Raw genomic sequence first — 68,347 nt, forward strand, 5'->3', positions numbered from 1 at the left:
CCTGATGAGGAGCCAATAAAAACTCAAGGTTCAGACCTATGAGTAAAGGAGAGTCCAAACGTCGAGAGCAAATAATGTCTTAAACGTGAGTCTATCGCCTGGAGGTGACCATTGTTTATCGGTCAGAGGAGGTGCGAGCCGTGGTAATGGTTGCACGGGAGTCCTTTACTGATGGTTGTTCAAGATTCGAGGACGAATCTATGTTGGTGGAGGAGAATTGTAAAATTCGCAAACCGGAATTCCGGTTTGGGTGGTGCATCGGTCGACACAAGGTTGGTTTTTGCGAGGCAAATTAAGTTAAACGCGTGTTTGGTTGCGTTTTGGGTTAGGAAAACCTTAAGTCGAGTTAAAGGGAGTTTTGTCGTGATTAGTCAAGTTTTAGGCTTTTTTAGAGAGAAAAGAAAGTGAGAAGTTGTTCTTGAGGATTTTGGGAGATTTGGGGCTGCTCTTGGGGAGATCTGTAGCTGAGATCGTTGTAGATCTGTCAGTTTCTTTTCTCTCCAGAATCTTATTTGGCAAAGGTGAGTGCATGACTATGGCTTATCTAAGCTTAATATTTTCTCTGATTTTTGTGTTTTATGTGTCATATGGTTGTTCTTTGGTTTGTTAGAGTGTTTATGCCTCACTTGGGGCCTTGCGAGGCTCTTTTGTGGTAATGGATCGTGTTTTTGGTGGTTTAGGAATGGAGATCCGGCAAGGAGCTTCGGGGAAGATGATACTCAACAAGACGGTCGATCGATGCACTCTGTGCATCGGTCGATTCACTATGTGCATCGGTCGATGCCATGTGGAGGTGTCGATCGATGCAATTAGGGATTTTGTGAAATATTGAGCATGCATCGGTTGATGCAGTGTTGGTGTCAATGCTGGCTTGCGCCGGTCGATGCAACCCTAGATGGTGTCGGTCGATGCATTGGTTGGTGTCAGTTGATGCAGTTGTCCTAGTTTGTTTGTTGATCGTTGTTTGTTGGTTAGAGTTATCTCAATTGCTTGTGTGTATAGCCCAGTAGATGGGAGGATTGCTAGGTTATTGGTTTCATGTGTGTTGTGGTGCAGGTAAAGACAAAGTGTGATCGTGAAATCAAAGGCGATGAAGAGGAAGATGTTATAGTGGCTCGTTGATGTGATGTCTGCCTTCTGTTAGGTTGCTAGAGTTGAGTCAGTAGAATATTACTAGGTTTTTGGTTTCATGTTTTTATGACTGGTTGAATTATCATCTGTTATTGGTTTATTTAGGCCTAGGCAAAAAAACCGGAACCAAAAATTTGAACCGGAACCGACCCGAAAATATGGACCCGAATCCGAACCTGGAACCGGTTAAATACCCTATTGGGTCCTAATCTCCTAAACCAGAAAACCCAGAACCGAACCGAGAACCGAATGGGTAGTCGACATACCCGAAATAAAATAATATATATAAAATATTAGTTATAATTTGTTTCTTTATAACATAGTTGTTCAAAACTATAGCTTAAAATTCAAAAATATTAATTTTTTATAGATCAAAATAAAAAATATAACCAAAATTATATTGAAATGTTTAGCTATATATTCAAAAATTTAACCAAAATTTTTAAAGTTTTTTTAAATATTAAGCATTAAATTTTTGGATAATCAGGTAAAAGTTGGGTATTTTGGGTAATCGTTAAAATTTTGGGTAATCGGGTACAAAATACCCGAACCCGAATGATGCCTGATTTTTTTGGGTATTTATAGGTTCTGAAATTTTAGACCCGAACCCGGTAAGACCCGAACCAATATTTTCTATTTACCCTATTGGGTTCTAAACACCTCTACCCGAAAGACCCGAACTCGATCTGTTTGTACCCAAACCCGACCCGGATACCTGAATGCCCAGAGCTAGGTTTATTAATTATTGGTTTATTGGTTATTGATTAATGTTATCTTTTGGTTATTTCTACGGCTGGTTTGAATGTGGTTAGGTGGTTAGTTAATATGAGATCACTAAATTTTTATTATATTAAAAAATGGGTATGGTCGTTTCAATATTAGATTAAAACAAAATAAAAAAAACGTTATCTCTATATTAATAACATATTAGAAAGCGAGAATAAGAACTATAATTTTTGATAAAATTTTACAAATAAAGTTTTGAGGGAAAATAAGATTGATATGAGAATGCCACAACCTAAATGGATACGGTTTGTGGCCAATTCCTTGATATGCAGGATCCAACACTTTTGTTGAACGAGACGACATAGAGACGCCAATGAACCTGGTGGGTAAAAAAAAAAAAGACTACAGAACAAAGTAAAAAGAATTTGAGATTGTCATCAACACTCAGCTGGTTTGGTACAACATATAGTAAATCAGGACCGGCTCAAAAATTTATTGGGCCTGGTGCTACAATAATTTTTTTTAAAAAAATTGTAGGCTAAAATATGTATTTTAAAATTTGGACCCTTTTTTGATAATTATTAGATAATTTAGAACCTTCAAATGCAAAGAAAAAATTGTAAAAAATGTGTACACAAACAATTACAATCTAGTTGAAGATGAGATACATACCCCAAGAGCCGGGCCTGAGTAATAGGTACCTATTACACTCTGCACACCCTAAGAGTGTGCAAATATAGTTTTGAGTCGGGTCTCAGTAATAGGTACACAAACAATTACAATTTAGTTGAAGATGAGATACATACTGATAGATTTAGAGGAAACTTTAAAAGTAAAATAATTTCTCTCATTTTATTCATTAGCCTCTAGGCTTGTATTTATACAAGAGATATAACTTGTATATATTCAATAATAATAAATCTACTTATTTACCAATAGGAGAATATTACACAAATATTAACTTTCCATTCAACTCGATCTCGTAATCTCCGAGATCTCCTAATACCCTCCCGCAAGCTCATACGTGATAACACGTATGAGATTGGACGATCATCATCACATCATCTTCACGGTCTTCATACTCACTATAGAGTCATCAAAGGCGTTATACATCGCCATAAGGTCACGAATTCGGTGGAGAATGTGTATCTCCATTGATCTCAAAATCACAAGTTTAAATCATTCTTCGAACTTCTTGTTCATAAAGAAACTTGTGTAGTGGTCATGGTCATATTCAGGTTTGTCCTCCTCGGATCAACATCGTATCCGTCAGATTCATCACTTTGAAAGTTATCTTCGTGGCTCCATCTTGTTTGTAGTAAAAGATGAATCCACATGAAGACTCGTTGGACTAGCACAACCACGTGGATTGTGGTTGTGTTCATGTCATCTTTTGTAGTAATGACAACATCAACAACGACTTCTTCTTCTCTTTTTTTTTCACTCTTTTTTTTTTTTTGTTTTTAGATATAGATTAAAAATTCAAACAAAACAAAGCAAACTAATAACTATAGAAAATTAAGAATATTCCAACAAAGATAGATTGAAGGAAACAAGGTCAAAGAAAAGAAGATGAAATCGATAGGAAAACATAGAGTTTTTTTTGTTTTTTTTTTGTTTTTTAGAATGCGGAAATAACACAATCATAACTCATAGGAATTAGGATCAAGGCTATGATATCATGATAGATTTGGAGGAAATTTTAGAAGTAAAATAGTTTCTCTCATTTTATTCATTAGCCTCTAGGCTTGTATTTATACAATAGATATAACTTGTATATATTCAATAATAGTAAATCTACTTATTTACCAATAGGAGAATATTATACAAATAACAATGATTTGAAACCCGGACCGGACCGGCCGGTTGAACCGGTTTAACCGCGAACCGGAAGGTATGCCGGTCCGGGTTATATTTAAAAATTGGTTACTTAAAAACCCGGATAGAACCGGAAAAATCCGACTAAAACCCGTCAATCCGTGGTTGAACCGGCGGTCTGGGTTAAACCCAACATCTAATTATCAAATTTGAAGGAGTAAGTATAAAGTAATTAATGTAGAGACCAGCTATATATAGAAGGAATCGAGTATTTCTTCCTCTAACTTTTCCGATGTGGGACAATATATTATTTCTAAGAGTGTGGTTTCCTTCATTTTGTTCGGTCACGTCTATTTTTTTTAATTTTGCTCGCGTGAAAAACTCTTTACCAGTTCTACTATATTTTTATATGTATATTTCTATATTGTGAAATTCAGTAAACTGTTGACCCACGGTTGGATCGGGTCAACCTATTGACCCGGTGACCTGGAAGGTTATCCGGTTTGCTTTCCGGGTCGGGTTTCAAAACATTGACAAATATTAACTTTCTATTCAATTCGATCTCGTAATCTCCGAGATCTCCTGATACATACCTCTTCATTAAGACATCAGATTTTCCCTTTTCTCTTTATCTTAAGAGGTATCTTACGTAATTTTACGTCTCTCTCTCTCATTATTTATTTTGTAAATTAATCCTCTTCTCTCTTTTGTTTATTGTTTATGTATCTGTTGTTGCTCTCGGATCGACACGCTTTTGCATGTGTTTTGGTGATTTTGCTTTGGATATTTGTTTGTTTGTTTTGTAGATAAGGTTTACTAAATCTGCCCAATTCTGCTCGTTTTAGGTGTTTTGTTTGTCTGATCGATTCTAGGTTTTGGAATTCTCGGGTCCATGAACTTCTTAACCTTTTGCTTAAACTGGTTTTGTTGATGTTCTTTTGCAGAATGGCGAGCCAACCAGCTGGAGGTGCCAAGCCACATACGGTCCAGCTGGATATGCTGCTATTGTCGGTACCAGTTTGCCTTTTATTGTCAGGCCAGGATGTGCTCATTAAGGAACCTGAACGAATTCTGTAGCGTAAGATAGTCAACAGCCAAGGTCGTGCTGCTACCAAGGTTCTGGTCAAGTGGATGAATGAAGAATAAGAATCTGAAAAGAATAAGGTTCTGGTCAAAATCAAAAAAAAAAAGTGGTGGGAGTTTCTTATTCTACAAATCCGAAGCCACTTGGGAGTTTCTTCTATTTGATTTGCTCAAGCGATTTCCTGCTTTCAACCAAGAGGACATGGGGGAGGATTTGATACAGTATAGAGAGTGCCACGTGGACGGTGAGAGATGGAGAAGGCTCAACGGTCACGATGGTGAAGGCAGAGACAATTCAAGTGTTTAAAACAGAAAATATATCGTTTTCTCAATTCATTAAGCAGCAATTTGTAAAGTTTGTTACAGTTTCTCTCTCTAAACTTGGGTTGATTTTGCGATTCATTCTCTGTGAAGATTCATCGTCTTCTCAAGGTGGATTTGAGTTTCTCTTGTTTCATGAACATTAGATTCTCTTGGTTGCAATCGGATTGTGTGAATTGAATAGAGTGTGTGAAGTTGTTGATATTGATGGAAGTGTTAGTTTATTCTTGTTTTAATTAATTAATATTCTATATCTTCAGTTCTGTTCCTTTTTAGTTAGATTCAATTTTTTAATCATATTGTTTTTTTTTTTGTCATCTGAAATATATATTAAAAGGAAACAAATGTGGAATACATGAAACGCCGCCAGAACTTTAACCTCTGAAAACTAAGCCGACGATACTTTACCCCCGGGAAAACAAACCGACGAGGCTTAAAGCCCTCGGAAACTAAACCCCAAACATGGGGAACCAAACAAGGAAATAAAGAGATCTAAGCAGGATAGTAGATTTTATACAGAGAAATCAATCTTCTTTTTGCCCGAACAAACCAAAATCGCAATAACTAGAAGGCAAAGGACACCAGAGTTAACCAAAACCTTGATAGACTACGAACATCTTGCCTCACGTTGTTGATTTAGAGTCTTCAGAAGAGAAACCTTGGGGAATTTTCAGCGGCGTGATGGAAGAACCTCAATTCAGAGACCATCGGAAACGCCATGGTCGGAAATGTCAACTAAGTGACTTGAACTAGTAAAAAAAATCCAAACCTGGGCGGATCTTGCCCTAGATCAGATTTGTTGAAGTTGTGTGAGAAAACCTAAAACAATAGGTTGCCGAAACCGAATCACCACCACACCGACTGTGAGTGGCTTAGAGCCACCGCGGTTTAGGCTATAGATAGCTCAGGCAGAGAAGAAAAATGAATCCTGCAACAAATTCAAAACAATCCAAATCCTAGATCTATAAAGAGAAAAGCTGGAAAAATAAGAGATCTCTCCACAAAAAAAAGAAGAACTAGAAAACTAAGCATAAAACTAAAGCCGAACTGACGCCGTGGCCGCGGTAGCCTATATGCGCCGGTCGGAGACAAAGACCTAAAACGACGGCAAGTTCTTTAGAAAACAGGGGGAGAGCAAATATAAGAGAGAGAAAAAAGGACTGTGATCATATTGTTTTTTCTTCTTCTATATTACACAAAATTATATATAGCTTGTAGGTGTTTTACATTTTATGGTCCCCCATTTTTCCTTTTGCAAAAAAGATTATTTCTACAAATAAAAGAATCATTATTATCAACTTAGCACTTCCATAATTTTTTTTAAAAGGTTATTTTAATGATGTCACATTAACGATGAATTTTTTTTTAAAGGTTATTTTAATGATGTCACATTAACGATGTCACAAAAGATGTTATAATAGTCTCCCTTATCAAAAAAAAAAATGTTATAATAGTGTTGTCCAATTAATCATTGTAATAGAAAAACTAGATTAAGACATGTGCTAGAGTACGAGTTGAAATATATTTTATTTACATTGTAATTTTTATATAGAATTTAATTTATGTGATTTTTTAAAAAAGTGTTTTTGGATAAAACATTATGCAATAAAATCATATGCTAAATATGATGGCTTGAAAAAAATACCTATTTTGTAAGTTTTATATTTTCAATGATTTTAGATAAGTACCCGTGCTATAACACTGTTTAAATTTTATTTTATACAAAATTTTGTATATTTTTTATTTTAAAATAAAATTGTAATAAATTGTTATACTTTTTGTTTTAATATATTTGGTTTCATATTATAGTGACATATTATTGATGTTGCTATAACAAATCAATTTAGAGTGTTTACAGTTTCTAACTTTTATATCAAGTTTCAATATTTTAAAAATATTTCAAAATATATTATATTATATAAATTATGAAATTCAACAAACAATATGAAATTGAATTTAAATATTCAAATTTTTACCCGTTACTCAGTAAATTTTTTAATTCAATAGATATTATTTTTAAAGATAAGATTACTAAAGCTTGAATATTTTATAGATTGAACAATTTATATTTGTTTTTAAAAATTCAACTTATGATATATCCGGAAATAAAATTCAATTTATATTTTTCACAAAATAGACTCATATATAAAAATGAGAGGTGAAGTATAATGATAATTAACAAATCAATTTGTTAAGTTAGATATCAAAAGATTTTAATATGGATGAATAATTTAATAAATGAAATTAATATGGTAAGTTAGATGATATCAAATGATTCTTTAAAATATTCTGTTTAAGATTTTTGGAAATAAATTAAAGTTGCATCTACTATTTAACTTGTAACCAATTAATCTATCAAATAATTTATAATCTATTTGTAACTAACTTATTAAAATTATATAGTCTACAAAACAATGTTGTTTACTTCTGTTTTATTATAAACTAGGGATTGGACCCGCACATACGTGCGAGGTTAATTTTAAAAGAACTAAGTTTGCAATTAGGTTTGGACTATGCAGAGTGACATTTGTAATTATGAATGTTAAAAATGTTATTAACATTCATAATCCAACTTTGTACCAATTTATTTTCAGTTTGCTTTAGAAAAGAAGATGATTAGATTTAAGTACATTAAAAAATAGTAAGATAAAGATAGTATATATGGTTATGTCGGTTTTGGAAACCCATCCCATCCCATATACGGTATGTTCTGGTTTTTTTTATCTTATAACCGTAGTTTTAATAATATTTTATTAATTTGAGATTATATATTTTAGTCCAACAAATAAGGAAGTAGGTAAAAGATTCACATCCACATAACATTTTATTTGTAGATATAATTATATGGTATAGCATTTATAACATAAACTTATATTGGTTTACCTTCATCAAATTTCTAAACGTTTGAAATAATAACCACTTCACCATAAATTTTGGATTCACATGCAATTTAATTTAACTATTTTAAGAAATATTTAAATAATAACCACTTCATCATAAATTTATATTTTAAGAAATATTTAATTAATTTCAACTAAATAGCATCTCTCATCAATTTAAGTTATCATTTTAAATGAGATTTAATTTCATGTTTTAATTTGTAATCGTGTTTCGCAAAAAAATTGTATAATTCTCTAACTATTTTTTTTTTTGGCAACAATCTCTAACTTTAGTTATTAGAATATTTGTTAAAGATTGAGATCTCTTATACTTAATCATTAATATAGTTTCCTAAAATATTTGACTTTATTATTTATACTGAATATAATTTTATAAAATATAATGTATCATTTATAGTTAATATAGTTTCCTAAATACTGGAATAATTTGAATCTAATTTAACACACGAATAATTGTTTTTAGAAAACTATAAATGTTTAATATTAATTTAGAAAACTATTTGGAAAATAATATATTCAAAATTATTTATTTATGGGTTATAACCATATCCAAAATTAGATCCAAAATTTAAGTATCCTTTGTTATAACCAATTATTAAAAGAGTTAATCATTTATTAATTGTTGCCATTGTTTTAGGGAAGTTTAATTTTTTTTTAATTATGTATTTAAGTTGGTCTGTTTGGCAACATGAATATATGTCATGTTTTTTTATTTTTTTTATCTCTAACTGTGCTCCCCATTTAATTGTATAGATGAGAGATATAAAGATGAAAAGTAGTGCATAATCCTATTGAGATTTTTTAAAAGAATCCATAGGGAATATAAAATACAGCTTCATATATTAATGACAAATATTTTACATCAAATCTCTATAATATAGTAATTCCATAATTAGCATAAAAAAAAAAAATGAAACTCATCCATAGACCAATGCTAAAAGTCTTCCAAGGCTCAAAACGATAAAAGGCGTTTCGGTCTTACAGACCAAATTACTCCGTCTAGGAGAAATCTGAGTAACCGAATAAACCGGTTTGATCGTATCCACAGTTTGTCCAATAACCGGTTTGCATAGACTCATCCATGTTCTGATCTAAGCTTGTACTCGCTAGAAAATCCATGTTTTGGTTACCAATGACCGCAAAATCAAAGTCTTGTTGGAAGTACTGAGATGCAACCTCTTGGATTTGAGGATAGTCCTACACAAAAAAATATATTCAAACCTATACTAGATAAACCAAAACCGGTTTTGGTTTAGCTATTAGTCAATATAGAATTGTATACACGTGCTTTTGAAGAATCAAGAATGAAGTCTGGTGAAATCCAAATGTTGGAGGAGTCCGTTTCAGTAGATACAGGATTGGCAAATGAGTGAAATGGCATTGTTTCATCGCGACTAGGAGATGCTACTCGGCTGGAAAACCCCGAGCTTTCTCCAGAACCAATAGTTTGCTCGCTTGGAATTTTTCGGATTTTCGAATTAGTTTTGATCTCAGTCTTCATTGCAACACGACATAGCACAAAAGCTCCCTATAATTAAACACATTCAATTCTTAATATTCACTTACAAAATGAAACAAAAACAAAAAAATATCAAGTCTCTTTACCTTGAAATGTTGTGGTGGTCCTTGTGATGAATCATCATCGCAGAGTCGATATTCATGCATGATCCAATTGCTTCTGTTGCCTAACGGGGCACGGCCTTTATAGAAAACTAGAGTTTTCCTATAGCCAATTATAGAAGATGAACGAGAAGTAATTTTCCGATCTTTTCCGGTTGCTTTCCAATAACCAGCCTTTGTTCCTCGGTTTGTACGGAAACCATTAGGATATTTTTTGTCCCTTGAACAGAAGAAGAACCATTCCATGTCTCGGTTTGGAAGAAATGACTTGTCTAAGAAGTAACAATGACGACAAAAATATTAATATTTTGAAAAGTTGCAAGAAAATTTAAACAATATTTTTGAAGTTCATATATGTTACCTGGTAACTCCCAAGGATCGAAACTATAAAGATCGATAACGGGAATGACTTCAAGCTCGATCTCGAGACCTTCGACTTTTCTTTTCAAGTAGTATTCGATGAGTTCTTCATCAGTAGGATGAAACCGGAATCCTGGAGGTAAACATGAACTTCCCATTTGCAATAATAAACTCACAATACGATGACTTGTTATACACCAAATAAAAGTTAAAAATCTTGAAATCAATATTTATTTATTTTTGAACAAGGAATCGATATTTCTTTTTTAGTCACGAAGCTACAACAGTTAATATTTGGAAAATCCAAAAATAGAAACTTTTCTCGACGCTTGATTTGTTGTTTTGCAAGTCAAGTCGATTGTATTTTTTGTGTGACAAGAACATTGTCTGAAAGAAAACAAACTGTTTCGTATAATTAAAATGAAAATAAAAAATAACCAAAAATCTTTAAAATAATTAAAATAAAAATAAAAAAGTAACCAAAAATCTTTAAGAGTAAGAGATGTAATAAGAAAGTAAATATATATTGGTGTGAAAGCTTCAAAAGTGATTAAGGAATTATTTTTTCTTAACAACGAGTGTTTAGCGAATGATAAAGAGAGTAATTGTAGAAATTAGAAGAGGTTGGTAGAGTGTTGAATGGTTATGGAGTGCTGGATATTTATAGCACAAAGTTGGTAGAACATTGAGTTTCTATATAAATGTAAATTGGAATTATAAAAGTTTGTTAGTATGTGGCTTTTATTTTTAACAAAACTATGGGAGACCGATAAAGTGATTAAGACATAACTTGTCTGAAGTGTTCTATAAAATAAAATTCCAAAGTAATTGGACCCACCTAGACTCAATAGGTTATTTACATGTTCACACTTAGGCACAAGCAATTGGACAACTCATTTCCTTATATCTTTCAAAGTTTTTATCTTCTTGTTGACTAACCATTAATTTTATTTTCAATGATAGGTTTATCATTTCAATCTTCACATATACTAGTATGTCAATGCGATTACAACACAACCAATGTTTCTATAGATTATACTTAATTACGTGTATGTCAGTGTAATATTTTGTATCAAATGAGTTTACTATTGTTTCTTAGCGTACCAATGCTATAGCTAGATATTTTAATGTGTGCAACTTTTACACCTCAAGTTGTAACTTTCCCAGTCATATATTACTGTGATATTGAGTTTTAAAATACTGTTCCACGTCACAATGCGTAGGACAAAAGAACTTTTTAGTGTAACTTGAACGTTTTTTATGTCATACGAAAAGAAGAAGAAGAAAGTGATAACGAAAACTAAATACTTGAGTCGGAACAAGATAGTGGACCCGCGGCTACTCTAATCGGACCAAACCATATTTTATTTTCCTAATTTTAGTTTACATAATTGTTCAATGTCTTTAAGAACGACCAAAGAGCCACTCTGAATATTTTTGTTGGAAAAAATAATTCAGAAGTTCTCAGATACACTTAAGATACAAAAGTTTCTTCTTTTATCCATTTTGGAATTACAATAGTAAGTTCATATTCCGATCCGGATATTAATTATAAGTTTATTATTTATACTTTTATAGCCTAAAATATGACGCTTGCATAAAGTTGTGCCGTTTATGGTTTCCCATTTAGTTGGACCAATTTAGTTTTTTTTTTTCATAGCATCTGGAAAAGGGATACCTAGATACGATGACTAAAATTTACACTGCCATCATGACAATTACGTCTTGGTATTATAGGCATTTATAAGTCAGTTCGCTATTTGAAAATCTTCATCACTAACAAGAATCTGACACAAAGAGTTTTATCAGTTTAGTTAACTTGGTAAGTCACATAATTTAAATATTTCCTCCATGTCTCACAAACAACAGATGTATATATATCTATGGGCAAGAGCATTTGGTGCTCCAAAACACCCTTTTAATTAGTTTCTCAAACTCGTGGAAAATGATGAGGCAAAGGCAGAAACTGGTGGATGTCCCTTGATATCATCAAGTGTGGTTCTTGGATTCAGTCCCAAAACATGCATTCACCATGTAGATCGTTTGTTTGAATCGATGTTGCTAATTTTCTGTTTTTAAGTAATTTATTTTAAGGGGAAAAAAACAAAGATTAAAACAAAACAAAAAAAAAAATAGAAAATAAAGACCATCCTCGAATCAAGGTTTCATTTATTAGTTATATATACTCTATTACATGTTTAAGTTATATCTAAATAGAACCTCATCCAGTTCTTAATTTTCCATAAAAAGAAATGTGAAAACATACCAAATGTAGCAGGTGATGGTATGTTATCTTCCAACATCCGTATTGGTGGGACAATAGCCAACTAATGTTATTTAGTTTAACACGTTTTTAGTTTACTTATAATTAATTTGTATTCTTAGCGAAGTCTTTCACGAAACATTGAATTTTAATAAATAATTATTTATTTATAAAGTTAATATAGTATTCTTAATGGGTTATATATATATATATAATGATCATTTCTTTGGATATTATAAATATAAATTGAAGTTTTGATTATGATATGTAGCATATATAGTTCTTCGTCTTAATATTATCATATGTATCACTACCTATTTTTTTTTTTAAAATCACTACCTAAATTTAACCTTGCATGCATGTTATAAAATTATGATATTGACTCATTATTTTGTATTGATTTGTTGAATCGGTTTTGGTTTTGTTAGGTTCAGAATTGAGAAATCCAAGTTAAAAAGAATTACTTCAGTTGACGGTAACAGAGGGTTGGTTCTATAAAAATGTACATTGTTAACCCATGGTAACGCTAAAGGGAATACTATCAGAAAAGAGAAGTTCTTAACACACAAAAAAAAAATCTCTAAAAGCATAAATAAATGCATAATATGGCAAATATACTTGTCTATACGAATAACGGATATATCAATGACCAGTTGACCACCCTTACATGGATACCTACATTTCAAATTAACAATAAGTATTAATTTTGTAACTAAACAATTAATGTTCTTACCCGGTGGATGCGCTTTTGGTCAAGTATGTAAGTACTAAGTAGTTTATAGCCAATGATATTTTTACGTTGATCTAGTAATCATAATTCTAAAGGTGTGAGTTTCTTTTGCAGATTATCGATACAAGATTTCGGAATGAATCGTATATCGTATCATGTAATGTGAGTTGAATTTTCTATATAGGAGTAGATGGATCTATTTGTATAAACTACACATCATCATTGTTTAATAATTTTTTAAAAAATCAAAATATCAATGTGATAGATATCTTATGGATAGATTTAAACTCGAATATGATAACATGCGAGTGTAAATTACATATGACGAAAAAATATATGTTTCCAATTTTCATAGACCTTTTTGAACTATTTAAAGTTCTCTTGATAAAAATGCTTTAAAAAAAATGCATAATTATATTATACCTAGTTAGGGTTTAAAGATAATGGAAAGTGGTTAATCATTGATAGATCATTAACAAACGAATAAATGCAATTATATTATGATTGTAGAAAATAAAACATATTGTTAAGTTGGGGAACCTAATCTATCGGATCCGATATGTCATCCGATGTTCAGACGGTACATTGATCGGCTTGCTTCCTCAATTATTAAAATATTTGTCGTTGTTTTACATTATATTTGAGGAAAACAAAAAGAAAGAGAGCGCGTTTATCTTCTCAAATTTATATGATTATAATTCAGTGACGTACTATAAATCGTGGTTTATGAAGGTTAGGACTTAGGAGATATGATATCCAAATCCTTATATATCAAACGTATGATCAAACTCAAAGACACTAATCCAACAAGTAGTTCTAGATTTCTAGTCATAGTTATTGTTCTAGTGTTAGGTTGATGAAAATTTTGAGCGTTAAAACTGTTTTAGAATTTAAAGTTAACTAAACTCGTAAATTGGAAACATAATAAAAGAAGAGGGGTGAAATTGATGTCAAAGTGAAGCCATGAACGTTGGAAAAGGAGAGGACTCATCTTATCACTTAATCACACTTTGTCTCCTCACCTTTTTTCTTCCTTTTGCTTTCGGCTCCCTTCTTATCTTTCTTTACTTTATTTGCTTCTTTATTTTTCTTTCATCTTATTTGTTTTGAATCTTCAAGTTTTATAACCAGTTAGCAACGTTTTACGTAAGGAGAAATTATTTTGATGCCAAAACTCGGATTTTTTTTGCATACCACTCATATAGGGAAGTCTACATAAAATAATGAGTGGATACCAAGTTTTTTTATGTGTGTGAAATTAAAAGTTCTTTTAAAATTATATTTCAATCTTTATGTGAAACTGTAATGCAAAAAAAATATATATATAATTTGAAAATATTTGATTAGTGGTTTGACCAAACATTACGATTTTCTTTATTTGACTACTACATTGGCAGAATTTGTTTTGTAGTTGTTCACAATGTCAAATTTTTGTGTAAATAATTGGGTATCATTATCACGAGGTATGAACATCTTAGCGAAGACAAAGACACTAAAAATAGAACAACATTTGTATGCATGAACAAAAAGTTTTGAGTAAAAAAGAATTTAATAAAAATTTAAATTATGTTTGGAATATCTTTTAATGTATCATTTGAGAAACAAAAACTCATCTTTTGTTAATGCATACACATAACACATGTGATAAATGTATTGTTTGGTATAATGTAGATTGGAAGATGATTTGATTTTAAAAAATAGACGTGACCAAAAAATGTTTTAACTAAGAAGTTATGTCATGAATGCCCTCATATATATTAGACCTACTTTTACGTTACCATATATTGCAATTTTTGTTTTATCAAATTATTTTAATAGCACATTACAAACACAATAATATAAACTAGTTATCAAAATCAATTGGGTTGCTAGAAGTTCTTCTTTTCATATTGCTCATATTATTGCTCCTTAAGCAACTCATTACAATCACAAAAAACATAATACCATGAATTTTGTTGATGTTGCCAAAACGAATGCACTTAAGCATATTTTCATGATTTCAATTTTTGCTTTTACGAGATCGATAAGTCATGCATAACCATCTCAACATTTGTTTTTACTATACTTTGTTTGAGTGTTAAGCTTATATTTTGTTTTAAACATCTTTCCATTTGATTTGCTTGCCCACTTTTTCAAATTTCAACTTTAAATTATGTAGACATTAGGTAGGATTAAAATTTTAAGTCACAATACTTCTTTCATTTTGAATCGACGAATTACTCCAAAATTTGAAATTTGCACAAGTTATTCACCAATTTAAAATATCTACAAATATATCCATCTCTATAAATATTGACGAATGCAAGAATTGAGGTGGTCCAATATTTATAATAAAAGCGGTTTTTTTCTATCAAGGTTGACAAAAATACAAAATATCTACATATGTATATGTATTCGACAAACTGATATGGTAGTTGCATGTAAACCTTTTTTGTTTAAAATTTGTAGGTCATAAATATTTCAACAAAATTTTATATTATAATGCAATTCTTATACATATAGGTCAATCGTGCGTACAATTGATTTTTTAAGTTTTATTTACAAAAATAAAATAGATAATGGTTGTAGGCGGATTACTTAAATTTTGATAATTAAAAGACTTTATGTTTTATTAGCTTATAAGTAAATCATGTGGAAAACATATATGACTTACCTTACCTTGAAACTGAGCTCCTCCAACCTGAACATTAGCATCAACGTATCCTTGACCTATCAATTAAGAAATATTGTATCATTATTTAAAATTCATTTAATTTACTTTTTTATTGAACTGAATATGATATTTTCTTATTTTTAAGTAAGTCAGAAATGAAATTATTTATAAACTATAGTATCAAAATATTTAGGTCATATAAATTAATATTTTTTTGGCATCTGAGAAATTAATATTGTATTTATCAATCTCATAAATTAAACATTCTTGTTCACTTTCAATTTCACCGTAACCACAAAACATGCAATTAGGGGTGTCAAACGGGCCAGATGCCCGCGGGCATAGCCCAATAAGAAGCCTAGCGGAGCGGGCTTGGGCCTAGTCATTGAAGTCCAAATTTTTGCGGGCATATTGGACCGGACCCGTTTGGTCGGCGGATTCAAGCGGTCATGCCCGTCGCGGATTGCGGGTCTGCGGATTACCCGATGGTCCATCGATCTGTGGAGACGAAGACGAAGAACAGAAGAAGAAGATGAAGGATGTTTCATCGGTAGAGATTTACAACTGATTTTTATGGTCAGATGATTTCATCTTCTTCTTGACATCTCTACCGATGGAACATCGGGTAATCATGTTCTTCTTTTTCTGTGCTTGACAGTCCCACTTACCATGTCTTCTCAATTTTCTGAAACTAACAAGGTAATTAGAGATTTACAACTTATTTTTATGGTCAGATGATTTCAAATTGTACCGGCAAGAGTTATAGAAATTGTGAATTTAAGTCTCAGTGCTGCTTCTCAATATGTGTTTGTGATTTTGTTTGTTATGGGATTGATGTATTGTTGTTCTTCTTGGGAATCGAAATCGTGGTTTTGTTTCACTGGATTTGAGTGGAATGTTGAAATTTCTAATTCACGGTCTGTTCTAGGTATCCGGGTTTTCTTATACTACTTTTGTTGTTTTAGGCCATTGTGTTTTGCGAATCGTAATTTTGATTCGACTGTGTTGTTTTGGGAATAGAGAAATTGATAACTTGAGATTGAATCTAACTGCAGTTATTATTATGTTGTGTGTTAGTTTGTTACCAACTTATCTTCCTCTGCAAGTTTAAGATACTATTTATGATTTTGTTCTTGTTTCTGTTTCTTTAATGCAATGAAGAAATTAGAGGTTGTTGTATAAATCATGTTCTTACTAGTTGATTATATCTGACATGGTATGTATATTAACGATACGATTATGTGATTAGTCGTTTAGAGTAGGCACTTAGATTGAATGTTAGGTTGTTTGAATTTGGTAATGAGATGTTTGGCCAATTTGTTTTACTGCAAGGTTTTGTTTATTGTCATTGTCATTTCCATCTGCTTAATATGCTTCAGTTTGGATTCTTTGGGCATTGGGATTGCAGAACTTTTTTGGTTTCAATCCTTTGGGCATTGGATTGCAGAATTTTGTTTATATGATCTCTAACTTCTTATTTTCTTATTTTGTGTGTTCTTACAGTTCTTCTGCGGATCTAAGAGCCTAATTAATTCTAGTTCAGCTAAAAGGAATTTTTTATTGGACACACATATTTCATGAGTATAAAAGGATTTTTTAGAGGAACTCTGTTTGTACCATATCTGTAGTGCTTTCATTCATAGTTCATGATTTCACTTCCGTCTCATAGGATTAAAATTCTGCTTTGAGCTTTGATTAGCTGGCTTATAGTGACTTGTTTATGACTCATTTAATCCAACTTGAAGTAGTTTTTGTGAAAAGCTCATTTAATCCTTGATAAAAAGGTTGGAGCGACAGCGACTTGTCCTACTTGCAGAGCACTTGTTTTACCTCCTGAGAATGCCACATCTGTAGTTGCAGGCCAACGCGGAGGAGAAGAAGAGATGCCCGCGGGCATGCCCGTTAGTCCGCAAAAGTAAGCGGAGCATGCCCGTTTGACACCCCTACATGCAATGTGCCATACGCAAATATTTATGGGCCAATTTCTGCTGGTCCATATGAAGCCCATATCCAAATATTTACTTTTGAGCGTCGTTTCAAAATTAAGATAAGATGTTCTGATAAACCTCTCTCATGTTTCAGAGACACAAAGCCATCTTCACGCAAAAACCTCTCACTCTGCGTTTCTAATGGCGACTGTTCTCACTACAGCCATTGATGTCTGCTTCAATCCCCAAAATTCAGACACAAAGAAACACAGTCTATTCTTAAAGCCTTCTCTTTTAAGACAATCTCGTACTAGAAAACTCAACATTTCTTGCAGTTCCAAACAACCTAAAACCCTAGAAGAAGAACCAATCACCACAACAAAAACCCCATCTCTATCTGAGCAACTCAAGCCTCTCTCTGCGACAACACTCAGACAAGAGCAAACCCATATCTTGGCTAAACCGAAGTCTGTATGGGTCAATCCAACAAGACCCAAAAGGTCAGTTCTTTCACTTCAGAGACAAAAGCGTTCTGCTTACTCTTACAATCATCAAATCAAGGACCTCAGGGCTTTTGCTCAGAAGCTCAACAGTTCTAATTTCACTGAAAAGTCTGAGTTTTTATCTCTTCTCGACGAGATTCCTTATCCACCCGATAGAGATAACGCATTGCTTGTGCTAAACAGCTTGAGAGAATGGCAAAAGACTCATGTTTTCTTTAATTGGGTTAAATCCAAGAATCTGTTTCGTATGGAAACAATATTTTACAATGTTACAATGAAGTCTCTGAGATTTGGGAGGCAGTTTCAGCTTATTGAGGAGCTGGCACTTGAAATGGTGAATGATGGTCTTGAGCTTGATAACATCACTTATTCCACTATCATCACTTGTGCGAAAAGGTGCAATCTTTACAACAAAGCTATTGAGTGGTTTGAGAGAATGTACAAAACTGGTCTGATGCCTGATGAGGTCACTTACTCTGCAGTTCTTGATGTTTATTCCAAGTTAGGAAAAGTTGAGGAGGTTCTTAGTTTGTATGAAAGAGCTGTTGCTACGGGTTGGAAACCTGATGCTATAGCGTTCTCTGTGTTGGGAAAAATGTTTGGTGAAGCGGGGGATTATGATGGGATTAGGTATGTTTTGCAAGAGATGAAATCTATGGATGTGAAGCCTAATGTGGTTGTGTATAATACTTTGTTGGAAGCTATGGGAAGAGCTGGGAAACCAGGTTTGGCTAGGAGTTTGTTTAATGAGATGCTTGAGGAAGGTTTAACTCCAAATGAGAAAACTTTGACAGCTCTTGTTAAGATTTATGGGAAAGCGAGGTGGGGGAAAGATGCACTTAACTTGTGGGAGGAAATGAAGGTGAAGAAATGGCCGATGGATTTCATTTTGTACAACACATTGTTAAATATGTGTGCTGATATTGGATTGGAGGAAGAAGCTGAGACGCTGTTTAATGATATGAAGGAGTCTGCGCAATGTATACCTGATAATTTTAGTTACACAGCCATGCTGAATATATATGGGAGTGGTGGAAAAGCTGAAAAGGCGATGCAATTGTTTGAAGAAATGTTAGAAGCTGGTGTTCCGGTTAATGTGATGGGTTGCACTTGTTTAGTTCAATGCTTAGGGAAAGCAAAAAGGATTGATGATTTGGTTTATGTGTTTGATCTCTCGGTTCGAAGGGGTGTTAAGCCTGATGATAGGCTTTGTGGGTGTCTTCTTTCGGTTATGGCCTTGTGTGAGAGTAGTGAGGATGCTGAAAAGGTTATGGCTTGTTTGGAGAAAGCAAATCAGAAGCTGGTGACATTTGTGAATCTGATAGTAGATGAGAAAACCGAATTTGAGACTGTAAAAGAAGAGTTCAAGTTAGTGATCAATGCAACCCAAGTAGAGGCAAGAAGGCCCTTCTGCAACTGCTTGATAGATATATGCAGAGGCAAGAAGCGTCACGAGAGAGCTCATGAGCTTCTCTATTTAGGAACCCTTTTCGGCCTATATCCAGGATTACACAACAAGACCATGAAAGAATGGAGCTTAGATGTGAGGTCACTATCAGTTGGTGCGGCTGAGACTGCTCTCGAAGAGTGGATGAGAACACTTGCCAGCATCATTAGACGTCAAGAAGATCTTCCAGATTTGTTCTTTGCACAAACTGGGACAGGAACCCACAGATTCTCACAGGGATTAGCAAACTCTTTCGCCTTGCATTTGCAACAGCTATCTGCACCTTTCAAACAGAGCGATAGGGCGGGTATTTTTGTGGCTACAAAGGAAGATTTGGTGTCATGGTTGGAATCAAAGTTTCCACCTTTAGTTGCTTCTCAAGTATGAAACATCATCATCTGTTATCCTAAACTAAAAAGCAACATTATTTTTCCAAGTAAAGTTGTTTATAACTGCAATAGTATATTGAATATTTTGATAAAGTTTCAATCTTTTTGTATTACCACAAGGAAGAAGATATCAAATTTAGTTATTTGCAGTCTTATTTTCTCTTTCCCTAAAAGAGTTAACTTTTCATAAGATTCATGCAAAAAAAAACTCTCATTTCACAAAAGTTACCAACACATTCAATATCTCTCTCTCAGCTCTCTCTTACACGCATACACACCTTTCAGATACTGTCTACAAAGACCCATAAATATTTGGGACTTCCTCTTATAGCTTAGCATCGCCAGCTATTCTGTCGCTTTGCATCATATGCTGCGCCATCGTTGAGCATATCTTGAGCATCAGTTTCCATTCCGAGCTTCGAGAGCGCTAAAGCCTGCAAGTAAAACGCTGTTGGCCATTCAGGTATGCACACCTGAGCCTGCATTGCATCTCTCAGTGCAAGCTCTTGTTGGTCTGTCATTAAGTAGGAGAAAGCCCGTCTAGCGAAAACTGTTGCAGAAGGAACCGGCATCATCCCCACCAACTATAAACCATAGATAAAGGAGTTATAAATTCTTGTAGAACACAAAGAATTATAGATTTGTTGCTTTTTTTCCTCACCTTTGAGTAGTATTCAATTGAGTTCTTGAAATCCTTGTCTCGGAAAGCAATGTCCCCGAACTTCTTTGTATTGAGCATCTCCTGCACTTGTTGTGTCCATTCTTGAAATGAAAGCTCATTTTCTGCACCTTCCTCGTCTCTGTAACCGGTTTTAAGCAATATGTCGTGAAATGTCGCAAGGTCCATCTTTGCACAGGCCTTTCCAAGAGGAGAAAGCATAGTTGGTAATATTACTATGTTCTTTGGTAAGCCCATTAATGCATGAGAAGCAACCTAAGCAAACAAAACCAAAACCAGGATAATTAATTTGGATATGAAGTTCACATTGTCGATTTCATGTAGGGATTATATCAAACCTCTTCTTGCTTTTGTAGTGGTGCCACTGCAGAGAGAAGAAATTTGGTATCTGGTCGATCCTTTGCCTCCGACTGAAGGCATTTTGAAGCAAGCTCAACTAATTTAGTCGCATCTTCATTCGCATATTGCCCTTCAAGAGATGAATCCATAAGAAGCAACGCATTTTTACCTCTTATGATATCAAGAGCCTGATATAAAACATCACCACCAGTTTATTTAAGAAGACACTAAAACAACCCTTTGGCGAATTGACAAAAAAACTGACATAGAGTGAAAGTAACTAGAAGCACATACATGGCTAGGTGGAATGTGTTTGCCGCTTAAAAGATCTAACAGTATAGTTCCATAACTGAATATCACACTTTCAGGAATGACTCTACCTGCCAAAAAAAAAGACAGAGACCTTTAATCTTCAATAATGAATTGTTTCATCTTCAAGTTCTCAAGATCAAGAATGTTACCTGTCCGTAAAAACTCAGGTGGAGTATAAGCTAAGTTGGTACTGTAGCTTTTTCCATCTCTACTGTTCTTCATTAGACCAAAAGTAGATAGACGAGGGTCACCTTCCTCGTCGAAGAGGATTCTGTATGCATTTAGGTCATGGTAGATTTTTCGGTTCTCGATGTTGCAGTAATCAAGTGCTTGTGCAATATAGTCTGCGATTCGAACACGCATATCCCATGGAAGTGGCTGTTTTTCCCCTGAAAACATAAGCAAAAAGAAGAGTGTAAAGCATCCAAACACGATTATAAACCAAGCTTATAACGACAGAAGGATAAGACAATTACAGTGAAATAGATGCTTTGAGAGAGTATCATTTGGCATATACTCTGCTACCAACAATCTCTCATCTCCCTCAGCGCAGCAACCAATCAGACTGACTATTCTCTTGTTTTTAAGCTTCCCAACACCTGTTGCTTCCACCTGATTTCACAAGTCAATTACGGTCAACACCAGGACAAAGCTCCCATGTTTGTTATCTCAGGTTTCTATTTTCGCTATAAATATCAACACTCAAGACATTAGTCGGATCCTAGGATTTAAAAGCAGCTTTAAACCCCAAATTGTCGACTTTTCTGCCTTTTAGCAAATCAATCTCAGGGAAGCTTATTCTCTGAGTAAAAGCCGATGTCTTTTTCCTTTCCTGTAACTAAAAGCTACACCTAACACACTATTCATTTATCTAGTCATAGCTTTGCCTAAGAAGTGATCAGATAGTCCAAGAGATTCAAGTAGGGTCTAAAGTCAGAGTCAAAGAATCAATGAACAAAGTGCTAAACAACAAACCATGCATTGGTCTTCTCAGATATTTCTTACCACAAACTGTTGAGCATCAGGCCAAGATTGCCTAGAGAACCGCTTGATGGCTACAAGATGATTCCCTTCGAGCTTCCCTCTGTAAACTACATTAGGAGCTTTCTCTCCACCTTCAGAGACAATGCAGCTAGGGCTAAACCCATTGGTTGCTTTTCTCAACTCATTCAGATCAAATTCTTTGAAATTTTGGATTTCCTGATCCACTTGGTCCCCATTTACTGTAACCACACAACAACAAAACACAAACATATCCCAAAAAGGCAAATCAATCTAAACAAGAGTTTAATTCCAAAAAGGCTGAGACTTTACAACTTTTTCTGCTTTTAGACTAAAAAAAACCCTAACCCCACAAATTAAAAACCCATAACAAGAACAGACAAAAAATGCTGCAGATTTACTCAGTGAGCAAACAAAAAATGTGAGTACTTGGAGTCTAAGAGACTATTATTTACCTGATTCTGGTTTGTTTGGAGCTGATGGATCATCAGAAGAAGGTAGATTAGCAGTTTTGGAATGTAAACAACCCATTTATCTCACATCAAAAGCTTAAAAACAACTTGTTTCCCACAAAAATCAGAAATTTTGGATAAGAAACAGGAATTGAAAGAGAAAATGATTAGGAGAGCTAATTTGTTCTGTCTTGTGTTCTTGGATTGAGGTAATAAAACAATGGTGGGATTTGATTTGGGGTTTGGATTTGTGCTTTGTAAGGAGCTGAGGAGGCAGTAGTAGAATATAAAATTTAATAAAAATTTGAAAACTTAAAGACAAAAAGAAGTAGCTAGAGAGAGAGAGAAAGAGAAAGATCTGAAAAATATAAATATAGCTTCAAAAAAGCTGCACACTTGAAAAAATAGAGGTAACAAGCAAAAAAAAATAAAAAAATAGAGTCATGTGAAGCAAAGATCTCTTTACACTATTAGATTTTGCTTGCATATGCTTTTTTTCTTTTTTCCTCGGAACTATACACTAGAATTTTAAATTTTGGGTTTCAGTTTTTATACCATTTTCAAAGTTTGATAAATTATGCAATTCTTTTATAAAACAAATAGTAAAAAAAATCTGAATAAAATTTATCAATTCATCACCTTGTTGAAATAATATGGCATAAATTTATATTAATTTTATGTTTATGGTTTACTACTTTATTTTACCTCAAAGGCCCTTGTTAGTAAATACAAAATAGTAACCTAATATTGACTGTACAAGTTTTCTCTATTGACTATTGCTATCCTATCTTAATCCACCAATTAAAGTCAACAACACAATAACAGTAACAGCGAAAATAATTGCTGCAAGCTCTCTTCTCTTTCTTTTTCTCCGCCTAACTATGTTGATAATTATTGTAAGTCGATTGAGCAATATTAATCTATGAGATAAACATGTCAAAGATGGCTTGGTTTATGTCTTTTATTCTTGTTTGAAAATAATGAGTTTTTGCTGTCTTAAAAACAATTATTGGACAAAGAAAATAATAAGTCACATCACACATGACAAGTCTATCAGGAGGCACGTGCCTCTACGTTCTTGGGTCCTGAATTTTACCGAAGATGGAAAGTAACTACGGTAAAACCTCTATAAATTAATACTCTATAAATTAATAATCACTATAAATTAATAAATTTTGTTGGTCCCAAGTCGGGCCAGTATAAAAATTAACAATATTCGATAAGATAATAAGATAATAATTTTTTTGAAATTTCAATGTAAAATATGGTCCCAATAATATCATAAATTAATAATCATAAATCATATGCATAAATACTAAGACAATTTTGTAAAATATGAATCTAGTGTTGTTTGTCTTTTTTTAAAGTTGGAATCTCGTTGGAGTTCATCTCTAATTTTCCTTATTGCATCAAAAACTCCTGGTGTTGTCTTCTCGATTTGCATCCAAAAGTTGTGAAGAGTTCTAGACGCGATAATTGCTTCCTTACGTGTAACTGGTTCCAAAGGTTCCACATTATCGTCTTCAGCTTCTTCATCAACATTAATGACAGAAGCCACAATCTCTTCTAAACTCTGAACTTCTGAGCATGCATCATTTTCACCTGGATAGTCGAGTAGACTATTGATAACCATTTTATTTCGATAACCAAGATTATTAATCACCACTTCAAGTTCCTGCATATCATCTTCACAAACTGATTCCTCTTCTGAATTCCTTGATACGGCATCTCTTGAACGAATTTTACAATGTCGAAAACAATTTGCTATTGTCTCTCCATGAACATTAGTTGTCCAAGCAGAGACCGCAAAATTGATAGCATGCAAAACATTGATCTTAGCTGGATCAGATTGTCCCAACTCATATCCTTCTAAAACCTCACGGTAAAATCTCCTTCGATAATGCATTTTAAAAGCTCTTATTATTCCAGCATCACAAGGTTGGATTTTTGACGTCATGTTAGGTGGCAAGAAAAACAACTCAACATTATGTAATCCTTCAATATTTCTTGGATGTGCTGGGCAATTATCTACCACAAACAAAACCCTTCTACCATGCATTATCTGATCAAACCAGCGAATATATTCTTCAAAAATAACACTTGTCATCCAAGCTCTTTTGTTGGCTCGATAATGACAATTCAAGCTATTCATGTTGACATTCTTGAAGCAGCGCGGCTTCGCATATTTTCCAATAATCCATAAGAGAATTTTTTCAGACTCATCCTCGTTACAGCAAATAACAACAGTTAACCTTTCTTTGTCTTGTTTTTTGCCTTCAAGTTGTTTTGTAGCAAGAGAATGATCAGCTTGTAACCTATAAAACAAACCAGTTTCATCCATATTAAAAACATCTTTCTTAGAAAACTTATCTATTTTTCCTCTTATAGCTTCCAGCTTCTTTTCCATGTCTTCAACATCAACTGAACCGCTTTCTCCAAACCGACGAAACGACTTGATACCGTGTCGTAATTTGAATTTTTCAAGCCAGCCTTGAGAAAATTGGTGCTCAAAATCTTGTTCCGGGTATACAAGTTTCATAGTCACTTTTGCCTTCTCTAAAATTAGTTCTCCGGTCATATTCACACGATCTTGGTATTGAAGAAACCATTCAAAAAAAACTTTCTCCATCTCTGGATATTTTGCTGGTTTGTGACGTTTGATATCTTTTCTGGATTCCAGATTGGTGGAAAGATATTCATCTGATCTTTTGAGTGTGTTTGAGATTGTACCTTGGCTAACTTGAATTTGAAATTTTTCTTGAATCCACAATTGCAACTCTTTTTGAGTACATTTGGTATGATCTCTTTTGTACTCATATAACTCTTTGCGTATTTGGTCTGTCATAGTTGCTTTTGCAACACCTTTTAGATGAGAAGCCATAGCTAAGATTTTGTGTAAAGAAAAAAAATAGTAGATGAGAATAGATCGTACGTTCACGTTCGTGTCTACAAATAAAGACACAGGTTCTATAGAAATATGAATGTTAACATAATTGAATATGTTATATCAAAGCATAAGGAATTTTATATAAAGAAAAATTCTAAAAAAGTATATGATTTTAAGGTAAAAATTCCAAATTTACATCTAGAAATATTTTAAAAGTTCATGTAGTGAATAATATTGTATTTTGCAAAAATATTTCTATAAATTAATATCACTATAAATTAATAAAATCTCAAAATCCCCACATTATTAATTTATAGAGGTTTTACTGTATTTCTCTTTGCAACAATTTTATTAATATAAATTTTACAAGTTTATTCTGCCAAGTTTGTGAAAAAAAAAAATACTGCCAAAATTAATCCGTATTTTTTATTTTAGCGTAATACAACAATTTGATAATAAATTCCAAAATGAATAAGTACCGTTATTACATGATTCTTTTCACACGAAAAAAGTCTTCGGTATCACTCTCTTCTTCACCGACAAAAACAAAACACAATTTTCTTAAATTCGACATAAAATTACGAGATTTTAAATAATATAACACACAGATACTTAAATGATAGTAGTACTTGTCTCTGAATCTTTGAATAGTTTATCATACTAACTAACGTGGACCATAAACAAAAGAATCTTGGACCAAGTCATACTCTAATCATATGGGAATTTCCTCAAAACCAAAAAAAAGAAAATAAAGAACATAACGTAAACTATTTTATTTTGGATTTTGTATTTTATATTCCAAAAATACACAGTTACACATTAGCAACCCTAGGACCTCTAACTATTGTACTTGATGCAATGTAATTACTACATGAACTATTATATATTCTCTCATACCAAAAGAAAATAAATTGTACTGTTGTATTGCGACCGGCGAATCGTTCTTGGACAGCTCCTCGCCATCTCATGTGGATTATTTTTTTTGTGGTTCACCTTATCTGTCTGGCCTTTAGGCATTCTTATTATTTGTACATTTGTTGTTATGTGATATATCATGGTTTTTGTGGTTTTCAACCATGATATAAGGAGTATTTTAGAGTCTTTTGGATTGTAATCTAGGATGTTTTTGAGTCTTTGCAGGTTTTCTAGGACTTTGGCACAGAAAGAGCAAAGTAGAGCAATTTGGATCATTTTGGAGCATAAATTTCTAAGAATCAATTTGGACTCGGATCAAATCAAGGGCATCGATCGACACCACTTAGGAGCATCGGTCGACACCCTCTTCAGCCGATGAAGAATCACAAAATTGGAAGTTTTACAATTTTACCCAAAGTTTTCCTAAATTGCAACACAAGTCTCTGACGTGTTTTAGGACATATATATAGTGTTTTTGGATTTTAGAAAACCCTGAAGTTTTATTCTAGCAAGTTTTATTTTTCTGCAAACCTGTGAGATTTTGAGAGCTTTTGGGAGAGAGATTTGAACTGCTTTGAGAGAAGAATTCTTGAACTCCCTCTTTACTCGTTGAATTTCAATTGCTTATTATTCAGAATTATGTTTTGATCTTCATTGAATATGTCTGAGTAGTTTGCTTGTTAGGTTCAGGGTTTTTCACAAGGATTTTATGAGTTATTAGATCTGTTTATTTAGGATTCTTTATCTTTCTAGATCTTCATCATAGGTTGTTTTTAATGCTAGATCTTTGATTAGCCATCTGGATTTAGATCTTAGGATTATTGATTGATATGAGAATATAATTGTTTTTCCTGACAAAAACTTTTTGATGAGCAAAATTACTTCTTGCAAAGAGATTTGATTTAGTAATTTTGTGAACAATCTAAACTTGTTTTTAAAGCTGATTTTTAACCTAGAATTTTACAAAGAGATTTGGATTTTCTGGTTTTAAATTTAGATAATATTTGCAGTGAGAACTGATTTATTTTACAAAAGAGTTTAGAGTTCTAGATCTGATTTTTAATTGCTTGAATCCTATTTAATTATTGATTTAATATTTTGTAATGTTCTGAGAAATTCCCTGGACCTAGCTTTTTGATCTTCTGAATTTACAACAGTTTTATTTTAATATTTTGCATTGCCTATTTCATTTAAATCATCTTGTTTAGCGTAATCATAAAACTCTATAATTTATTGTGTAGTCTTGAGTCCTTGTGGAATTCGACCCCTAAGTATTACAGTGACCTCTTAATTTGAGAGAGTAGCTCTAGGGTAAATTTGAGCATATCAAATTTTGGCGCCGTTGTCGGGGACTCTTTGATCTACCATTAGATTTGAGTTTTTAATTTCGTCTAAATTTTTCTTTTTATTTTCTACTTACACATTTTTGTTTTTCTTCTCTTTGGTGTTTCAGGTGCATGCCTCCAAGACCTCACACAAGGAGCAACAAGACTGATCCCACTGTGAATCTTTCAAACCAAGAGTTGGGAAAACTTGAGCGTGAGAACAGAAAAGCAGCCAAATCCTTGAAGATGGTTAACACAGTCATTCTGGTTCGTGATGAGGATGGTGCTTTGAGAGATCAAGAGGGCCACTTGCGCAATGAGCAGGGCCAAAAGCTTGATGCGGAAGGCAACGTAATTGCTGAAGTCGTTGTTGCTGCGGAACAGAACCTTGGTGTCGATCGACGCCAATCAGAGGGTATCGATCGACACCCACCTCCAGCAGACGTACGTGGAGCTGCAAACCACGTCCAGAATCCGGTTCGAAGACAATAGAACAACCGAGATCTGATCAGGACTATTGCAGACTTCAACAGAGCTGATTTGATGTATGAAAACCGCTCTGCAATTGTTCCACCTCCATTTCCAAGGAATGACTTTGAGCTGAAGCCTGCATACTTCCAGCTAGTTGGACAAAGACCCTTCTCTAACCTGCCAAATGAGAAAGCTCTGGACCATATTGAGCCCTTTGAAGACCTGGTGACCAGTATCAAGGCCAATGGAGTAACTGAAGACTACATCTACTGCAAGCTTTTCCCATATTCACTTGCAGGAGAAGCATCTCAATGTTTGAAACAGTTGCCAGCCCGTTCTTTGACATCTTGGCAACAAGTGAAGGTGGCTTTTTTCAACTACTTTTATGATGATGCCATGTCAGATGAGCTAAGAGTCAAGTTGTCCTCCTTCAAGCAAAGATCAGATGAAGCTTTCAAGGCAACTTGGGTAAGATTCAAGGCATATCAAAGGGACTGTCCAGACCATGGCTTTTCAAGAGTGCAGCTGTTGAGTATCTTTTTTCAGAGGGATTGACTGGGAATATCAGCTAGCTTTGGATGCTTCAAGCCATGGGAACTTCAAGACAAGATTTCCAGAAGATGTTGAAGCTTTGATTGAGAATTTGGATTCCAGAAATAGCACTAAGAGAGCAGATACTGAAAGGAAGAGATTACATGGAGGATTTGATTCAAACCAGCTTGCTTCTGTTAATGCCAAGGTGGATTCAGTTCACAATCTTCTGGCTGGTAAGAAATCAGTTCACTTTGCTGCTGAAGTTGAATCATTTGAGCCACAACCTAAGACTGGGAATGAAGAAGCAGATGTCAACTTTGTATATGGGAATCAGGGTCAGAGATTCGGTAATCAACAAAGCAACAAGCCTTACACTGGGAAATTTTCAGGCTACACTCCTAAACCAGATTACTAGAAGCAGCAACAAAACAATGGTCATACTAGAACCTATAGGAACTCTTCTTATCAGTCTCCTCCTCCACAAACTTCTTCTGAAAGTAGAATGGAAGCTATGCTAGAGCAACTTTTGCAAGGTCAGGAACAGTTATCAGTGACATTCAATGGGAAGATTGATAATGTCTACAATGAGCTTACTAGGAGGATTGATGCTTTGAACATTCATGTCAAAAAGCTGGAGAATCAGGTTGCGCAGACTGCTGGGTCTGTTAAAAGGCAAGAGGGATTTCTCCTTGGAAGAACTGAGTCAAACCCCAAGCATGCTTGCAATGCCATATCAGTGAGAGATGAAGATGATGGAGAAATTGAAACTGTAGAAAAAGGAGAGCAATCGGCCAAACCCGAGACGGAGAATTCGACTTCAGACAATGGTGTCGGTCAACACCCCTCTCAGACTGAACCAAAAACTGCAAAATCTCCGATTCCAGCAGCTGTTGACAGGGTGTACAAGCCTAAGGTCCCTTTTCCTAAGCCAAGAAGGTCCAAGCAGGAGATGGAGGAAGCTAGATGCAAGGCAATGATGGACAAGATGATGATTGAGATGCCTTTGATTGATGCTGTAAAGCTTTCACCACCACTTAAGCGGTATGTGAAGAGAATGGTATCCAATGGTTTAAGCCCTGAAGAAGGAGCACTGCTTACAAAAGATGTCAGTGCAATTCTGTTGAACCAGCCTGTTCAAAGGAGAAAAGAGAAGAAGCAAGAAGTGATAGTCTCTGAGAGGGTGAGTGCAGCAATTCAGTGTAGGACTGCTAAAAAGTTACCAGATCCTGGAAGCTTTGTACTTGATTGCTCAATCTCAACAGGACGGTTTGCACACTCACTTTGTGATCTTGGCTCTAGTATCAACTTGATGCCACATTTTGTTGCTGTGAGACTTTGGATGATAGAATTCAAGCCAACTCAGATTTCTCTTATCTTGGCTGATCGATCCCGAAGAATTCCTGAAGGTGTTTTAGAGGATATTCCAATTAAGGTTGGAAACTTTATGATTCCCACTGACTTTGTGGTGCTGAAGTTTGATAAAGAGCCTAGTGATCCTCTCATCTTAGGAAGATCTTTCTTGGCAACAGCTGGTGCAATCATAGATGTGCAGAAGGGACACATAACACTGAATGTGGAAGGTTTGAGTCTGAACTTTGAGATGGATAAACTGAGGAGAGCTCCTACTATTAATGGACAAACTTTTTCTGTTGAAAAAGTTTCTGCTACACGAGCAACAGGCTCAGTATCGATCGATGCTACATTAGCATCGGTCGACACCCCTCCACATCCGAGCTTGCACTTGTCCACAACTGATGCTCCAAGTAAGAAAACTGCTCCCAAACAGAAACCTCCCCACTCCACACTCCAGAGTCCTCAGGTAGGGCCAAGGTACACATCTTCTGCACCTAATCCCCCTCCTATCATCAACAAGGCTTTCAAAGGTACAAAAACTATTTTGCAGTTAAACAAGCAACGAGATTATCTTAGAGCGCTTGTTTCTTCTGTTGATGATTTTGCAGGACATAAAAGAAGCAAACACATCCCAAAATCCCGCCCTGTCCTATTCCTCATGTCCTTGGTAGACCTCACTCTTCTACTGCTTATACACCACCTTGGATGAAGAGGTCATGCTATGGGAGGCATTCACTGCCACATTCTGATCCACCTGATGCCTGAGCTTCAACGCAGTCCAACTAATGACTGAAAACAAGCGCTAAGTGGGAGACAACCCACTTCTAGGTTTTTCTTTTCCTTTTGAGTCATTTTTTTTTTGCATTGAGTCAGTTTTTGTTTGAAATTTGTTTGAAATCATGAATTATCTATCTATCATGTTGCTTTTAACTTGTGTTTGAGTGTCTCTTAACAGAATAATCATCCAAGGATTGATCCATCAACACAACTATCTGCAACTAACAAGGACTTACGGCCAAAAACACCATTCGTGATGAGTGTCGATCGACATTGAAATGGTATCGGTCGACGCCCCATGGCAACCCGAAAACAGTTTATCTTTTCCTTACAATTTTCAATACGTTTTGTTTCTTTTAGCTTTCCTCTTATTTGAAAACACTGGGGACAGTGTCGTTTAAGTCTGGGGGAGGTTAGTACTAACTACTAACATAGTTTTGGTTTTTAGTGTGTCAAAATCAATTTTTGTTTTTATTGAGTCAAATTTTTCAAAATTGTATTGGGAACTATGATTTTTCTTTTTAGGTGTATTGCCTTGGTTGATTAATGCTGCAGATTGAATCCACTAATCCGACTAATGAAAAATCCAATGGCTGACCAGTAAACCAGAGACATCTAAATTTCCAACTGAATCCATCAAAGCCTGAGGTAATTTTTGTACTTTTCTTTTTAACTAATCAAGGAGATTGATGTTCATAGAGCTTGACTCCTTGTTCATGCCTGACAAGTAAGATCTTCAAAAGAAAATGGTACTCCTCTCCCTAATTTAAGTTGAAAAGATCACTCCTGGGAGCTTTGTTAAAAAAAAAAGAGAATAAAAGATGAGATGATTTTGATCAGTTTAGAGAGGGAGGTAAATTACCAGTGACCTCATTATTCTACTCTTGAGTCAAATGATCACACAACGCTTGGAAGTGAGGGGTAGGTAAATTACCGATGACCCCATTATTCGCCTACAACTTTGATTAAAGAAAAAAAAACAGCAAAGCAAAACTCAAAGAAGAATAATAATATAATAAATCTGGGGGAGAGGAAGAATACCACATGTTGTAAAAAGATATATCTTGCTTGCTATGGTATAGTACGAGAATGAGTCTAGAAGGTTCTTGACATTGATCAAATTGAGGAGACCCACTGATGAGGGCTTTATGGAGGAAGTAGTGGAATTTGGTTTGAATTTGGGATGCTACGAATGTCAACGGAGAAGTACATGGTGGTTAGATTTGGATTTTTCTGCTAAGCATATGGATTATGGTTTGGATGATCATGGCATTACCTTAGAGAGGAAATGAGTTTCTGTGTTTTCAAACCTCTTTCACAGGTCTAAGTTTCTATTTTTCTTGAGGGCAAGCAAAGGCTAAGTCTGGGGGAGTTGATATATCATGGTTTTTGTGGTTTTCAACCATGATATAAGGAGTCTTTTAGAGTCTTTTGAGTTGTTTTCTAGGATGTTTTTGAGTCTTTGCAGGTTTTCTAGGACTTTGGCACAGAAGGAGCAAAGTGGAACAATTTAGATCATTTTGGAGCATAAATCTCGAAGAATCAATTTGGACTCGGATCAAAACAAGGGCATCGATCGACACCACTTAGGAGCATCGGTCGACACCCTCTTCAGCCGATGAAGAATCACAAAATTGGAAGTTTTACAATTTTACCCAAAGTTTTCCTAAATTGCAACACAAGTCCCTCATGTGTTTTAGGACATATATATAGTGTTTTTGGATTTTAGAAAATCCTGAAGTTTTATTCTAGCAAGTTTTATTTTTCTGCAATCCTGTGAGATTTTGAGAGCTTTTGGGAGAGAGATCTGAACTGCTTTGAGAGAAGAATTGATGAACTCCCTCTTTACTCTTTTAATTTCAATTGCTTATTATTCAGAATTATATTTTGTTCTTCATTGAATATGTCTGAGTTATTAGATCTGTTTATTTAGGATTCTTTATATTTCTAGATCTTCATCATAGGCTGTTCTTAATGCTAGATCTTTGATTAGCCATCTGGATTTAGATCTTAGGATTATTGATTGATATGAGAATATAATTGATTTTCCTGACAAAAATCTTTTGATGAGCAAAATTACTTCTTGCAAAGAGATTTGTTTTAGTAATTTTGTGAACAATCTAAACTTGTTTTTAAAGCTGATTTTTAACCTAGAATTTTACAAAGAGATTTGGATTTTCTGGTTTTAAATTTAGATAATATTTGCAGTGAGAACTGATTTATTTTACAAAAGAGTTTAGAGTTCTAGATCTGATTTTTAATTGCTTGAATCCTATTTATTATTGATTTAATATTTTGTAATTTCCTGAGACATTCCCTGGACCTAGCTTTTTGATCTTCTGAATTTACAACAGTTTTATTTTAATATTTTGCATTGCCTATTTCATTTAAATCATCTTGTTTAGCTTAATCATAAAACTCTATAATTCATTGTGTAGTCTTGAGTCCTTGTGGAATTCGACCCTTAAGTATTACAATGACCTCTTAATTTGAGAGAGTAGCTCTAGGGTAAATTTGAACATATCATTGTGCTGGGTTGTTATGGTTCGTTAGGAACTTGTTGATCTTTGTATTATTACTTTCCCATGTAAGTTTCTTGACCGCTAAAAAACTCAATTTAGAGGAGAGTTTCACGTCACCAACTTAATGAAATGAAGTTTGGAAGACAAAAAATAAAATAAAATAAAATAAATTGTACATTTTATTTGAGTATCATATATATATTTCAACTTCATCCCTTTTATTTTTATGGAAATTCTGATTCCACCCAACTTTTCTTAGTTCTTTATTTTCATCTACATCTTTTGAGTATATGCGTATATATATTTTTTTTTCGGGTCAAAGTATATGCTGATTCAATATCTGAATATCAGATAAATTAGCTCCAAAAGCTCCAGAATCTTGACCTGCACATTCGCGAATTAAAATTGTAATACATGGTCCAAACTGTATAAACTTTAATGCGAGGGTTTAATCGGTATTTAACAATAGTTGCGGGTTAAAAGAAAAGTGAAAAAGTCTGGATATCAAGGGTGCCAGTGAACCTATTTAAAAAATTTGCGGTTAATTCACTAAACATCTAAAATGACGGGCAAAAAGTGCGAAAACTCGTTACCTTAGCTACTAAGACGGCAAGGTACTGTTTCTTCTGCCTCCGGCGACCCAATACTGTTTAACGACGACGAGAATTTTCTCCGGCACAAGTGGACCGTCTTCGTGATCCATCAATTTAGTGTCATATCTCATTCCCTTTGTGATTCTTCGTACATCGTTTAGTACATCAACCTCGTCTCTGAATATAACTGTTCCTTCTGGTCGCAAAATCCGATCCATTTCGAGAAGTATGTCTTCGATTTTGCAACTGCATTGCGAATGTTCAATAGTTAAGTTTAAGATTCACATAAATTTAGTAGCTTTAGGACATAAAACATTAGGGTTTGATCTTGTTTGATCCAAGATTTGTGCAAGAACATAAATGGTGTAATCTTTTTGGATCTTTAATGGTAATAGAATCTTTAGCTAACCTGTTCTGATACAAGCTGAAGACATTGTTGGCGTGGATGAGATCATATGTTCTTGGATAAGTTGAAAAGCCTTCACACCTGCAGATTTCAAAAGGAAAGACATCAGTTTTTGGCATTCAATGTTTGTTCTACAGAAGAAAGATTTTGTGAATTTACCAGTCATGGTAGATGCCAATAAGACCCCTTTCATATACAGCACTCAAAGTGTTCTTTGCAATGGTTGGGACAACGTTCATAACCCAAGATTTAGGCGATTCAAGCGCAGCTGCGAATCCACCAAGTCCAGCATTCATATCCATCACATTACGGTATCTCGTGCTACCTATCAGTCTGTTGATTCTTTTGTAGGCACTCATTCGCTTCTTCCACAGTTTGTTATCTTCATGGTATGATTCAGCGGTCACACTCTCGATCAGACCTTTTGTTATACACGGAGGAACTGAGACAAGCCTTTCCGGGAACTTCTTTAGCTTTCCTCCTGCGACTTCTTCTTTGTTTGATACTTTAGGGAATGGAGTCACGCATACTTCCATCTCCCTGTACCAGACATCATCGGTGTCTTTTCCTTTGCAGATTTTAACAGATGATGGCCTATCACATGATCTGTCATTTGTTTTCTTTCTCCAAATTGCAATGTCTCCCTTCTCATACTTCTTCTCCCAACATAAAGACTTTGCAATCTCCTCTATTTTCTTTTGCTCTGCATTGAGTTCTTTCTTAGACCGCTTCCACGTCTTGTAGTATGTCTTCCAGTTGATCGGTGGCCCGGATAAGACCCAGTAACCTCCCCGTCTCAAGACTCTGTCTACTTCCATTAAGTACATTCCCTCTGCACAGTCAATCTAGTGATTTTTGTGCCATTTCCACTATATAGTTAGGTGTGAGATTATGGACTGAGCAAATGTATTACCATTAGAGGTCCATGGTATTAAACATCGAGAGCATTGAGCCATATCAAATGCTCTTGGTGGATATGGAAGACGAATTGATCCAAGTACACCAATAATAGCTGGAACGCCTCTCTCAAGTGCAAACTGTACTTGAGCTTCATGGTTATCCCGTGGTGCAAACGACATAGTCAATACTTTCTTCTTAAGCATATATGCACCCCAGCTTGCAACCTAAAACGTAAAGAGCACAACAATAAACTCTAAGAAATGAATCAAAACATCACAGTGAGAGTTGGTACGTGAACCAACTTACCCCACATCCAGTGTCCAATGCAGTTCTAACAGTTCCATCTTTGATTGGGATTACAGTAGCTAGCTCTTCGATATAAGCATCAGCGCCTTGTGGAAACATAGTTCCTCCTCCAGGGAACTTAAACACATTCCCTTGAAACTTCACCCAATTTTGTCTAGCTTTCTCGACCGTCAAGCTCTTGAAAGGAACATTCGCATAGTGAACGTAATCACGGCTTTTAGGCCAAGGGAAAGGAGTCTTATACCCTTTAGGAGCAGGAACCAGACACCGCAGCTTCTCACTCTCCGGTGGACAATGTCTCTCTCTGTAAATCATATTCTCCCTCGGGAATTTCATCGCTCGGTTTTGTTCTTGACAAGGCGTGTAATCCTTGTACTTAACATCACACGGCTTGAACACAACGGGTTTCGGATTAGCTCTCTCAGGAATCTGAACTGTTCTATGATGAGGCTCAAAATCAAGTTTGGTTACAATGTCTGTAACATTAGTACATTGTTCTTGCTTTGTAACTTCCATAACTATACCACCTCCTTTACCAAAACCACTCCTTTGCCATGATCCAAGAAGATAGAAGAAACAACATAAACCAATCACAATGATCAGAGTAAACAAAGTTCTTGTCGAATTATTCACTTGTGGACTGTTCTTAGAACCCATGACTTGGAAATTTCCTGAAATATTCGATCATAAAACTATAATATCAATTCCCTTAAGAGTAATCAACAGCAATTGACATGATACAACATAAATTTCATTATGGAGAAAAAGTTTTGATTTTTAACAGGAAAAATCGAAACTTTAAGTAAAGCTAAGGAACCTAGATTTCAGAGAGAAGAGTTCGTGATGATAGAACAAAAAAAGATTGTAAATTTGGGCATTGCACTTGGAAGTTGAAATCGAAATTGAAATTAGAAGAACACAGAAGGGAATTTTGCAAGAAGAGATACTTCCAAGAGCTAAAAACTATCTAGAAAGAGAGAAAAGTATTGACCTGTTCGATGGTAAACCTCTTTTGTTTGTTTCTCTGCAGATCACTGCTGCTTTTGCTCTTTCAGTGATTAAGCTGTCGACGATTAAAAAGCTTTTGACATTGATGGAAGCAGAAAGACTCACAAAAACATAACGTCTCTAATCAATAAAGAAGGCCAGAAGGGTGAGTGTCCCAAATAATTAAAAAGAGGATTTTTTTTTCTTTTTAAAGATGAAAAACATGTTAATAAATAAATAAGTTTCTTAAAACTTCATTCTCATCCAAAAAAAAAAAAAATAAAAAATAAGGAAAAGATTGTATTCTTAAACAATTTTTTATTCTTTTGAAAAATATATGTATCTTATTTACTAATGCTCAAACCCAAAAGTCCAAATCAGCACATGCATCTATGCTATATCGGTATATCCCATATAATTAATTATTAATGGTAAGGTATGAACTATGAAGATTGAAGAATTAGTAGGGTAATGCAAATTAAGGATCTTTATAATCAGTTATTAATAGTAGAGGAAAAAGTGGAATTTTGGGCACGAAGAAGTCTCTAGTGGAAGGAGACTGAAGACGATTGACACGCACTCTTTTAACTTGGCTGTCATACCCCGACGACACTCACAAGCCACATGATTCTACTCTCTCTATTCTTCAACCTGGTCACTGTCAACTTAAATCGGAATTGTATCTTATCGTACCAATATATATATATATTGTAAAGACTACAAATTCTAATCACTTTCTCTTCTGATCCAAACAAGAGAGAGCCAAATCTAAAGTCAATATTTAAACAGGAATAAAAACAGCATGAAAAATCGAAAATGCTTCAGTCCTTGGATTTTCTTTTAACAATTGCGTGGAGAACCACAACAAGCTTCTATATATAGTTCTTTTGTAAAATGTATTAAGAACTTGTCTCTGAACAAAAAAAGAACAGATAAAGATCAATCTTAAGACAAATGTCTACTGTTGTTGACTCAATAGAAATGGTTTTCACTTTTCAGCTTCTTACCAGCGATTCTTCTGTTGTAGTATTCTTGCAAGCTTGTGTTTGTTGAACCAATAACTTTTATATCTTTCTTCTCCGTCTCTCGCCGTTTCTTCAGCTTGGATAAACTAAGTGAACCTTCAACTGAATCATTGATGAGGAAACAACTTTCAATGGAATGTAAAGAAAAAATAAAACAATAGACGAGTGAAAGAAAATAAAGAACTATTCCAGGTTTCACACCTTGCCATTCCAATACAACTCTTTGTTCACCCTTGACGAGTTTCTGGTATCGGTCTATACGTGAATCCTCTTGTATTAACTCCTCAACCTATAAATTAACCAAAAAATGTAAAGAACCATGTCAGGCAACGAAATTGAGAATTTGTTATAAGAACATGATACATGTAACAAATTGTTAGAGATAGAGAACAGAATCAGATCAAGCATATCTGTTACTGATTGATAGGCAGGACCAAAAACAGCATTACCTTACTCCATAACTGAGGGTCTCTTCTTTCTCTAGGCAAAAGTAGATAATCACGTAACCAAGATGCGATAACCCAAGGAACGCAGTCACTAGTGTCTGAAGAATTTGATGCCAGTGCATTTTCTTCCAGAAAGTCACAGACCTAATGAATCAATTCAAACTAAACCCCTTTATATATTTACACCAAGACAAGGAATAATTAGACTAAATCGAGATGCTGTGCGGATCAAAGAGGTACCTGGTTGTATAGCTCTTCCACTCTACGTGAAAATTGTCGCTTACTTCGAATTTTCCTACGCAATATTGCGCAGCCCACTAGCTGTACATCTTAACACTGTAAACAAGCTTGAAGATGTTGATAAAGTAAATTAAACCACTCAAAGATTGGTCTTTTTTCTTTCTAATAGTACAATACCATTACACAGGAGGATGAGATGATTAAGATGTTTCTCAAGAGCCATTGATGGATGCGGCAAGTCAAGGGTTTGTAACTTTTGACAACCGATTCAGGACACTTCAACTCATTAATCCTTCAAATTTAAAAAAAAAAAAAGATAAAAGTAAGAATCTATAGTGAATAGTTTTAGTAACCAATAGAATCCATTTAATCAGTGATGAAAATACTAACCCATTAGAATTAGTCCTTTTCTGTAGTAGCTCCGTGACAGCTTCTACAGCCTTTCCTTTTACAAAAATGTAAGCAGACTCGTCTAATGTATTCAAGAAACCGTTGCTACGTAGATCTTCCCAGACATCATTCTCCGGAACCTAAAAGATCGATGAACACAATTACTCACTAATACCACAAAATGAGCACACAAGTAAATCAAAAACACAAAATCATGTTAAAGATAATAAATCAGAAGCATACCCATATTTTTCCAGTACCATAGCATTCACTATCAGCATATGCCTCACAAACCTTTCTCTCAAAATACCCAACCTGGATCCACAACACAACAAAGTGGCCATTATAAAAACCAAATCATTAACAAAAACAAGAACAACAAAAATAACATAAAAATCTGATTTTTTTCGAATAGCTCAGATACCAATTTCTTGGTTAATTCATTGATTTCTCCATCTTCTACACATAAATTTCCTTTCTTTCTGTATCCATGATTACATTTCAACTTCCTTTGGTAACATTCTCCATTAATTGGACAAGGTTCACACAAATCTGTAGTAACAAAATTGATTAAGTAATTATTCACGTAATTACACAATTTAACCATGAAATAAAGGAACTGAGTATGAGGTTTCCGAGCTTACCCAAGTCTGAATCGAGGGAATCAAAGTTACTATCGCAGAAAGATATAGTAGGGTTTGAGCTCATAGACTTAGCGAGGAAATTGCAGGTAAAAGCCACCGTACAAGCCACAAGCAAAACGGTAAGGAGTCTCAAGAACTCATCTTTGGAAGGGAAGAAGCTTTGTGGTGGCTCCGGTAATGCCATCGGAGAAGATTTAGGGTTCCGTTCTGGTCTCCGATTTGGGTCCTTCCTTTAGTATCAAATCAATATATGAGAAATTTTCCACAACACTTTAATTTCCGAACCAATTTAAAATTTGGGAAATGTTATATATTTTGAGGCGGCTATTATGGGCTTACTATTGACCCATTTTGGGCCCAAAAAATAAAATATTAGGTCCAGATTATTTCCGAACAGAAAACTTATAAAAGCATCTTCGTGTCAAAATAAAGAAACTTGTTTCGCCGCTTTGTCTTCTTCCTCCTCCTCGCATCACACAGTCTCCTCCCCACTCCAAAATCTCTCATACTGTTCCATTGATTCTTCTTCCATAGGTATACTTCTTCCTGATTTCGTTTCTCAAAAGTTAAAGTTTCAACGTTTTTATTAAGGGTTTCGCAAAATTGATAAACCCTAATTCTTCTTCTTCTATTTTTTGAGAGTTTTTTAACCTAGATCTGGTCGGAATTTTCATGGATATTTAGTTTTTGTATCGATTTTGTTCGTTTTTGATGTATAAAACCCTAATTGCGAGTTTTTGGTGTAATCGCGTAGATAAACCCTAATTTAATCTATTTTGCATTACAGGTGTTTTGTTCTTTTGATTTTTTTTTTGTAAGAATGGTTGCAATACCCAAGCTTAGGATAAAGTTTGGTTCTGTAGGTTCTGTCAGAACATCCCAAACGTTTCCGGATAGTGAGAAGAAAATTGAGCATTCGTTATGTGAAGACTTATCTCGTTCCTCCGAGCAATCGAAGAAGCGTGGACCTAACGAGATAGAGGATGTTCAACCTAAGAAGAAGCAGAGGCTAGACCGTGATTTGTGTAGTCAGTGTTTAGCATTGTTGAGGTCTTTGATGGAGCACCCTGTTGGATGGGTTTTTAACAAGCCTGTTGATCCTGTTGAACTGATGATTCCTGATTACTTCAATGTCATATCGAACCCTATGGATTTTGGCACAATCAAATCGAAGCTTTTGAAGAATGAGTACAGTAACGCTGATGAGTTTGCAGCGGATGTTCGGTTAACTTTTGACAATGCACTAAAGTATAATCCTTCGGATAATTGGGTTTACAAGGTTGCAAAGGAGATGAAGGATGTATTTGTGGTCAGATGGGAAGTACTCAAGAAGAAAAAGGTTTCTAAATTATCCAGGATTGGAGTTACAGAAGGTTGTAAGAGACAGCCAGTTGAAGTCGTTTGTTCAAGACAGAGCAAAAAGGATACTCCTGCTGTGACGCCGAAAGCATTAGCAACGAAGGTACGCTATGATCAGAATACTAGACTTGTTACTGTTATCGTGGTTTAAGTTTCTTACTGATAGGATTGTCATATATTTGATTTTTCCAGGGGACTAAGAAATTCGATCAGGGACTTGGAGTCAGCTCGGGTGTGAAAATCCCTGCGAAAGGTATATTGTTGGAGAAATTGTATTCTGCTTTTTGGCTTCTAAGCATTGGAGCTTATCATTTGTATGACATGCAGGCTCAGCTCAAACTGCAGCCTGTAAGTGTGGTTCATGTGGTAAAACTATTTGCATATGCCTCAAGTCCTGTAGCTCATCCGGAAGCAATAATTTAATGGTATATACAGACTCTCTCTTTATCTTTGACAAATAGAATCTCCTCTTAGTCTTGTCACTAGCAATAGGACTGATGTTCCAATGCCAACAGGATTGTCAAGTACAAAACACTTCAGGTGCACAGGCGAGTGAGTCAGAGCCTCAATGCAATGGTGAGAAATCCTAAGCCATCTTTCTGAGTTCATTCCAAATTGCCATTCTATTATCGCTACTTTTGTAACAATGCACTTTTAATTTCTGTATGAATGAAGGGTCTGTGACTTCAAGGAATGAGAGAAATGGTAGTGGCCATTCTCAGCTTGATAAACCTTCAAATAGTGCTCTGTTGGAGAACGGTAAGTTGTTTTTTCCTCTCTTATGCGGTCAATCGAATCTGCGGAATTCCTCTTTTGGTATAGTTTGGTTTCCTAATACCATTCGATGATTGCCACAGAATTGAAAACGGCATTGCCTTCTCTGCCACCAGTACCTCCTGAGAAGGCTCTTCGTGCTGCAATACTCAAAGCTAATATGCGGATACCATTCTAAAAGCTAAACACAGAAAAGTCCTTGAGCAGGTAGGTTACATTACTTTCTTGATCCCCATTGCATAAACAGAGACTTTCGACAGCTTATGTTTTACTGAAAGTTGTTGTCTTATTTGTTGACAGAATAACAAAGCTGATCTAATTAGAATACAGATAGAAAAGGAACAGATGGAAAGAGCACAACGTGAAGGTATCCTTTTACGTGTTCTAACGGAACTACAAAAGGCTCAAACCTTTTCAATGTTTGCCTCTTACGTTTCACAAAACATACAGAGAAAGCTAGAATTGAAGCTGAGATGAGAGCTGCTAAGGTTGCCGCACAAATGAGGGCACAAGCCGAGTTGAAGGAAAAACGTGATAAACAACGGCTCGAACTAGCAGAGGTATTTTGCGGCTTCTTAAAACCCTTTTTTAACAGAGTGAAGACTGAAGAACCAAATGATTCTAATATCTGTAAACATGTCTACAGATGAAAAGAGTCTTTGATTTTGAACGGAACAACTACTTGAGATTGGAGAAAGAATTTAGGAAAGTCTGTGGTTGCTCGAGTCTGACAAGAATTCGCATACTGGTTGAAGAGTTGGGTCTGGTTTTAAGAAGTGATGACTGTCCGGAACTGGAAGAGACCGGGTCAGAAATTTGTGATGCGATGAGATTGGAAGATCTCGAGGAAGGAGAGATCCTGTAGAGTTTTCTCTAAAAGAAACCTCTTGGATGTAAATTTTGACCAGAACGCGAATGCTTTGTTGTGACGTTAACTTTTGTCATAATTTAATGCTCGTGGGCTATGCATAATGTATATTTTAGTGAATTTTGTTCTACACTGTCATTAACCGTCTGTTTCACATATGATAACTGTTAGTAAATTAATTTTAGATGTCTTAATGCATATCACCATGCTCGCTATTTACACAACACAAAGATAATAACTTATTCATTATGTGTCTATATATATGTTCTGGTGACATCATTTTCAAGTATATGTATCTGAAAAACATTTAAAATTGAAAATGATGAAAGTCAATATTCATTTAGATGCATATTTATTTGATAAGCATATTGATAATTAAAAGATATGATCTTTATATTGCTCTTCCATTCTCTATTTGCAATGTATAAAATATTAAGTAGATTTGTTGAGGTGATTAAGATTTCTTGAAATCTACCCTCGTTAAGTATTATTGTGATTTTTTTTTTGTATACCATAAGTGTATCATTAATGATTTAATATACACAATCTATAGATAATAATAGAGAATAAAAAGCTCTATAGCAAAACTAATAAAACTGAGTTTTTTTTTTTTGGTCAAACTAATAAAACTGAATTTACAAAGTGCAAAGAGTGACATATAAGCTCTCTCTCTCTCTCTATCTCACTCTATAAAATAAAAACCCATTAAATTATCTTGAGAAATTTTTCGTTTAACCTATAATCGAAGAGGAAGGAGAAACAATGGCAGAGAAAGCGAAGAAGAAGAAAAATGGAGGCGGGAATCAAAGAGTAGCGTTTTACAAGCTTTTCACGTTTGCAGATCGATATGACATCTTTTTAATGACCATCGGGACTATCTCCGCCGTGGCGAACGGCCTAACTCAGCCGTTTATGACAGTACTCATGGGGCAGCTCATTAACGTGTTAGGTTTCTCCGATCATGACCACGTGGTTAAAGAAGTCTTCAAGGTTAGGATTTCATACGGTTGGTTATGATTTCTGATAGCAAAGCAAATTTTAATTTGACGTGATGATGTGTTCTTTTCTTGTTGTTGTTATATGAATGCAAAATCATATATTCAACAAAAAAAAAATATAGTTTTACAACAAGTGCAACTTAGAGAATAGACAATTTGATTAAATTCAAGACGTTCACGGGGACGGTACTACGGGTGAGAAACCAATATTGCAATCCATGTGGAGTTTTCCAAATGTTTGATTGTATTGAACCTGTTCCAAACGTTTTTGTCGATAAGTTTTGTGAGTTTTGCAGCCGGGATCGCACCATGGCGCCTTCCGTTTTGCTCCCTCCACTAGCTGTGATTGAAAGCTATGAATTTCTTACGGTTTATATCGATTTGATTTTCATAATTAATTAATTTCAGGTTGCAATGAAGTTTCTTTATCTTGCGGCCTACGCCGGTGTTGTGTCCTTCCTGCGTAAGAAATTATGTTACTCTTTCTCTATTTATCCTTTGGCCTAACTTATTTACAAAAGGACTTTTTCGTTCTTTCGCAGAGGTCTCATGCTGGATGGTAACTGGTGAGCGTCAATCCACCAGAATCCCCCATCTATACCTAAAAACCATATTGAGACAAGACATTGGCTTTTTTGACACTTAGACAAACACCGGTGAAGTCGTCGGAAGAATCTCAGGAGACACCATTCTTATTCAAGATTCCATGGGAGAAAGGTTTTTTTTTTTATATATAATACACGACTGGATGTTTCTTGCATCACAAGTTTCTGAAACTTCTTGTTTTGACTTTGATTTGTTTAGGTTGGGAAAGTCACACAGCTCGTTTCAACATTCGCTGGTGGATTCGTGGTTGCTTTTATAGTAGCGCAGGAAACTCACGATGGCTCTACTTCCGTGCATTCCTCTAATCGTGGCCACCAGTGGAGCAATGACCCTCATCATGTCAAAAATGGCTGTACGTGGTCAACTTGCTTACACAGAAGCTGGTAACGTAGTAGAACAAGCCGTTGGGTCGATTAGAACAGTGAGTTTGTAACACCCAATTTTCATGGCATGTCACAGGTTAACTTATACCACAAGTAAACCATACATAACCGAAAATAACCGAAATATTCCTTAAATCAACTTAAAGGTCTTTCAGACCATCCTTTAAACGTTAAACCGAAACTAACAACCAGTTCGATAAATCCAACAACGGAAAATAAAAGAATAATCTCCAGCTCCTAACACTAGCACCGACTCTATCAACTACTCCTCATGGTTACTTGCAAGAGAAAGAGAGGGGTGAGCAATCTAGGATTACTCAGCGAGGGCAAGCCTTAGGGCTCACGAAGTCTTCATACACAAACATGCTTAGACCATCACAAAGTCTAAACCTAAGACAAGCAATCAATCACGTGTCAACAACACACGCACCAAACAAATGAGACTACGTCCTATCACCGCCCTAAAGACGGGTCGGATACAACGTGTCACCACACGCTATCCTCGTATATTATCAGATCTCTCATGCTTTCGCACTTCTTCATGCACCATGCTTACGGAACCTCCATGCCTCTTGCACTTCGTCCTAGCATCAATCACTCGTGCTCATGCTTACTGACCCCAAGCGCCTCTTGCACTTGTTCCTAGCACTGCACCCACGTTTGCTCGTCAGCTATCCTGATCTACCCGCATACTATGCCAGTAGACCACCACAAAACTACAAAGATTTCTCCTTGCAGGACTCTCCGCGGCTCACCCGCTTCTTCGTGCCTCTTAGACACATTTGCTCCTCACACTCAAACAATTTATTTTATCACACAAACATGCATAACACACACCACACAATCCGTTTTAAAATATCTAGTTCTTTTAATTGTCAAATCCTATTACTAATGGTTGTTCACTACATTCTATATAGTAAAAAAAAAAAAATTATATATATTGTGATTATACACTTAACAATCAACTATGATTATTTATATATAATCCATAGGTATACTCGGATTAACCTTAAACTAGGTAACTATCTAAATATATCGACATATGAAAAAGACACCAACTAGTGCTCATCTTAGCAAATTTGTTGATCCTCAAATAAAAGCCAGCAACGATAGGAATCCAATCCAACAATGATCTTTAATCTGCAATGGTTTAGATAAAACAATCAAAGATTATTTTCCATTAATAATCCATGGTTTAATCTAATTATCACACCCGATTTTATTGTGCTAGTGTTTCTCTAATAAATTAGTTAGATGTAGTTTAATAGTTAAATCAAACTAACAATCTAATAATTCATAATACCACCCTTTAGTCCACGTACGTTCATATGCTCCCAGTTTATTAACAATTCCTAACCAGCCACAATACACGGTTCACCAATATTAAATTAACCATCGTCATCGACCACATACGTAACCATGCATGACACAACAAACAACTCATGCACGTACGTTCCATAATCAAGTTTCGGTTCTGGCCTTTAATCACCTGGTCTAGTTGGTTAATTATTGGTTTAGCTATGAACGAACAATACAACAACAACAACAACAACACGAGACGTAAAGCTTCGTCGTTACCTCTTTCCGCAACTTTCCTCGACGGCTTGACTTGACGAACTGAACGGCGAAGTGGAGGACTCGGCAACACAGATCTGCGGTGGTTTAAGCTTGGGAATTAGATTGGTTCCAAAAATCTATGAAAACACAACATAGTTCTCAGGTTTGGTTCACGGATCTTACCTCTCCGGTGAAGACGTTTCACACGGCGGCACAGGCTGAACGCGGTGACAATCTCCGGTGTCTCTAGTGGTGCTACAAGGGTTCGCAAACAAGGGTCAAGTTAGGGCTGTTCCCAAAACAATACAAAACCCGAGACTAGAGTTAGGCGGAGACTCACCGTGGAACGTGACGGCCAAGGGTTTCTGTGACTTGTCTCGAAGTCCGTCCCCTCTTTTTATGCACACGCGGGGAGATTAGGGTTTGGTTCGGGCTTGACTCGCTAATGGGCTCGGTTTGGGCCTCACGGTTTAATTCTGAAACCGGGTCGTTACAGAGTTCTTCCGGGGTTTTAAATTCTCATGTTTGAAAAATAATAACATATCAATATTTTGATTTTTTTAATTTTATTTATTCAGGTTGTGGCGTTCACTGGAGAGAAACAAGCAACGGAGAACTATGAGAAGAAGCTTGAGATTGCCTACAAATCTATGGTACAACAAGGGCTATACTCTGGTCTAGGCATTGGGATAATGATGGTTGTGGTATATTGTACCTATGGTTTTGCGAAATGGTACGGCGCTCGGCTAAAAATGGAAAAAGGATATAATGGAGGTCAAGTCATAAACGTGATTATGTCAATCTTGACCGGAGGAATGTGAGTAAAACGATTAATTACTTGTCCTCTAAAAAATCTTAACTTCTTACACATTCAATTGATCACTTCGTAGGGCGTTGGGACAGACATTGCCTTCTCTTAACGCTTTTGCGGCCGGGCAAGCTGCAGCTTACAAAATGTTCGAGACAATTAAAAGAAAACCAAAGATCGATGGTTATGACATGAGTGGAGTGGTTTTGGAAAAAATTAAAGAGACGTATACTTTCGATAACCGGCTAGACCAGACGTGCAGATTTTTGGTGGTTTTTCGTTGACTGTACCGAATGGCATGACCGTGGCTCTGGTGGGACAGAGCGGAAGTGGAAACTCAACTGTGATCAGTCTAATTGAGAGGTTCTACGTACGATCCAGAATCAGGAGAAGTTTTAATTGATGGAATTGACTTACAGAAGTTTCAAGTGAGATGGATTAGAAGTAAGATTGGTCTCGTAAGCCAAGAACGTATACTTTTTGCGACCACAGTTAGGGAAAACATTGTTTATGGCAAAAAAGGTGCGTCTGATCAAGAAATCAGAACCGCACTTGAGCTCGCTAAAGCCAGTAAATTCATCCATAAACTCCCACAGGTAGTTAAACTTTAGTTATAACCAATTTGGTCGGTACGTAAAGCAATTGTTTAGATTTCTTAGTTCTTTGTTCTTTTTTTTCCAGGGTTTGGAAACGATGGTAGGAGAGCATGGAACACATTATCAGGTGGGCAAAAGCAAAGGATCGCAATTGCAAGGGCGGTTTTAAAAACCCTAAAATATTGATTCTTGATGAAGCTACAAGCGCTTTGGATGCAGAATCTGAACGTGTGGTTCAAGACGCTCTTGTAAAGCTAATGTTGAGCAGGACCACTGTAGTGGTGGCTCACCAACTTACTACCATTAGAACCGCCGATATGATCGCTGCCATGGACTCTGATTCTTTGAACGAGCAGAAAACTTTGAAATAATTATTTTGTCAACAACAATTGCACAAGTAAATCGATAATTGCTAATATAAGTTGTTATGGCTTTGTTGAGGGATGGCTAAAAGTTAAAGAAAGAAAAAAGGTGTTGCATATGGCCGACACGGTCTATCTTTTATTCTTTGTTGGTTGTTCATATGTCATTATAACTTCTCCATGCAGTTAATTAATCACTCATGAATTTTATTTAGTTTTTTTTTTTTCAATGAATGCTAAAATTTATTCAAATAAAAAAAGACCGTTGTACAATAGTTGCGTCCGTGTGTTTGAAAAAAATTAAAAAATTAAAAGAAGCATCAGAATAAATAAAGAATCAAGCTCTAAGCAATAGAAAATCTAAGAGCGTGTCTGGAACCAAAGGTGCAGTCCATCTGTGAGCTTGTCTGGGCGGAGGCGACATATAGAAAGAATCTTGTTGCGGATCAAACGGTCCAGAGTCTTAACAAGGTGAGTCCCTGCACTGGGGGAATCACCATGGCGACGCTTGTTCCGTTCACACCAGATAGCATGATTTGTAGCTTGAAAAACCAACCGAAGAATATAGCAGGAGGTCCCAGTGCAAGTGGAACTGGATAGAAGGGAGAGGATCCGTGGAAAGGAAGTCGTGTAGTGGTGGCGAAAAAGTTTCCTTTTTAACACTGCCCAGACCCGAGAAGAATAAGGACAAGAGAAGAAAAGATGCTCCACCGTTTCAACTGGTGCTTGGCAAAAAACACAAGAGGAGGATACGCTTCTGCCCCACACAGCCATGTGATCGCCTGTTGTGAGCCTTTTCCGCACTGCAAGCCAAAGAATGAAAGAAAATTTAGGAACAGCATCAGAAAACCAGATGGCCTTGGCCCAGGGCACCGGAGGTCGAGATTGACGGAGCTGCAACCAAGTTTCTGATGTAGAAAACAAGGGAGAAAGTTGCCATTGGAGTGCCTCCATAAAGCCACATCTCCCTCTAGGGAAGTGCCTCTATTACGGAGGGCGGCAATTTCTTCTTCTATGGCATTCAAAACAGCTGTCCTGTGTGAATTTTATTTAGTTTACTGATGGTTCGATCTTATTTTGGATTAATGATATCCAACCAATGCTCATTGATGTATTATATCATTCGGAACACCATAATGTTATGTAGTTTTGAGTGTAGATATGATATGATTTATAATTTGATTAAATCACACCAATATATATGTTCTAAAACCTGTTAGACGAGACCTAGTAGATGGCACCTAATCATATACGCACACTTTTCTGTGTTCAAATTGGCTAAACATGTCAAATAATTTGGTGACCGACCAAAGAACCCAAAAACTATTTTATAAAATGGAATATAGTATTTGTTACAAGAATTTAGTAATGTGATTCACTTTGTACACATATACAAGTTCCCGACCATATATTTGATGTGACTTGATTTTATATGTAACTAGAAGAACGCATCTAGAAGTTCATAACTGCAAGATACAGGAGAATAAAAAAGAATCAAGTTATATAATAAGTCAAGTGAACATAATTGTTGATATTTTGTAGTGACTCTCACGAAGGGCAAAATCCTAAAATAAAAATTTGAGGAAATGACTCGGGAAAGACTTAAAAAGAAAGAAGAAGTAAAATAAAGAAGAACGACCGGAAGAAGTCCGGGAAAATATTCGTGAGTCGGAGAATGGCCGAGCCAAGACTGGAGTGACTGGAGGTGCGATCGAGGCCTTAAGACCAATCAAAAATTAACGGTTTATGTGGAAATGGCATCCGCGGAAGAGTCGGGTAAGTACCAGGGAGGAGTACCGAGACGTCCAAGAGATGTCTGGGTAATGTCCGAGAAAAGATCAAGATGACCGAGGAAAATCGAGAATTTCGGGGATGGTCGAGAAAATTGTCCGAGAGGCCGAGAAAAGTTGTCCGAGAAATACCGAGAGACCGACAGCGTCCGAGAGACCGAGGGAATTGTCCGAGAGATATCGAGAGAACCGATACTGTCCGGGAAATGCCGAGAGGAGCGTCCGAGCGAGACCGAGGAGACCGAGGAATGCCGAGAACCATCGGATGAGAGACGGGTTTTGACGAGAAACATCGGACGAGAGACGGGTTTTTGCCGAGAGAAATAAAAATCGATTTTTCTCATAAATGGACCAATCAGATTACATGCATTATCATACAAATAAAACTTAGTTAGTGGGCTTAACGGAGATTAGTGATTGGAAAGTGTTAATCATGCTCCACATGCAAACAAGGAGGGAGACACTTGTCACAACGCACTAAGGGAGAAGAGGAGGAGTTCGACTCTATAAATACAAGACTTGGGACTTCATTCCTCACTTTTTCTCATTTTCTCTCAAACACTTTAACTAAAGTCTTGTTTTCTCTCAAAGTCGAGAGAGATCAAGAGAGATTATCGAGAGAGATTGTCGAGAAAAGATCGAGAAGAGGAAGTTGTTGCATCGAGAGAGAAAAGCGAGGAAGAAACCATCGAGAATAGACGGAGATTCTGTCGAAGAGTTCATCGAGAAAAGACAGATATCGTGTCGAAGAAATCATCGAAGAAGAACCGGTGATATTGTCGAGAGATCATCGAAGAAGAACCGGTGATAGTGTCGAGAAAGAGATCGAGAAAAGACGACGGTCGTGTCGGGAAAAGATCGAGAGCGAGACGCACTTGTGATCAAAGAAAACCGAGAACGAGTCGGTGGTTGCGGACGAGAGCGGTCGAAGAAGCGAGAAGCTGTTTGACGTGAAGAGGGAGGAGTTTGTCTGATCGAGTGGTGCGGTGAAGTACGGTAATCATCGACGCATGAAAGGTGAGTTATGCGGTAATGCATGTAGGTTAGATGCATGTAGAATCGGTTTAAATTGGATGCATGCGTAATATGGTAGGATTTATGCTAGTGAAATGTTTAAATGCACATCTAACATGAATCACCATGCGAATGAATTTGGATGCATTTTAAGTAAGATGAAACACTTAAAATTTGGTTAAGAGATTAAATCAAATGGCCTTGCATGCGTAATTTGGACTTAAGGATTTAAGACGGTTAAATCAATTTGGTAGCATGCATATTAGAACTTGTTGCATTAATTTTACTTAAGGTGCTTAATATAGGTTGCATGCATTTAGAATAATCTTAAGTTGCTTGATTTGTGTTTCTTGCTCCTTGTTGATTATTGCATGTCGTATTCTTGCTTGATTTCATGCTTGTTTGCTTGATTTATTACTGCTTGAATTATTGTGTGTTTTATTTTACCTTAGCCTCCTGAATTTGTTTCTCGAGTCTTAGCTAGAATAGTGTGTCGATCTTCTGTTCCAAATGCAGTTGTCTCGCGAGAGTTCCCGATGACCACTCGCGCGGGACACTGTCACGGCTAGCTAGCTACTAGCGTGACCGCTACATGACGATGTAGCATATTTGTGGGCTCGTGCTGGTGACCTTTGTGGTCTCGACATGGGAAGCGTTGTGGAACGAGACAGAATTTTGAGGGCCCTTAGGTGAAAAGAGTCTAGGGTATTTCAAGCGATCCTTGTAGTATTCTAGATGTCTTTGTTCGGTTGATAGGTGAAGGAGTCTAGGGTATTTCAAGTGTCCCTTGTTTTATTCTAGATTGTCCTTGCGAGTCGTGTATGAGTTAAGAGTCTAAAGTTTTCTTTAGTCGTCTTTCGATGTGTATAGCGAGTCTAGATCGCCGAGTCGAGTCGTATTGATCTAACCTCTCTCGCTTGTGTGTGGTTTAATTTGCTTCCGCTATTGTTTCTGTTGCGTTGCTTTGATTACTTGCTAGTTTGTTTTACTTGCTTGTTTTCTTTGCTTGCCGGGGTAGTCGGGTTGGGGAAAGTAGAATCCTGTTTAGGAGAAAGGGGTACCCAGGCTCACTGAGTAATCTTAGATTACTCATGATATCTTTTTGTCTTGCAGGAAAGCCTAAGTGAGTTTAGAGCTGGAGCAAACATTAGGGTACCGGATAGGGTTTTCTTGTGTTCTTTGTAAAACCCTATATTTTCATAAAAGATTATGTAAAAATTATCCGACTATCTTCCTATATTGCTTTAATGATTTATTTACAATGTAATATTTTGTTAAAGTAAAATATTCGGTTTTCGGGAAAACATGGCAAGTTGCAAATGATACTCGGCCTTGTCCGGGCTAACCCAACGCACAAGGCCGCAAGGGTTGCAAAGCCTAAGTAGTCTCGGTTGCGGGTGGAATTGTGCTAGGGAGGACTGGTCGGGAAGTCTGCAGCTTCCGTCCCTCGACCTGATTGCCTCGGTACAGTTCCCATCGTAGCGTCTCGTGGCTGTCCGATAGCCTTCGTGGTCATAGAACGGTTCGGGGGCGTTACAACGGTGGTATCAGAGCGGTGTTTTCGAACCCGTGAGCACTTGTGCATTTCAAGGTTTTATCGAGTAAATGTGTCGCAAAAACACAAAATTTTATCCGGTTGTTTGCTTGTCTAGTTTTAAGTTGAACCTTAGAATGGACTAAGCATCTCACCTTGTTTCTTGTGGGTTTTAGATGTCTTCAGGTGATTCAGGTTGCGGGGATGGTTCAGGAGATGAGGGGCCGAGACATGAGGGTTGTAATCATCACAATGGGTATTTGTGGACGGAGTTAGAGAGTAGTCATGAACCAATAGATCTAAACACTTGGAGTGTGGATTAGCGATTGATCGGAGAAGGGGACAATATGTCTATTGAGACCACTCCATCTGAGTGTCTAGATGAAACGGAGGAGGTGGAAGTGGATCAAGATGAGCAGACGGTTGTATTGGAAGTTGGTGAGCCGAGTCGTATCCAAGTTAGGATGGACGCGCAAGGAAATTTTCAGACCAATCCAGTTGGAGATCATGGAGAAGTGGAGGTGGAGCTCGCCGATAAGTTACAGAAGTTGCTGTTAGAACTTGTGGAGGCTCATTATGAAGAGGTTAATCCAGAGGACGATATGAGAGAGTACCTAGAGGCAGTCGAGAGGATTCTGAACTTCTTGACGGAGATACATTCACCAGGAGAAGGAGCTGTTGCTAGTGGGAACGGGGTAACGCCCGAGATCGGAGGTACCAGTACGGGACAACCAGTGGAGGAAAAAGCAGAGACGATCGCGGAAATTCTTCGAAGGTTGAACGAGTTACACTCACCGGAGAGAGTGGATGGAGTTGAGGGTGAACCTATAGTACCGGAGGCCGAGAGGCAAAGGAATCCAAATGACGGAAACTCTAAGTCGGAGGAGCCGACAACGAGAAGGGAAATGTTTTTGGAGGTGATCGAAATTTTGTCTAGTGATGACGAGGGGATACCAACTTTGGTGGTGGAATCAAGAAGTGACCAAGACATAATGCCAAGAGACCAAGACCGAGAAGCTGCCGCGAGTGTGGAGCCTAGAGAAGATGTGAGACCAAGGGCTAGTTCAAGCCGAGATGTGAGACACCAAGGCAGACCAGATCAAGTAATTCTAGACCAAGTAGTACCGGACCAAATTGTGCCAAGACACAACAGTCCTATTCGAGCTATACCGTTGCAGATGGTGTTAGCTGATCAAGAGGAAGAACCAAGAGACTTAGAATGGGAGAGGATGTCTGAGTTAAGAAGATTAAACCAAAGTCATGTAAGGTTCGAAGAAGGAGAGAGTAGTTCGAAGAGGCCAAAGATGACTTATCAGGAGTTTCAGTCAAGAGAGCAGCCGGACGCGCAGTCCGTGACTTTTCAACCGAGAGGCCGACTGAGAATAAGAGCCACTGCCCGGAAGAGAGTGGTGTATCCAAACCAAGTCCACATGAGGAATCAACCTTATTGTGAGCTGTGCGAGGGAGTTGGACACTGGACCAGAAACTGTTGGAGGACGTCACTTAGACGCATGTTGTCACCCGAGAATGCGGAATGTGATTCGTGTGGAATGCGAGAGCATTTTACCTATCGTTGTCCGAATCCAGAACTTATGAGGCATTGGAGGCCTTGTGATACTTGTGGGATGCCGGGACACTTGAACAATCATTGTTGGAGAGCGAGACCAGATCGTCCATTGTTTCCAGAACCTAGCCGTTGTACCGAGTGTGGAAGAAGTGGGCAGTCCCCTCCTAGCTGTCCGGACCGAGTTGTGCGAGAAGGATTGAACCCATCAAGCCAACTTGTGCATACAGGGGAGAATCCGTTAGACCAAGCTAGTCGAGATGAAGAAGACCCGATGAATCAAGCTGGAACCTCATTGTCTGCTGCCTCTACCTCAACCGAGTCTCCCGCTGAACCGCCACCTGATGAGCCAGCTAGGGAGTGTGTGTGCACCTGCGAGGCGTGTACTAGGCTCAGGAACCAGTAGAACTTTGGGGAGTAAGGGAAGTTCTTTTGGGGTTTATGTGTAAGGGTTGGATAGTTTTTCTTTTGTTTCTAGACCTAACCTTTATTGTGTTTGTCTAGGATCCGAACCCTTAGAATTATCGGCTAAGTGGTGTAGAACCTTTGTGTCTTTTGTAAAAGTACTTTGTGTTCTTTAGCCGTGTTTGTGTTGTTTGTGGTATTATTTAACTGCTTGCTAATCTTTGCTTGTTTGAATTACTTGCTTTGATTGTTGCTTGAGTTTTATAGGTTGCATAGTTAATTATTTGCATAATTAGCTTGCACGCAATCGATGAGGATTCACGTAAGTCACCACAAAGCGCGATCAGACAAAAGAGAAGAAGCTCAAGAAAGTTCAAGAGAGTTCAACCAAGACAGAGCAGCCAGTTCGGGTTAAGAATCGAAAGAAGGAGAAGAGAAAAGGAGAAGAATGATGGAGAAAGATGAGGCAAATTCAAAGAAATCGAAAGAACAAAAGAGCAGCGCAAATCAATCGACAGTGGCAAACAAATTAAAAAGGTCAAACCAAACATGACCAAGGATGTGCGAAAAATAGTGTGTGGTCCAAGGAGTAGGACAAAGAGGATGCAAGAAGATAATGCACAAAAGAGGAAAATAGTCTACGAATAGACGACGAGGGTGCAAGAAAATAATAGACGGCATCGGAGAAGCATTAATATGCTAAAAGGCGAGAATTGGATAAGATTGGGTTTGATAAATTTCATAAGTATGGAAGCTGAAGAAGAAATTCAAAGTAATTTTGAGAGAAGCTATACGAAGCCGAAGAAATCGAAAGAGGATAAAATCCTAAGACGTGTAAGGATAAAGGAGTCGGAGGAACCGAAGAAGCAAAGTATTGTGGCTAACAAAGGAGAAAATACAAGTCGTTCGATGAACATATCAAAATGATGGAGTGAATCAAGCTGTAAATTGGAGGAGGAGAGAAGAGTCAGGAACAAGCTGAAGAAAGAGAAGCATTGAATCAAAGAAGTTAAGTAGTGGACAAGTCATGGTGCAACAAGGCGAAAGCCTTAGTATTTGAAAATCGTAAAGATTATGAGGAGCCAAGTGAATGTTGGAGATGAAGAAGCTTTTCCAAAAACATCAGCAAACGGTGGTGTAAGTATGAAGTGAGACTATGGAGACGAAATAACTAAGGAAAGGAGGATTCCAATAAAGATATCGACGTGATGGTAACCACAAGGCAACGACACCTATGTCAAGGAGTATTGACATCACAAGGAGAGGAAGAGAAGACATGAGAATTCGGGGACGAATTCTTATAAGGGGGGGGGGGAAAGAATGTAGTGACCCTCACCAAGGGCAAAAATCCCAAAATAAAAATTTGAGGGAATGACTCGGGGAAGACTTAAAAAGAAAGAAGAAGTAAAACAAAGAAGAACGACCGGAAGAAGTCCGGGGAAATATTCGTGAGTCGGAGAATGGCCGAGCCAAGACTGGAGTGACCGTAGGTGCGATCGAGGCCTTAAGACCAATCAAAAATTAACGGTTTATGCGGAAATGGCATCCGCGGAAGAGTCAGGTAAGTACTAGGGAGCAGTACCGAGACGTCCAAGAGATGTCCGGGTAATGTCCGAGAAAAGATCAAGATAACCGAAGAAAATCGAGAATTTCGGGGATGGTCGAGAAAATTGTCCGAGAGGCCGAGAAAAGTTGTCCGAGAAATACTGAGAGACCGACAGCGTCCGAGAGACCGAGGGAATTGTCCGAGAGATATCGAGAGAACCGATACTGTCCGGGAAATGACGAGAGGAGCGTCCGAGCGAGACCGAGGAATGCCGAGAACCGTCGGATGAGAGACGGGTTTTGACGAGAAACGTCGGACAAGAGACAGTTTTTTGCCGAGAGAAATAAAAATCGATTTTTCTCATAAATGGACCAATCAGATTACATGCATTATCATGCACTAATAAAACTTAGTTAGTGGGCTTAATGGCGATTAGTGATTGGAGAGTGTTAATCACGCTTCACATGCAAACAAGGAGGGAGACACTTGTCACAAGGCACTAAGGGAGAGGAGGAGGAGTTCGACTCTATAAATACAAGACTTGGGACTTCATTCCTCACTTTTTCTCATTTTCTCTCAAACACTTAAACTAAAGTCTTGTTTTCTCTCAAAGTCGAGAGAGATCAAGAGAGATTATGGAGAGAGATTGTCGAGAAAAGATTGAGAAGAGGAAGTTGTTGCATCGAGAGTGAAAAGCGAGGAAGAAACCATCGAGAATAGACGGAGATTCTGTCGAAGAGTTCATCGAAAATAGACGGATATCATGTCGAAGAAATCATCGAAGAAGAACCGGTGATATTGTCGAGATATCATCGAAGAAGAACCGGTGATAGTGTCGAGAAAGAGATCGAGAAAAGATGACGGTCGTGTCGGGAAAAGATCGAGAGCGAGACGCACTTGTGATCAAAGAAAATCGAGAACGAGTCGGTGGTTGCGGACGAGAGCGGTCGAAGAAGCAGGAAGCTGTTTGACGCGAAGAGGGAGGAGTTTGTCTGATCGAGTGGTGCAGTGAAGTACGGTAATCATCGACGCGTGAAAGGTGAGTTATGCGGTAATGCATGTAGGTTACATGAATGTAGAATCGGTTTAAATTGGATGCATGCGTAATATGGTAGGATTTATGCTAGTGAAATGTTTAAATGCACATCTAACATGAATCACCATGCGAATGAATTTGGATGCATTTTAAGTAAGATGAAACACTTAAAATTTGGTTAAGAGGATTGCATGCATGATTAAATTGGTAAAGTTCATTTGAATTATTATCGCATAAATTCGTGGGAGGTTAGCTTAAATGCTTAAACGAATTTTAAAGGATTTAATTGGTTAACTCAAATGAACTTGCATGCTTAATTGGACTAAGAGGATTTAAGAGATTAAATCAAATGGCCTTGCATGTGTAATTTGGACTTAAGGATTTAAGACGGTTAAATCAATTTGGTAGCATGCATATTAGAACTTGTTGCATTAATTTTGCTTAAGTTGCTTAATATAGGTTGCATGCATGTAGAATAATCTTAAGTTTCTTGATTTGTGTTTCTTGCTCCTTGTTGATTATTGCATGTCGTATTCTTGCTTGATTTCATGCTTGTTTGCTTGATTTATTACTGCTTGAATTATTGTGTGTTTTATTTTAGCTTAGCCTCCTGAATTTGTTTCTCGAGTCTTAGCTAGAATAGTGTGTCGATCTTCTGTTCCAAATGCGGTTGTCTCGCGAGAGTTCCCGATGACCACTCGCGCGGGACACTGTCACGGCTAGCTAGCTACTAGCGTGACCGCTACATGACGATGTAGCATATTCATGGGCTCGTGCTGGTGACCTTTGTGGTCTCAACATGGGAAGCGTTGTGGAACGGGACAGAATTTCGAGGGCCCTTAGGTGAAAAGAGTCTAGGGTATTTCAAGCGATCCTTGTAGTATTCTAGATGTCTTTGTTTGGTTGATAGGTGAAGGAGTCTAGGGTATTTCAAGTGTCCCTTGTTTTATTCTAGATTGTCCTTGCGAGTCGTGTATGAGTTAAGAGTCTAAAGTGTTCTTTAGTCGTCTTTCGATGTGTATAGCGAGTCTAGATCGCCGAGTCGAGTCGTATTGATCTAACCTCTCTCGCTTGTGTGTGGTTTAATTTGCTTCCGCTATTGTTTCTGTTGCGTTGCTTTGATTACTTGCTAGTTTGTTTTACTTGCTTGTTTTCTTTGCTTGTCGGGGTAGTCGGGTTGGGGAAAGTAGAATCCTGTTTAGGAGAAAGGGGTACCCAAGCTCACTGAGTAATCTTAGATTACTCATGATATCTTTTTGTCTTGCAGGAAAGCCTAAGTGAGTTTAGAGCTGGAGCAAACATTAGGGTACCGGATAGGGTTTTCTTGTGTTCTTTGTAAAACCCTATATTTTCATAAATGATTATGTAAAAATTATCCGACTATCTTCCTATATTGCTTTAATGATTTATTTACAATGTAATATTTTGTTAAAGTAATATATTCGGTTTTCGGGAAAACATGGCAAGTTGCAAATGATACTCGGCCTTGTCCGGGCTAACACAACGCACCAGGCCGCAAGGGTTGCAAAGCCTAAGTAGTCTCGGTTGCGGGTGGAATTGTGCTAGGGAAGACTGGTCGGGTTGTCTGCAGCTTCCGTCCCTCAACCGGATTGCCTCGGTACAGTTCCCATCGTAGCCTCTCGTGGCTGTCCGGTGGCCTTCGTGGTCATAGAACGGTTCAGGGGCGTTACATATTTAGCATTGCAATTCTTTAGCAAGTATTCGGAAGTTTGTCTGCTTTCCAACTTATGACTGCTTGGTCTATCACTTGATGATTCTATCCTATTCAAGCTTTAATATTTTGAATAATTTGTGTTTCTTTATTATAATACTAAAGGTTTATGAGTGAACATATTGTAGTGCCTTCCAAACACACTGGTAAAATGTCTCCATTCTCCTCTTATCGGACATGCATTGCAATTAGGTTTGCTCTTTGTGCAAAACACCGGAAACGGTTATCAAGTAGATTAATAAAACCTCATCATCTTAGATTACAAACCTCATCATCTTAAATTACAAACCTCATCATGTGAGCTGATTTTTTCATGTGTACATCTGGCTTACCGGAAAGGGAAGATGGTGTCATGTTAGAAGTCGCACGCACTCCACACTTTTTAGTCCCAGTCCATTAAAGCTCATAAGATATTCTCTACATGGTTGTATAATACATGAAAATACACAATGCAATACTGAATCACTAAAACTACCTTATTAATTAAATAGCATTTTCTATATCAGATGTAACATCTCTCAACCATTCCAGATCCAAACTTCCATGGTCGCTGACCAGTTGATTAAGAAAGCCCGTCGGACTAAGATCTTTGTATGATGAGTCTAGATGTTGTCTTAAGTCAGGATTTGATGGTTTTTATATACCTTCTTGGAAATCAAGACAAATCGTTCTATATGGAATCAAAATCTCTTTCACGATCTTTTCTTTGTGTTTTGTTGAACAAACGCTGCTCAAAATTTCAGGCATCTCAAAATTGCTTGGAGAATCACTTTCACCTTTAAATAATTACAAAGATTATCTCTATTAGAGTAGTTACAAAGATCATGAGTAGTGTGGGTTCGAATTTTCAGATTAGAAAAATAACAGTTTTTAATACAATTATTTTTTAACTAAATAAAAAAAAAGTGAGCAATTAAAAAAAATTAAAGGAAACAGGTTTCGACAGTTTAAATAATAACACCACATATGGAGTCTAACAGAAAATATAGTTAGGATTTTTTTTGTTTGTAATTATTACTTTTGTACTTTTAAATAATTAATAATAGAAATTATAAAATAAAGTCTGAGAAATAGCAATATTATCTTAGATTTGATTTGGAAAAATAAATTGTTCTTCGGAAAATAAAAAGATTAATATTGAATATTTTGAGTTTTGATAAATGTAAATTAAGATTGAATTGCATCAATTATATGCAACTCATATCAATAAAATTATGAAATACATGTATTTATGCGATTCGCTGTTGTGCAGCAGGGATAAAAATCATCGAATGTTCAAATATGTACCTTACACTACAAGTAATCAATTTTATACTACCTTAGGGTTTTTAATAATACCTTACACTACAAGTAATCAATTTTTTTCATATGTATATGAACAAATATGTTTTAACCAGGAACTCATGAGGAGATGTTTTAAGATCCCGAGGGAGCATACTCACAGCTAGTTCGTCTACAAGAAGGATCTAAGAAAGAAGAAGAAAGTGACAAGGAACATGAAAAATCTGAAATGAGTTTCGAAATCGAATATTGTTCGGGTAACCAAAACGGAATCCATAGAAGGAACTCATCAGGTAGCCGCCATTCCTTCACTAGCACATCTGTATTTGGTTTACGGGTGTAACATCCGCGAATCGGAATTCCGATTTGGGATGTGCATCGATCGATGCAGGTGGAGCATTGGTCGATGCTGACCCAATTTTGTGCGTTTTGACTTAAGTTAAACACTGCGTTTTGGGCAAAAGGGAAATGAAAACCCTTAAGTCGTTTCTTTTGTCTCATTAGTTGTTTTGACCACTTTTGAGAGAGAGAAAACAGAGAAAGAGTGTTCTTGGTCTTCTTGTAGATTTTTTGTGAATTGGTGACTTTTCTGGTGAGATCTGAGACTTAGGATGTTATAAGAGCTTCCTAGGAGGGTGTTCTTGGTTGTTTAAGGTTCAGAAACTTCTTGGCAAAGGTAAGTGCATGACCATGGCTTATCTAAGCTGGAGATTACTCTGATCTGTTTGTTTCTGTGTTGTTAGGCTTGCTAGTATGTTATTTGAGGCATTAGGAAGCTTTTTTGTGGCTTGGGATCGATTCTTGTGGTTACAGGAACGAAGATCCGGCGAGAAGCTTCGGAGAAAACAATGCTCGGCATGAGCATCGGTCGATGCACTATGTGCGTCAGTCGATGCTAGTGCGAGGACGGCGTGGTTTAACCTAGGAGCATCGATCGATGCCATGTGGAGGCATCGGTCGATGTGATTAGGGCTTCCGCGGGATGTCGAGCATGTGTCGATTGATGCAAGTGGAAGCATCGGTGGATGCAAGTTAACCTGGTATCGGTGGATGCATATCTTGTGTCGGTCGATGCTGGCCCCTGGTGGTGTCGGTCGATGCAACCTTGTGTCGGTCGATGCAGAGCTTGGTTGGTTTGTTGTTTGTTGTTTGATGGTTAGAGTATCTCTATTGCTTGTATGTATAGCCCAGTAGATGGGAGGATTGCCTTACTGAGTGTTTATAAAATACTCATGCATTGCAATATGTGTTTGTGGTGCAGGTAAAGGCAAAGTGTGATCGTGGAATCAAGGCAATGAAGAGGAGGATGCTCTAGGGACTCGATTGGTTGTTGTCTGCTTATGCTAGGTTGCTAGAGTTGGGTCTGTAGAACGTTGCTAGGTTGCTGGTTCTATGTCTTTTGTTGTTTGATTAAAGATTATTGAATTATCTGGAAATATTGGTTATTATTTATTGGTTATTGGTATCTGTTATTTCCGTTGTTGGTTGTGTTTGTGCTTAGGTGGCTAGTGGGTATGGGACCACTAGTTGTAGTTTAGTTATTATTATTATTATTATTCTATTATCATATATTATTAAAAAAAACGGGTCAGGTCATTTCAGCTTGGTATCAGAGCCCTTACGGTTCTAGGTTTGGGTTCACTAGGTTTCCGTTGTGTTGTATGGGATTGCATGTATTGATTGATTAATTGAGTTAGTCAATTGTGTGTGGCATGGAGTCCTAGAACATCTTCTTCGAGCCTATAATGTGATTCCATGGTGAGTTTTTGTTTATGTGTTATGTTTATTGTGTTCTTAGCCTTCTGCTCATGGTAGTGCAGATGGTTAGAGAGGATGCTGTTGCAGCTCGTGGTCGTGGACGCGGACGTGGTCGTGGTAGGGGAAAAGTCCCAGTGGTTAGTGAGACTGTGGACCAGATTATGACAGCAGAGGGTGTCGGCGAGTCGCAGGGTGTCCAGGGGGATTCCGTGAGTGTGGCCGGAGGGGGCGGTGTTGATGCGCCAGTAGCCGGTGATGTTAGGGCCCCAGGTGTGGGTGTCGACCTCAGGTAGTGCCACCAGTGGTGGCGGAGGAGCGGCAGCTAGTGGCTGCGGATGTGGGGGTCCATTCTCATTATATCAGCATGCTGACTGAGATGGGTCGTATTGGTACCGAGCGGTTTTCGGGAGGTATAGATCCTACCGCTGCAGATGCATGGAGGAGGAGTGTGGAACGTAACTTCCATACTCTAAGGTGTCCTGAGGGGTTTTGGGTGGACATTGGGGTCCACTATTTGACTGGTGATGCCCAGTTGTGGTGGATTTCTGTGACAGCCTGGAGAGTGCAGGGGGAGATGTCTTAAGCCGACTTCGTCTTGGATTTCAACTGGCTCAGGGGACTCGGTCAGTGCGAGAGCTTGACTTTGAGTTCAGTCGACTTCTGAGGTATGGGGGTCGGGATATGGAGTCTGAGGAGGCTCAGATTAGGAGGTTCTTGAGAGCCCTACGTGATGACTTTAGGGTTCACTGTAGGGGACAGAGTTATGCTTCGCGTGCAAAGTTGGTTGAGACTGCAGCAGGGATTGAGGAGGATATCCGGGCACAGTTAGTGGCGGCTGGCCCAGCAGTCCAATCTAGCAAGGGCGGTAAGCCTGTGCAGGGAACCAAGAGGAAGTGGGAGGCTAAGCAGACGTCGAGTGGTGCGAGTTGGTTCAGGTGTGGGAGCAAGGATCACAAGATTGCTAGCAGTCCCAAGAGGAGTGCCCCGTCGACATCAACACATGAGGTTTGTGTAGGGACCTTGTTGGTGGGCGGGCTTAAGTCCCACGCTATGTTTGATTCTGGAGCTACTTATAGCTTCATTACCCCGTAGTGTGCAGAGAGTGCAGGTATCGTGGGAGATCCCGGAGAGCGTACAGGAGTTGTCAGAGTTGCTGGAGACAAGTTTCTGAGGGTTATTTGTCGAGCGAGGGGTATCGATATTCAGATCGCGGGAGAGTCTCGGCCTGTGGATTTGCTTATCAGCCCAGTGGAGCTGTATGATGTTATCTTGGGGATGGACTGGTTGCATCGGCATATGGTTCATCTGGATTGTCATCTAGACCGACTTCGGGGAGTCTCGTGATCTTGGCCATTCAGGCTGGGAAGATGATCGAGAAGGGCTGTGAGGCTTATTTGGTTACTATATCTATGCCAGAGTCAGTGGGGAAGTCTACGGTTAGCGGTATTCGGTTGTAGAGGAGTTTGAGGACGTGTTCCAGTCGTTGCAGGGATTACCACCTTCTTGGTCTGATCCTTTTACGATTGAACTGGAACTAGGGACGACACCGTTATCCAAGGCTCCTTACAGGATGGCTCCAGCAGAGATGACAGAGCTGAAGAAGCAGCTAGAGGATTTGTTGAGCAAGGGATTCATCCATCCTAGTGTATCACCGTGGGGAGCGCCGGTGTTATTCGTTAAGAAGAAGGATGGGAGTTTCCGTCTGTGTATTGATTACAGAGGTCTCAACCGGGTCACTATGAAGAACAAGTACCCTCTTCCGAGGATCGATGAGTTGTTGGATCAGTTGAGAGGTGCTACTTGGTTCTTCAAGATAGATCTGGCGTCGGGTTATCATCAAATCCCGATAGATGAGGCAGATGTGAGGAAGACTGCTTTCAGGACGAGGTATGGGCATTATGAGTTTGAGGTGATGCCATTTGGGTTGACTAACGCACCAACTGCGTTCATGAGATTGATGAACAGCGTGTTTCAGGAGTTTCTGGACGTGTCTGTCATCATTTTCATCGACGACATCCTGGTTTACTCTAAGAGTCCTGAAGAGCATGCAATGCATTTGAGGGCAGTTCTTGAGAAGCTGCAGGAGCAGAAGTTGTTTGCTAAGTTGAGCAAGTGTAGTTTCTGGCAGCGTGAGATGGGTTTTCTGGGTCACATTGTGTCTGCAGATGGAGTTTCTGTAGATCCGGAGAAGATTCAGGCTATCAGGGATTGCCTAGACCGCAGAATGCCACGGAGATCAGGAGTTTTCTCAGGTTGGCAGGGTATTACAGGAGATTTGTGCAGGGGTTTGCGAGTAGAGCACGTCCTATGACTAAGTTGACGGGGAAGGATGTTCCTTTTGTCTGGTCACAGGAGTGTGAGGAGGGCTTAGCAAGCCTGAAAGGGATGTTGACTACTGCTCTGGTGTTGACTTTGCCTCAGCAGGGAGAACCCTATGTGGTTTATACAGATGCATCCAGAGTTGGTTTGGGATGTGTGTTGATGCAGAATGGGAAGGTGATTGCCTATGCTTCGCGGCAGTTGCGGAAGCATGAGGACAACTATCCTACTCATGCCTTGGAGATGGGTGCTGTAGTTTTTGCCCTAAAGATTTGGAGATCTTTTCTTTATGGTGCAAAAGTACAGGTGTTTACAGATCATAAGAGCCTGAAGTATATATTCACTCAGCCCGAGCTGAACTTGAGGCAAAGGCGGTGGATCGAGCTGGTGGCGGATTATGATCTTGAGATAGCCTATCATCCCGGTAAGGCTCACTTGGTTGCAGATGCTTTGAGTTGGAAGCGGGCGGCTTCGGCTCGGGAGCAGGATATGGATTCTCTGGTAGGAGAAATCAGTGCATTGAGTTTGTGTGCGGTTTCTCAGGAGCTGTTGGGTTTGGTTGCAGCTGATAGAGCAGATTTGTTGAGCAGAGTGCGGTTGGCTTAGGAGTCGGATTTGGGGCTGGTGAATACCTCAAAGGATGTTGACTCAGAGTATCAGGTTTTGGCTAATGGTACTATTTTGGTGCATGGGCGGATCTGTGTGCCCAAGGATGATGAGTTGAGGCAGGAGATTCTGAGAGAGGCTCATGCTAACATGTTCTCTATTTGTGGCGGGCTGTTTAGCCATTGTGTGGCCTTTGTGGCGGGCTGTTTAGCCATTGTGTGGCCTTCGTGGCATGCCGTTTAGCCATTGTGTGGCCTTTGTGTCGGGCTGTTTTAGCCGTTGTGTGGCCTTCGTGGCGGACTGTTTAGCCATTGTGTAGCCTTCATGGCGGTCTGTTTAGCCATTGTGTGGCCTTCGTGGCTGGCTGTTTAGCCATTGTGTGGCCTTCGTGACGGGCTGTTTAGCCATTGTGTGGCCTTCGTGGCGGGCTGTTTAGCCAGAGTGCCTGTTGAGGCAGTCCTTCGGGACAGTTGGTCTTTGTGACAATCTTTCTGGACGAGTGGCCTGGGTGGCGGTCCTGTTTAGAACATTTGTTTCGCCTTTGTGGCGGTCATGTTGAGGACATTTGTTTGGCCTTTGTGGCGGTCCTGTTAAGGACATTTGTTTGGCCTTTGTGGTGGTCCTGTTTTGGACATTTGTTTGGCCTTCGTGGCGGCCCGTGGGGCAGTGAGATGATCCTTGTGTGGTCATGGGGTATTTCAGTGAGGGGATATGTGGTTGGTAGGACATTGTGCTGTCTTACGCGAGCCACGGAAAGGAAACCTGGATAGGGATAGGGCTCAGACGTGTTCAGACCTGGATAGGGACATTCTGTTCTCCTAGTACCGTCATATTCTAAGACTTTGTGGCTTGGGAGTATGGCTGGTATATCGACTTCGGATGACGATCCGGGGGCGCACTGTAGGGTGGCAACCCGAGAGACGAGTATTGGACTCCCTTATATACATTATGGCATGCGGGCCTAGGCCCGATGAGGTGCCAATATTATGGCATGCAGTTTTCGTTCTGATGAGGAGCCAATAAAAACTCAAGGTTTAAGCCTGTGAGTAAAAAGGTGAGTCCAAAAGTCGAGAGCAAATAATGCCTGGAGCGTGAGTCTATCGCCTAGAGGTGACCTTTTGTATGTCGGTCGGAGGAGTGCGGGCCGTGGAGACGGTAACACGGGAGTCCTTGGCTGAGTGTTGGTCGAGATTCGAGGATGAATCTAAATTTGTGGGGGAGAATTGTATTATCCGCGAACCGGAATTCCGGTTTGGGATGTGCATCGATCGATGCTGACCCAATTTAGTGCGTTTTGACTTAAGTTAAATACTGCGTTTTGGGCAAAAGGGAAAGGAAAACCCTTAAGTCGTTTCTTTTGTCTCATTAGTTGTTTTGGCTGCTTTTGAGAGAGAGAAAAGAGAGAAAGAGTGTTCTTGGTGTTCTTGGAGATTTTCTGTGAATTGGTGGCTTTTCTGGTGAGATCTGAGACTTAGGACGTTATAGGAGCTTCCTAGGAGCGTGTTCTTGGTTGTTTAAGGTTCAGAAACTTCTTGGCAAAGGTAAGTGCATGACCATGGCTTATCTAAGCTGGAGATTACTCTGATCTGTTTGTTTCTGTGTTGTTAGGCTTGCTAGTATGTTATTTGAGGCATTAGGAAGCTTTTTTGTGGCTTGGGATCGATTCTTGTGGTTGCAGGAACGAAGATCCGGTGAGAAGCTTCGGGGAAAACAATGCTCGGCATGAGCATCGGTCGATGCACTATGTGCGTCGGTCGATGCTAGTGCGAGGACGGCGTGGTTTAACCTAGGAGCATCGGTCGATGCCATGTGGAGGCATCGGTCGATGCGATTAGGGCTTCCGCGGGATGTCGAGAATGTGTCGATCGATGCAAGTGGAAGCATCGGTCGATGCAAGTTAACCTGGTATCGGTGGATGCATATCTTGTGTCAGTCGATGCTGGCCCCTGATGGTGTCGGTCGATGCAACCTTGTGTCGGTGGATGCAGAGCCTGGTTGATTTGTTGTTTGTTGTTTGATGGTTAGAGTATCTCTATTGCTTGTGTGTATAGCTCAGTAGATGGGAGGATTGCCTTACTGAGTGTTTATAAAATACTCATGCGTTGCAATATGTGTTTGTGGTGCAGGTAAAGGCAAAGTGTGATCGTGGAATCAAGGCAATGAAGAGGAGGATGCTCTAGGGACTCGATTGGTTGTTGTCTGCTTATGCTAGGTTGCTAGAGTTGGGTCTGTAGAACGTTGCTAGGTTGCTTGTTCTATGTCTTTTGTTGTTTGATTAAGGATTATTGAATTATCTATAAATATTGGTTATTATTTATTGGATTATTTATTGGTTATTGGTATCTGTTATTTCCGTTGTTGGTTGTGTTTGTGGTTAGGTGGCTAATGGGTAAAAGACCACTAATTGTAGTTTACTTATTATTATTATTATTCTATTATCATATATTATTAAAAAAAAACGGGTCAGATCATTTCAACCGGGAGTGATTAGCTTGAACCAGACGGAAAGATTTCTGTTTTGTTGGTTGGTTCATTGGCTGCTGTGATTCACGGTGTTGTCTCCCCTGTACCAGGTTTACTTCTGTCTCACACGATCAGGATATTCTTTGAGCCTTCAAATCAACTAAAGAGTGATTCTAGGTTATGGGCTCTTATTTTCGTCGCGCTTGGCTTAACCGACCTGATTGTGATCCCATTTTAATTCTATTTATTTCGCTATCGCTGGAGGAAAGCTGATTAAACAAATCAGATCGCTAACGTTTGATAAAGTTTTTCACCAGGATATTAGTTGGTTCGACGATACTAGGAATTCTAGGTAATGTAAAATGTAATGCTTCTACTACTTATTATAGTTACCGTCTTTTTTCTTACGTTTTTTTTTTCTTTTTTCTTTTGGCCAGCGGTGCGATTGGAGGGAGGTTGTCCGCAGATGCTTCGACAGTGAAGAGTATCGTAGGATATGCATTGGGGTTGATCATGCAAAATATGGCGACTATAACTGCAGCATTTATTATAGCGTTTACAGCTAATTGGTTATTAGCTTTAGGGGCCTTATTGGTGTCACCAATAATGTTCTTTCAAGCATACTATCATATCAAGTTTATAACCGGTTTTAACAAAAAAAATCAAAAGTTAGTAGTTACGTATTCAAACAACATTGGTTAAACTCGATCGATCTGGTTCAGTTGAGTCTAACCTGGTTTATACTTCAATTAAGGAAAAATATGAAGAGTCTAGCCAGGTCGCAAATGACGCGGTGAGCAGCATAAGGACCATTGCATCGTTCTGCGCAGAGGATAAAGTGATGGGTTTATACCAAGAGATATGTGAGTCACCAAAGCAACAAGGTGTCAAGTTAGGACTCGTGAGTGGTTTGTGCTACGGTGGCTCATTCTTGGCTCTCTACATCATCGAGGCCTTATGCTTTGTTGGCAGTGCCTGGTTGATTCAGACCAGGAGGGCTACCTTCGGAGAATTCTTTCAGGTATAAAAAGAGTAGAAAAAAAAAGTTATTAGTTTTTTTGGTGTGTGTTTGTGATATTTGAGTGGTTTTGTAACATTTCAGGTTTTCTTCGGGTTAACTTTGACAGCCATAGGAGTGACTCAAACGAGTGCTATGGCTGTATGGCACCTGACATAAGCAAAGCAAAATACTCTGCTTCTTCAATTTTGATATCCTCGATACTAAAACGAAGATAGACTCGAGTTCCGAGAAGGGGACAGTATTACCAATCGTCCACGACAATATCGAGTTGCAACCAGTGGCGGATCTAGGAGGATTTTGAACCTGGAGCACATATTTTAATATATTTAACAACTAATACATATGATAAAAATATGCTACAAAAATATCAAAAAATGACAAACGGGAAGCATCAAACACTACACCTGCCCTTTTAAATAACTAATAATCATTACACCTGATCTAACGAATACTTATTGTACATAGTTACTAAATAAAATATAATAATCAGTGTAGGGCACGTGCCCCACCTACTTACACTGTAGATCCGCCCCTGGTTGCAACACGTCAGTTTCCGGTACCCTATGCGACCAGATATACAGATTTTTAGT

General features: G+C 37.6%; 7 protein-coding genes, 1 long non-coding RNA gene and 1 pseudogene across 19 annotated transcripts; 3 read left to right on the plus strand and 6 right to left on the minus strand.

The window, feature by feature from the left end:
• Positions 1 to 8,796: 8,796 nt before the first annotated feature.
• Positions 8,797 to 10,628, minus strand: LOC104760243 (NAC domain-containing protein 96-like). 2 transcript variants are annotated; one of them, XM_010483136.3, is made up of 4 exons: positions 9,961 to 10,628; positions 9,585 to 9,871; positions 9,268 to 9,507; positions 8,797 to 9,176 (listed from the first exon to the last, which is right to left on the minus strand). In XM_010483136.3, exons 1-4 carry the CDS (start codon positions 10,115 to 10,117, stop codon positions 8,979 to 8,981), a joined length of 882 nt encoding a protein of 293 aa, XP_010481438.2. In that variant the 5' UTR covers positions 10,118 to 10,628; the 3' UTR covers positions 8,797 to 8,978. The 2 variants fall into 2 exon arrangements, with proteins under 2 accessions (XP_010481438.2, XP_010481437.2); XM_010483135.3 differs by having other exon boundaries at positions 9,262 to 9,507; positions 9,961 to 10,590.
• A 5,418-nt stretch (positions 10,629 to 16,046) lies between these two features.
• LOC104760245 (pentatricopeptide repeat-containing protein At5g46580, chloroplastic pseudogene) lies at positions 16,047 to 20,027 on the plus strand (annotated as a pseudogene). Of its 2 annotated transcripts, none has more exons than XR_015588737.1 (2): positions 16,047 to 16,304; positions 17,390 to 20,027. The product of XR_015588737.1 is annotated as a pentatricopeptide repeat-containing protein At5g46580, chloroplastic pseudogene, transcript variant X2 (transcript). The 2 variants fall into 2 exon arrangements; XR_015588736.1 differs by having other exon boundaries at positions 16,073 to 16,304; positions 17,109 to 20,027.
• A 37-nt stretch (positions 20,028 to 20,064) lies between these two features.
• On the minus strand, positions 20,065 to 23,290 carry LOC104760244 (serine/threonine-protein kinase BSK2). The gene is made up of 8 exons (XM_010483137.3): positions 22,660 to 23,290; positions 22,208 to 22,425; positions 21,679 to 21,814; positions 21,352 to 21,591; positions 21,185 to 21,270; positions 20,890 to 21,078; positions 20,534 to 20,806; positions 20,065 to 20,456 (listed from the first exon to the last, which is right to left on the minus strand). The coding sequence occupies exons 1-8, from the start codon at positions 22,733 to 22,735 to the stop codon at positions 20,205 to 20,207; spliced, it is 1,470 nt and encodes a 489-aa protein (XP_010481439.2). The 5' UTR covers positions 22,736 to 23,290; the 3' UTR covers positions 20,065 to 20,204.
• Positions 23,291 to 23,971: 681 nt separating this feature from the next.
• On the minus strand, positions 23,972 to 25,537 carry LOC147921346 (CENP-B homolog protein 2-like). Its single transcript, XM_087497642.1, has one exon. It carries the CDS (start codon positions 25,535 to 25,537, stop codon positions 23,972 to 23,974), a length of 1,566 nt encoding a protein of 521 aa, XP_087353768.1.
• An 8,059-nt stretch (positions 25,538 to 33,596) lies between these two features.
• Positions 33,597 to 37,283, minus strand: LOC104760247 (putative methyltransferase PMT14). 2 transcript variants are annotated; one of them, XM_087500035.1, is made up of 8 exons: positions 37,213 to 37,283; positions 36,637 to 36,708; positions 35,646 to 36,316; positions 35,353 to 35,563; positions 34,599 to 35,271; positions 34,443 to 34,520; positions 34,034 to 34,279; positions 33,597 to 33,824 (listed from the first exon to the last, which is right to left on the minus strand). In XM_087500035.1, exons 3-7 carry the CDS (start codon positions 36,300 to 36,302, stop codon positions 34,042 to 34,044), a joined length of 1,857 nt encoding a protein of 618 aa, XP_087356161.1. In that variant the 5' UTR covers positions 36,303 to 36,316; positions 36,637 to 36,708; positions 37,213 to 37,283; the 3' UTR covers positions 33,597 to 33,824; positions 34,034 to 34,041. The 2 variants fall into 2 exon arrangements, with proteins under 2 accessions (XP_087356161.1, XP_010481446.2); XM_010483144.3 differs by lacking the exon at positions 37,213 to 37,283 and having other exon boundaries at positions 36,637 to 36,848.
• A 157-nt stretch (positions 37,284 to 37,440) lies between these two features.
• On the minus strand, positions 37,441 to 39,665 carry LOC104760246 (uncharacterized). Of its 7 annotated transcripts, none has more exons than XR_015589344.1 (10): positions 39,378 to 39,663; positions 39,158 to 39,285; positions 38,977 to 39,048; positions 38,734 to 38,873; positions 38,521 to 38,635; positions 38,344 to 38,424; positions 38,107 to 38,265; positions 37,859 to 37,946; positions 37,640 to 37,759; positions 37,441 to 37,545 (listed from the first exon to the last, which is right to left on the minus strand). XR_015589344.1 is itself a non-coding variant. In XM_087500037.1 (10 exons), the coding sequence occupies exons 1-10, from the start codon at positions 39,559 to 39,561 to the stop codon at positions 37,532 to 37,534; spliced, it is 1,083 nt and encodes a 360-aa protein (XP_087356163.1). In that variant the 5' UTR covers positions 39,562 to 39,665; the 3' UTR covers positions 37,441 to 37,531. The 7 variants fall into 7 exon arrangements, 2 of the variants coding, with proteins under 2 accessions (XP_087356163.1, XP_087356162.1); XR_015589347.1 differs by having other exon boundaries at positions 38,107 to 38,247; positions 38,344 to 38,439; XR_015589348.1 differs by having other exon boundaries at positions 38,344 to 38,439.
• A 150-nt stretch (positions 39,666 to 39,815) lies between these two features.
• Positions 39,816 to 42,576, plus strand: LOC104760249 (transcription factor GTE12). Its single transcript, XM_010483145.3, is given in 11 exon segments — positions 39,816 to 39,911; positions 40,165 to 40,839; positions 40,929 to 40,989; positions 41,064 to 41,161; positions 41,252 to 41,312; positions 41,412 to 41,495; positions 41,594 to 41,665; positions 41,668 to 41,717; positions 41,811 to 41,877; positions 41,961 to 42,070; positions 42,157 to 42,576. Coding segments are annotated over 10 exon segments (1,464 nt in total). The 5' UTR covers positions 39,816 to 39,911; positions 40,165 to 40,197; the 3' UTR covers positions 42,376 to 42,576.
• Positions 42,577 to 43,000: 424 nt separating this feature from the next.
• Positions 43,001 to 44,501, plus strand: LOC104763051 (ABC transporter B family member 7-like). The gene is made up of 4 exons (XM_087499818.1): positions 43,001 to 43,368; positions 43,785 to 43,839; positions 43,919 to 44,093; positions 44,181 to 44,501. Exons 1-3 carry the CDS (start codon positions 43,141 to 43,143, stop codon positions 44,020 to 44,022), a joined length of 387 nt encoding a protein of 128 aa, XP_087355944.1. The 5' UTR covers positions 43,001 to 43,140; the 3' UTR covers positions 44,023 to 44,093; positions 44,181 to 44,501.
• Positions 44,502 to 45,277: 776 nt separating this feature from the next.
• LOC147921347 (uncharacterized) lies at positions 45,278 to 46,302 on the minus strand. 2 transcript variants are annotated; one of them, XR_015589230.1, is made up of 4 exons: positions 46,263 to 46,302; positions 46,106 to 46,177; positions 45,944 to 46,017; positions 45,278 to 45,505 (listed from the first exon to the last, which is right to left on the minus strand). It is a non-coding gene; the product is annotated as an uncharacterized LOC147921347 (long non-coding RNA). The 2 variants fall into 2 exon arrangements; XR_015589229.1 differs by lacking the exon at positions 46,263 to 46,302 and having other exon boundaries at positions 46,106 to 46,237.
• Between the last annotated feature and the right edge of the window lie 22,045 nt (positions 46,303 to 68,347).

This window comes from Camelina sativa, chromosome 18 (assembly GCF_030686135.1).
Source record: "Camelina sativa cultivar CO46 ecotype springtype chromosome 18, ASM3068613v1".
In the NCBI taxonomy this organism is placed as follows: Eukaryota; Viridiplantae; Streptophyta; class Magnoliopsida; order Brassicales; family Brassicaceae; genus Camelina; species Camelina sativa.

Bases quoted from the DNA above. Each gene is read 5' to 3' on its own strand.
- LOC147921346 (XM_087497642.1), bottom strand. From the start codon at position 25,537: ATGGCTTCTCATCTAAAAGGTGTTGCAAAAGCAACTATGACAGACCAA.
- LOC104760243 (XM_010483135.3), bottom strand. From the start codon at position 10,117: ATGGGAAGTTCATGTTTACCTCCAGGATTCCGGTTTCATCCTACTGAT. The intron at 9,508-9,584 runs GTAAAGAGACTT...GTTTAATTATAG, and splicing joins GACCACCACAACATTTCAAG to GGAGCTTTTGTGCTATGTCG. The intron at 9,177-9,261 runs GTATACAATTCT...TTTTTTGTGTAG, and splicing joins TTGATTCTTCAAAAGCACGT to GACTATCCTCAAATCCAAGA.
- LOC104763051 (XM_087499818.1), top strand. From the start codon at position 43,141: ATGGCAGAGAAAGCGAAGAAGAAGAAAAATGGAGGCGGGAATCAAAGA. The intron at 43,369-43,784 runs GTTAGGATTTCA...AATTAATTTCAG, and splicing joins TGGTTAAAGAAGTCTTCAAG to GTTGCAATGAAGTTTCTTTA. The intron at 43,840-43,918 runs GTAAGAAATTAT...GTTCTTTCGCAG, and splicing joins CGGTGTTGTGTCCTTCCTGC to AGGTCTCATGCTGGATGGTA.
- LOC104760247 (XM_087500035.1), bottom strand. From the start codon at position 36,302: ATGGGTTCTAAGAACAGTCCACAAGTGAATAATTCGACAAGAACTTTG. The intron at 35,564-35,645 runs GTAAGTTGGTTC...TTTACGTTTTAG, and splicing joins CATTGGACACTGGATGTGGG to GTTGCAAGCTGGGGTGCATA. The intron at 34,521-34,598 runs GTAAATTCACAA...TGAAATCTGCAG, and splicing joins ATTGGCATCTACCATGACTG to GTGTGAAGGCTTTTCAACTT.
- LOC104760244 (XM_010483137.3), bottom strand. From the start codon at position 22,735: ATGGGTTGTTTACATTCCAAAACTGCTAATCTACCTTCTTCTGATGAT. The intron at 21,271-21,351 runs GTAACATTCTTG...TTTTTTTGGCAG, and splicing joins ACCTGAGTTTTTACGGACAG to GTAGAGTCATTCCTGAAAGT. The intron at 20,807-20,889 runs GTTTGATATAAT...TTGTTTGCTTAG, and splicing joins CACTACAAAAGCAAGAAGAG to GTTGCTTCTCATGCATTAAT.
- LOC104760246 (XM_087500036.1), bottom strand. From the start codon at position 39,561: ATGGCATTACCGGAGCCACCACAAAGCTTCTTCCCTTCCAAAGATGAG. The intron at 39,286-39,377 runs GTAAGCTCGGAA...TTGTTACTACAG, and splicing joins TTCCCTCGATTCAGACTTGG to ATTTGTGTGAACCTTGTCCA. The intron at 38,425-38,520 runs GTATTGTACTAT...TAAGATGTACAG, and splicing joins TCTCATCCTCCTGTGTAATG to CTAGTGGGCTGCGCAATATT.